Genomic DNA, 63,955 nt, shown 5'->3' with positions numbered 1-63,955 from the left:
GTAGCCGGCATTGCAATGTGTTTAAGTGGCAGATGTGCTAAACATTCATATGCCCCTTCATGCTTCGGCCACTATTCCAGAGGACATGCCTCCATGCTCGTGACACTCGTTAAAAAAATAATGCATTAATTAAATTTGTGACTGAACTCTTTGGGAGAGAATTGCATGTCCCCTGCTCTGTGTTACCTGCATTCTGCCATATATTTCATGTTATAGCAGTCTCGGATGATGACCCATCACTTTCACTGCAGATTTGACAAAACGCAAAGAAGGCACCAATGTGAGATTTCTAAAGATAGCTACAGCACTCGACCCAAGGTTTAAGAATCTGAAGTGCCTTCCAAAATCTGAGAGGAACGAGGAGTGGAACATGCTTTCAGAAGTCTTAAAAGAGCAACACTTGGATGCAGAAACTACAGAGCCCGAACCACCAGAAAAGAAAATCAACCTTCTGCCGGTGGCATCTGACTCAGATAATGAAAATGAACATGCGTCGGTCTGCAGTGCTTTGGATTGTTATCGAGCAGAGCCCGTCATCAGCATGGACGCATGGCCCCTCGAATGGTGGTTGAAACATGAAGGGAGATATGAGCCTTTAGTGCATCTGGCACGTAAATATCTTGTGATGCCGGCTACAACAGTGCCATGCAAACACCTGTTCTCACTTTCAGGTGACATTGTAAACAAGAAGCGGGCAGCATTATCTCCTGCAAATGTAAACAAACTTGTTTGTCTGAGCAACTGGCTGAACAACAAGTAGGACTGAGTGGACTTGCAGGCTCTATAATTTGACACTGTTTTATTTTTGAATGCAGTTTTTTATGTACACAAATCTACATTTGTAAGTTCAACTTTCATGATAAAGAGATTGCAGTACTGTACTTGTATGAGGTGAATTGAAAAATACTATTTTTGTTTTTTTTAAAGTGCAAATACTTGTAATAAAAATAAATATAAATTGAGCATTGTACACATTGTATTCTGTGTTGTAATTGAAATCAATATATTCGAAAATGGAAAAACATCCAAAAATGTTTAAATAAATCGTATTCTGTTATTGTTTAAGATTACAATTAGTTGCATGATTAATTTTTGTAGTCACTTGCCAGCCCTAGTTGAAATTATAAACCAGTAAAAATCTCACACTCTCTATAACGAGGTCTCTCTACATACTGTGCCCTGCTTTTATAACAATCACATCTGCCCCGGATTATTTGATTCTTATAAGCGGTCGCTTCTTGCAAGCAGAGTACAGGTATGATTTTGTCCCAGTTGTTTTGCTCACTGCTTTTGATGTGCAATTGATTCTTATAACAGTGATTCTTATAACTGGAGTGCTCTGTATATCTATCAGACCTGTATAGGCTGCACCTATATAGCCACATATATGTTGCTCTGCTTTGTTGTTCGAGAAGGTAGGGACCAGTAATGACCCGGCTCTAGAAGCAGGAGGTGGGGAGTAGAAACAAGTGAACATGTTCACGCACAACTTCTTGTGATCAGAAAACACGTTTGGCGCCACCAAAACATCATGCGATTTCAGGTGGGTTTTGCCAAACTGTTTCAGTAGAAGCTAAAACCCCCAGACCCTCATATTGGGTCAGTCCAAAATGATTTTTTTTGTGTTTCAAAAATTCCTTTTAATGTGTTGTTTTTAAATCAAAACCATTGAAAATCAGTCAGACGGGACAGGAATTTTGTTTCCGATTTTTCGGCATTGCTGGCAGGCCACTCCCTGCCCGCCGAGCAGCCAAGCGAGCCGTGGGGTGTCTGGACAGGAGAAATTGCCCCAGGATTTTCCGCAATCCTGGGGGTGGTTTAATCTGTCGGGTGCTGAACTTCAGCTGCTGCCCAGGGGCTCGGTTTCAGCGGTTGGGGGGTTTGCTCCAAATCAGGCCTAGAGGTGGCGCCTCGTGGGGCAGCACAAAAATAATCAGTTCCCAGATCCCTGAGGGGAGGTGAGAATCCGGGGCTGGCAGCAGCTCAATGGCGCCCTCTGCTGGGGGGTCCGAGGAGCGAAGGATCTCAGGGTGTGCAAGGTGCGGGATGGGGAGGAAGCTGGGGAATGGGGTCGTGCTGAGATCTAGAGATCCATGGGGCGGCCTCGTGTGGGTCCCGTTTGCAGAGCTGGGGCAGGAGGGGGTGGGGGGGTTCGGTGTTTGGTTTTGTTCTGTGATGCGGTGAAACTGGGACTGATTTTTTTTTTATGGAAAAGCCACAGAGAGAGGCCGACCCAAAGCAGCCAATGGGCCGGTGGGTCAGGCCCTTCCCCCCTCCCCAGCGCTGTGGGAGACCCAGATTCAAGCCCTTGCTCTGTTTGATTCACACTGAGGCATCGGGGCCAGCCCTGACTGCCAGGGGAGAGCCCCCACCTTGCCCCTGCAGCACAGCGCCCCCTAGTGCCCCCACCCCACCCCTGCAGCACAGCACCCCTGGTGCCCCACCCCACCCCTGCAGCACAGCGCCCCTAGCGCCCCACCCCCCTGCAGCACAGCGCCCCCCTAGTGCCCCCACCTCACCCCCTGCAGCATAGCGCCCCAAAGTGAAATTGACGGTAGATCTGAGGACTGGCTGGGGACACCATTGATGCCTTCCAGCCCCACCCCCGCAGCTCATCTCGGCCCAGTCTCTCACAGACTGAGCCCCTGGTATGGGGGGAGCTGGTAGGGGGGAGGAGGAATTGGGGGCTCCAGAGGCTCCCCTCTAGGGGGTAGATTGGGGGACCCTGGTGCAGAGGAGAAATGGGGGGGCACAGAGAGCCCCTGCTAAGGGGAAAGAGTTTTCAGGTTGCCCCACAGTTCTTCGCCCCGGTGCACCCCATGGGGCTGGGTTAGCCTGGGAGCAGAAGAGGGTGGGGACCTTGGCTCCGTGTGTCTAGGTAGCACATAGCACAACGGGTCTGCACAGAGCTAGGAAAAGAACCCAGGAATCCTGGCTCCCAGCCCCCTGCTCTAACCACTAGCCCCCACTCCCATGGGCACGAGAAGGTGCAATTACCTTATAGCGCGTCCTGCAGCTGCGGCTCCGGCAGCCGATCTGGCCGGGGGGAGCTGAGCAATCAGTCCGGCGGCTTTGAAGGGCAAAAAGGGAAGTGGCACCGGGTGGGCTGGGGGTGAGATTTCTGAGAAATTGATATGTACCAGGCTTGTTATCTCAAGGGGAGTCTCTGACACGCTTCAAACCAAACACACGGCTTCAGGCAGAACAAACAAACAGATTTATTAACGATAAAAATAGATTTTAAGTGATTATAAGTCAAAGCAGAACAAGTCAGATTTGGCGGTCAAATAAAAAACAAGGAAAACCCATTCTAAGCTGATCTTAACATTTTCATCCGACGAAGTGGGGATTCACCCACGAAAGCTCATGCTCCAATACGTCTGTTGGTCTATAAGGTGCCACAGGACTCTCTGCTGCTTTTACAGATCCAGACTAACACGACCACCCCTCTGATACTTAACACTTCCAGTGACCTCACAAACTGAGATGCTTCTCCCCACAGGCTGGCTGGGTGCTCTGCAGCCAGGCTCTCCCCTTTGATCAGCGCTTCAGTCGCTTGGTGCTGGTGTCTGTCGATGTAGGCGGAAGAGAGAGGAAGAGCCTGGCAAACGTCTCCCCCTTTTATCATGTCCCTTCTTCCCTCTTGGCTTTGCCCCTCCTGCCTTCAGAGTCAGGTGAGCATCACCTCATCGCCGTCCCAAACTGCCCCAAGGAAGGGGGGTGACTCACGCCAGAGTCCAACAGATCCTTTTGTTGCTGCCTAGGCCAGTGTCCTTTGCTCCTGTGAGGCTGGGCTGGGTTTGTCCCGTCCATGCCCTGATGAGGTGTGAACTGCCCCTCTGCTCTTGGAGAGTTTTTGCTGGGGGCTTATCTTAAGCCGTGAAGACACATTTTCAGCATCATAACTATATACATGAAATTATAACCTATAACACGCCTATAACATTACTGTAACAACAACAATTACTATAACATCACTATAACAACAGTTAATCACGAGCCTTCTGAAGACACCTGCTTGCATGATTGCAGGAGCGGCGCCAGGGTTTCTGGCGCCCTAGGCAGAATTCGGGGGGCGGCATTTTGTGCGCTCCCCACGGGAGCTTCCGGTTCCACTCCCATTGTGCCGCTGAAGAAGAATCCTCCACCGAAATGCTGCAGGTGACAGCGGCAGTCATTGAGCTGCTCAATTGCCTGCTGCTGTTTTCCGTGGCACGTCGGCAGAAGGTCCTTCTTCGGCGGCGCGACGGGAGCGGAACCGGAAGCTCCCGTGTGTCCCGCGGGGAGCGCACAAAATGCCACCCCCTGAATCCTGGCGCCCTAGGTGACTGCCTAGGATCATCTAATGGAAGCGCCGGCCCTGCATGATTGCACAGAACGTGGGGGTGCAGGGTGTTCCCACGAGCTACAGAACGTCACAGGTATTTCCACTGTTTTTTATAAAGATGATACAGAAAAATAAATGACCCAATCCCTGCATTTCGGAGCTATTTATTCCCAGTTGAGTTCTCCAGTGCAGTGACGGCCATGTCACCCCAACTAGGGGTCTGGCCCCATTCATTCCAATGGAGCTATGGCTGCTTGACCCCAGCATAGATGCCGACTCCATGGGTGTGCTGGGGCTGGAGCACCCACTGGGACAAATGGGTGTGGCCTTGAGGGAAGGGGTGGAGCCTAGGGCAGAGCCAGGGGTCAAGCATCCCCCGGCATAATGGAAAGTCGGCGCTTGTGGACCCCTGCTGGGATCTGGCCCCATTGAGCGATGGCTTTAAGGTCCTGGCCATGCAGAGGAGTCCCCGGCTGGTTGGGATTTCAGCAGAGATTAGCGGGAACCCGCTTGGGGTAAGACCAACTCGTTGTAAATATCTTGTGTCCGTCCTTGGAGTTCCTGTAGCCCAAACAGAGACCCAGTGAGATCCCTGCTCGATGGGCCCAGGGCCAGCGGGGTGGGTGCTGCCAGGACTGGACACTCTGTGGCTGGGGGAATCTCCCCTGAGCCAGTAGCAGGACGGGGTCTCACACACACTCGGGCAGTGCCGGTTCCACCCAGCAGGGGGCAGGGATTTGCACTGCAGGGGATGGGGAGGCTGCAGCCGCACACACACCCCAGCCAGCAGGGGGCAGCAGGGCCCAGGGGGAGGGTAACAGACCCTGCACTCACCTCATAGGGTGACTCCGTCTCTGGCCTGCGGGAAAACTCAGCACCTCGTGGGAAAGGGAAAAGAGTTTCTGTTATTAGATTTGGGGCCCCCCAAACCACCAGCCCCCTGAATCCCTCCAAGTGTCTCCCACCAGCCCCCCACACCACTGGCCTCCCACCCTCTGTAGCCTTTATCTAAAGTGAATGCCAGTGAGGTGACATTGCAGCAGTGAGGGGCTGGTGCTGGCAGCTGCCGTCTCCGCTCAGCAGAGTCACCTCGGCCTGGTTTAGCTCCAGCGTCACCAGGACACAGGGGGGCCCAGGCCAGTAACACAGACAGTGGCAGGAACAAGGTCCCGTCTCTGCTCAATTGTACTAAAGTCACCAGCTGAGTGATGACTGTCACCGCGTGGCCAACTCCTAGATGGATCCATGCACCAGCGAGAGCTACACACGGACTCGCAGCCTCCCAGGCAGTGCGAGGGGCTGCTGGGTCTCCCGTGGATCGATCGTCAGCAGAGGGATGGTTCCCGCTGAAGTTTTCCCATAGGGAGCTCAATTACCCCGTTCTGGGCACCAAGCCCTGTAATAACCCCCCTGCCCAGCGGCGTGGGCAATGGTTGCCCTGCGTTTAGCTGCCTCCTCTGTGTAAATGTGACGCCCTTTGCACCGAGCCAAACCCATCCGGCAGCTAGTGAGGTAGAGCAGGGGGCTGGCAGCCAGGACTCCTAGGTTCTCCTCATTGTACAGATGGGGAAACTGAGGCCCAGAGCCACACCATGAACTGAACAGGGAGTTTAGTGCTGGGAATCAAACCCCGATCTCCTGAGTCCCAGTTCGGCACCGAAGCACCCGGCCAGCCTGCCCCTCGCTGCCATCTCTGTCACTCTGCTGCTTCCAGGCTTCCTCTGTCAATGCAACCAACCCGTTGAGGTGCCCGCATCTCTGATTGCTTGGATGGGGGCCTGTCTGTCCATCCCGTGCCGCTATCAATCCTGCCTCCTGAACCCCAGAACGCCAAATAACCCGACCATCAACTCCCTGGCCTGGTACCTGAACCCTGGGTATGACCCGGAGAAGAAAGATTTCAGTGGCACCATCCTGTATAAACACAACGCTGCCATCAGCCCGGCCTTTGCAGGGACCTGGAGAGAGATTCCAGCCTGCAGCTGTCTGACCTGTGGGCCAGCGAGAACGGCTCCTATGGGCTGAGACAAATCACCTCGAAACCCAGGAAGAAGTGGGAGGAGAAGTGGATGACGAGGATCAGTGTGAACGTGATGGGTAAGAGGGAAAATCCTGGGCTTCCTTGTAGGAACAGACTGAAGACTCACAGCCCAGCCCACCCCTGCTCTAACCACTAGACCCCACTCCACTCCCAGAGCTGGGGAGAGAACCCAGGAGTCCTGGGCCTTGTGTAATGGAGGAATGAGTCACTCATCTGCGGTACTTTTCCCATGTTCATCGGCTGGCTGTAGATGTGGGATTGCCGGGTGCCACGGAAAGAGAGAACGTTAGGGGGGTGGGGATGGTGCGAGGGCATTTGGTTGCTAGCGCTGGGTCAGCTGCAGCGCCGTGGCTGGGGATTGGACAGGCTGCGTCGGTCGACTGCGCAGAACCCCTGTGGGTCAGGGGCTGGGGGGGACCCCTGGGCTAAAGCTCCCCAGACCAGACATGAGTCATGGATTTGGGGAATGGGGCCTTTCCGCTCTAGGGCAGTGTTCTGGGGCGCAGCACCCCAGGAGGGCATGGAGGGACTCTCGGGGTGGCATGACAGGGCTAGAGCCAGCCCCCATGGGGGTGGGGAGGGAGAGCCACTCAGTCCCCCTCTCCCCCAGCCATGGCTCTGGCCCTGGTCCCAGCCCCAACAGTGACTCTGGCCTTGCTCCTGGGGGGTTGGGGATGTGGACAGATTCCATTATAGGTAAGGGAGGGTGTGACAGGAGAAGTTTGGGGACCCCCTGCTGTAGGGGTATTGGTGTCATCCAGGCCCTGCCCTGAGCAGGGCTTCCCACCCCAATGGGGACACACACAGTACGGTTCATGCCCTCCAGCAGGGGGCACCAGGGACACACACACCTGTATCAAGGTCACCCTGTGCGACATTCTCCTGATGTGCAGGCACTGACCCAGGCCCAGCCCTGTGGAGTATCATAGAATCTCAGGCTTGGAAGGGACCTCAGGAGGTATCTAGTCCAACCCCCTGGCTCAAAGCAGGACCAATCCCCAGACAGATTGTTACCCCAGATCCCTAAGTGGCCCCCTTAAGGATTGAACTCACAACCCTGCATTTAGTAGGCCAATGCTCAAAGCACTGAGCGATCCCTCCCAGGGCCAGGCCCCACTGTTATCTGGGGGGCTGGTACTTCAAGGCAGGGAGAAGTGAGGCCGCAAGCCACATCTCTGGGACTGCTCGGTGATGTGTAATAACAAAGGGAAATGCTCAGAGCCCCCCCGCCTGCTCCCCCCAGATAAACTACCCGGGGGATTGGAAAGACCTTCTGTCCTGCCCATGGGAGGGGGAGGGATTTCATAATCCTGTTTTATGGAAGAGTAAATTTAGGGACAGAGCTCATCTAAAATCAAGTAGCGAGTCAGCAGAAGAGCTGGGTATAGAACCCAGGAGTCCAGGCTCCCAATCCCCCCTTTTCTTACCCACTAAACCCCACTCCCCTTCCTGGGCCAGGCATTGAACCCAGGAATCCTGGCTCCCAGCCCCATAGACGCACTTACCGCATTGCTGCTCATTCCCTGGCGTTTGCGCCGCATCTTACTGCAAAGAAAGGAGACCAACAGCTCAGAGGCAAAACATCATCTGCTTCGGTTCAGGGGGGAAGGAGCAGGACAAAGGCTCCCACAAAACAGAACCTCCTGCCTGGGCTCGACCCCTGCTCCCCTGACGACCAGCCCAGCCGTTTCACCAGGAGGCCACCCAGCCCTTCCCAGGCCCCTTGCGGGTGTCAGGTATTTGTGTGGGACCCAACCACCACCATTCAATCACCTCCCCCTAGCTGGGTTTCGATGCATCTGAATTGGCTCAGCAATTCTCAGTCCTGGATTGTGCGGGGTTCTCCGGCAAAGGCCAGGGGGAGGGGATGGGGATTGCCAGAGATCAGAGACGTGGATTTTACGGGTTTGCCAAAGCGCAAATACCTCCAAGCTATGACGCCGACCAGCCCCACCAGCAACAATAGGACAAGCGCAACTGTAGGTCCTATGATGTACTTGGGAGCCCAATCAGGGCGAGTGACTGGAAAGGAGAAAGGAGGGTTATTGGATCAACCCTGCAGCAGAGTTTTGAAGCCCTTTTGCTGATGGGTGGCAGCTGGGTAACAACCACACAGTGAGGCTGCCTGGGGATGGATCATGACCCATGGTGCTAAGATGCAGCCACCTCTGGTGTGGGGCAGCTCCCCCAGTGGTAAGGTGCGGACACCTCTAGGATGGAGGAAGGATTTAGGACCTAAAATAACAGTGGGCAGAAAGGAATAGAGAGCAAATCACTGGGGCAAAGGCTGAGTCTTGGGAGCTGTAGCATGGGATTGTATCCTCCCCACACCGCACCAACCTCAGCTGGTTCCAGTGATCTGCCTGTGGCTTTATAGACACCACACCTGATGCTCAAATGCAAACCCCTCCCCTCCCCTCCCAGAACCCGCAACCTCCTCTATAGGCTGTGCTGCCCAGCTGGATTACATCTCCCATGATGCACCACGATCCCCCTCTTGGTGATGGAGAGGGTGCCTCATAGGAATCCATAGCCAGGGTGCATCATGGGAGATGTAGTTCCAGAGCCTTGTATCCTCATTCTCCACTACAGGCCAAGGTGTCTGTCTGGACTACATCTCCCATGATGCACTACGAGCTCCCCTCTTGGTGAGGGAAGGGCGTGCATCATGGGAATGCTAAACCACAGTGCATCATAGGAGATATAGTCGAGCTAGAGATCCTGGCCCACAGAAGAGAATGGGAGCACAAAGTACCAAAACTACAACTCCCATCAGGCCATTTTCAATTGAAATATTTTGGTTTTCGACATTTCTATGAAAAGTGGAGCTTTCCCATTGGGAAAAAAAAAACCATTTCCTGGCCAGCTCTATGCGAAACTTTGGTTTTTTTTTTAATGAAAACCAAGATATACCAAAATCCCATCATTCCAGGTGCATCAGGAGTCCTTCGGTGTGGTGCATCATGGGACTTGTAATTCCTGTGACTCATGTTCTCGGTCTCCCCTGTTGGCCGGGCTGTCTGGCTGAACTACATCTCTTATAATCCACCGCCTGCTCCCTATTGGAATCCCTGGCTGTGGTGCATCATGGGAGATGTAGTCCAGCCCCTGCCTGTTTGACTAAAGGGCTGGAGGAATCACAGCCAGGCTCCCCGAGACCTCCGGCAAAGGCAGTGATGGGCACAGGGAAGGATGATCCATAGAATCTAAGGCCAGAAGGACCAGCTGGGTGACAGGACTCCCCAGAATTCATTCCCACTTGAACGAGAGCAAAACATCCCAGCGTAATTTAAACATCCCCCGGGACGGAGAATCCACCACGTCCCGAGATCGTTGTTTCAATGGCAAATTCTCCTCCCTGATCAACATTTGCACCTTATTGCCAGGCTGAATTTGTCTAGTTTCAGCTTCCAGCCCCTGGGTCTCTGTCTGCTCGGCCGCCGGGCCCATGATCAACGTTCTCTTCTCCGCGTAGGATCTGCCAGACGGGGCTCACGTCCCCCCTTCCCCTTCCCCTGGTTCAGCTAAACAGACGGAGTCCTGGAGTCTCTCCCCCTCGGGCAGGTTTTCCAGCCCCCGACTCCGTCTCCTGGCTCGTCTCTGACCCCTCCCCAGCTGATCAGCACCTCCTGGGAGTGCGGGCCCCAGAACTGGGCACAGGACCCCGGCCGCGGTTGCACCAGGGCCAGATCCAGGGGGGAAATCACCTCTCTGCTCGATTCCAGATTGCCCTGTTCACGCACCCCGGGATCGCACTAGCCCTGCTGGCCACCGCGGTGCTGGGAGCTCCTTGTGAGCTCATGATACACCGTGTTCGTCACAACGACCCTCCTGCGCTGGGCCTACGGCACAAAGGCAAAACCCCAGCCCCTCCCCCACCCTGGAGGTCTCTTTTCACACATCCCCGGCACTTACACCCCACAGTGATGTTGATGGGGGGAGACAGGGACTGGCCGATACCATTGGCGGCCTGGCAGCGATACTCCCCAGCCTGCTCCGCTGTGATGCTCTTCAACACCATTTCCTGCTGGGATCCCCCCAGCTGCCGGCCGCCCCGGTACCAGGCGTAGGAGTCGGGGGCGGGGAGGCTGCTGTTGTAACTGCACGTTAGTGTCACCGATTCCCCTTCCCGCAGGCTGGTGCCCGGCGCTGCCGTAACGTGGACAACTGTGGGGGCGTCTGGGGGGCGAGACGGAGACACGGGGCGTGAACGGAGAGAGACAGGGCGGGGGGACCTGGCCCAGAGGGGGGAAGGATCCAGGGCAGGGGGTGAGGGGCAGGGCCTGGCCCATGTGGCTCCAGGGGGCCAAAACAGGCAGGGGTCCCCCAGAAGGGGCTCAAGGCAATTTGGGGGGGATGGGTCTGGCCCAAAGCAAGCTGGGGGCCGGGGCAGGTGAGGGGTGGGATGAGGACTAGCCCATATGGGGCTGGGGGTCTGGGGCAGGTAGAGGGGCAGAGACTGTCCCAGAGAGGTCTGGGGACACAAGGCAGAGGGAGGGGCAGGGCCTGGCACAGAGGCGGCTGGACACCCAGGAAGGTGGGAGGGGACAGGGCCCAGCTCAGAGTGGAATGGGGCCCCGGGTCAGATGGGGGGATGGGGGTGGGCCCAATGCAGGAGTGGGGGCGACACAAACTGAATGTGTTGCTGATATTGGCCCAGCCATGGGAGCGATGCAGAGAAGCGGGGCAACCCAGAGCCAGCAACACTGGGGGTGACCAAACCCAGTTATTAGGAGGCTGGGGCTCATGAGGTGGGTGGGGCGAAGCAGGGGGGATGAGATGGGGGGGCATGTGGGGCTGCTCCAGGAGGCCGTGTGGGGCGTATCGGGGCTGCGAGGGAGGAGGCTCTCGCCAGCCCTCGCTGCTTACGCTGAACTTGGACCGATTCCCTCGCAGAGAGGCTCAGATACCCCCAGCCAGGGTGGGAGACCCAGACCCCGCACGCGTAGCTCCCTCCATCAGAGACGGCTGCCTTGTCAACACGTAAATCCTGCCCGGCTTCTGGCAGCCACACGTCCCCGCGGGACCAGACGTACCCAGCGATGGGCCGCAGGGCAGCAGCCTGGCAGCGCAGGGTAAAACCGTCGCCTTCCCTCAGCGCTGCCTTCCCTGCCGGCCACGAAACCTCGACCATGGGCACGTTGGGGGCGACTGAGGGTGAAAGTCAGGAGAGAGATTGTCAGTGAGGCCCCGGGACTGAACGAAGGGGCAGAACCCTCCCTGTTCAGTCCCATGGGGCAAGAATATTTGCTAGAGCCAGATGACAGTTTTTGAGGGAATAGAACCCAGGAGTCCTGATTCCCAGCCCATCCTGCTTTCACCAACAGACCCACTCTCCTCCCAGAGTTGGAAAAGTACCCAGGAGTCCTGGCACTGAGTCTCTCCCACTTTAACCTACTAGACTGCCCAATCCCAGAACTGGAGATATAAGCCAGGAATCCTGACTCTCTGCTCTAACCACTAGTCCCCACTCCCCTCCCATGTCAGGGATAGAACCCAGGCGTCCTGGCTCCCAGCGCCCCCTGCTCTACCCATGCCGTGTCTAGCAGCAGAGCTCACCTGTCCCCAGGGGCTGAGATTGGGCAGAGTCACACTCATCCCTGTATCCATCCACCTGGCATCTCAGCGCCGCGCCGGGGTGCAGCTGGGACGCGGATATTCGCAGCTCGGTCGCCCCAGCCCCGCCTGGGGTTTGCCCTGGGCTCGGCCGCGCACCATCTCAGTCATACCAGGAGGGGCGATGGGGGCAGGCGGCCCCCACAGAGCAGGTGAGGGAGGGTCCCGGTTCCATTCGATGCCCCAGGGAGGGCTCGCACCGATCATCTGTGAGGAGAGGAGGGGTGAGGAGCCATTGAACCCTGCTGGGGCCTGGGGCTGGCACCTCCCAGGGGCCGCGGCCTGGCTGCAGAGCGGGGAGCAGCCCCCAGGGGGTGGGCGCGGCCCAGCCTGGGAGCTCGGCTGCCCGGGGCAATGAGGGCTCCTGGCAATGGGGGAGAGCAGCAAAAGTTGGCCTGAGACACAGGAAGCACTGGGTCTGCCTGGAGGGGGGCGCAGCTGCCAGTGGGGGGCACCACACATCGGGCCTCAGACCAGAGCCCTAAGCGGGACTGTTTTGAATTCTGTCCCGTTCCTGTTATTCAAGTGCCCGGATTTGGCTTTTGCATTTTCATCCCCTCCCAGCTACAAAAACCTTCAATCCCACAAATCCCGCAAGAGAGACAGATTCCCCCACGCTGCTAAAAACCAACCAACCGACAGACAGAAACCGGTGGGTGAAGATATGATCGATACCAACGGAATTCAGACCCAATTTTTACCACTAAAAGAATAAAACAAATCTTGCTTGAGCCAGGTACAAACACACTGTAACTCCTGTTATCACAGAACGTGTCTCTGACCTGCCTTGGGCCGGTGCATTTCCCCAGGTTTGGAGCGAGGGAGAGAAACATGGAGAGGCAGGAGAAGCTCAAACAAAATATTTAGCAATTTCCCCAATAGGCGACTCTTGGTACGTTTATGAGATTTAGTGTTTTCTCATCAATTAACGCAGCCTGGGTTTTTTGCCCATCCGAACCCACCCCCAAAAAAGCACATTTTACCCGCTCCCGCTGTTCTGCCGGGGGGTCCTGCAGGGCCCCAGTCCCACTATCGGGCTCCCCCTGAGATCCCCTCACGCCTGCTGCATTACGCTGGCTGCAGGGTCAGTCTCAGCGGCTCTTCAGCACAGGCCAAGGGTTAGACAGAGTGACGGGGACGTGGGTCTGACAACACAGCCCAGGAGTCTGACCCACTAATCCCCCCCCGGCTCTAACCACTATCCCCCTCTTCCCCTATAGCTGGGGAGAGAACCCAGGAGTCCTGGCTCCCAGCTCTAACCACTTGGATTTCAGAGGAAGGCATAAAATGGGGCTTGTGTGTAAGAGACCGTCAGTGACCCGCAGGTGCTGGATGGAACCTGGTTACCAGAGACATTGAGCCATTGTCCTGTCCGACCCGTCCATGCGTCACTCCTGCCATCGCCCACTACTTCGAACTTGAAGCGGTAGGTGCCCTGATCGCTGGGGCGCAGCCCCACCACCCGCAGGCAGCAGTTGCGCTGCAGGTCCCCCAGGTAGCGGACGCGCCCCTTGAAGGCAGCGTGGACACGAGCCTCGTCCGAGTGATACACGGTTTGATCCCAGTCCCGTGTCCAGATCACGGCACTGACCGTCCACCCTGCGGGGTAGGTGAAGGAGCAGGGGATGGTCACGCAGGAGCCGGCCCATCTTTCAATGGGCCCTGGTGCGAGTGTCACACCCCAGTCCTGGGCGCAGGCACCTGCCGGGGACAGGAATCGGGGATCAGACCGGCGCCCGGCCCCAGCGAGTTGGGGAACCCGCCCCGCAGGCTGGGCTGCCGCACAGATCCCGCCGGGAGAGGCCACCATCAGCTCAGCCCCCAAACCAGGGGCTTTAAAACACAATCAGGGATATTGTGTTGTGGGGCTGTCTGAGCCCCCGGCCCTCTCCTGGTCTGGGGGTGACAATGAGTCCGGCGAGGGCTCTCCTGTGAATTGGGGAAGGGGAGTTTGGAGATCCCCCTCCCCCCAACATCAGCCCATCACCTGCCCAGCAATTAATCACCCCAGTCCTTGAATCACTCCAGGACCCCCAAGTTCTCCCATCAGTCCAGGGCAACCCCCTCCCCCGCATCTGCCCAGCCACCCTCAGTCTCGTCCATCCTCTGCTTCCCATTAGTTCCACCCCCCTCAGTTCAGTCCCCGTAAATCCCTACTCAGTTCACCCCTGGCCACCCCCTTCAGTCCAGCCCCTCTCAGTTCACCTCCCCATCCCCCCTCAATTCAGCCCCCCATATCGCCCCTCAGTGCACCCCTCATCCCCTCTCAGTTCATCCCCCCCATAGCTGGGTGTTTGACCCTTGGGGCAGAGGCCCTGACAGCAGGAGGAACCCCACTGGCGAGGGGTCAGGTTAGGGTTGCCAAGTTTGGTTGTACAAATTCCTGGAGGTTTCATCACATGACAATCTCTAATTACAAATTAATCTTTAATTCCTGGACAATCCAGGACAATCCTGGAGGGTTGGCAACCACATCTCAGGTGCTTCCCATGCACAAGGAGCCGGGTGCGGACGCGGGCAGGGACCAGCCAGGCCGGAGCTGGGGGGACAGGCAGGGCAGGGAGCAGAGCTCTCCAGGCTGGCCCAGGAGATGCCCCCAGTCGCCGGGGCAGCGAGAAGCCTGGAGGCAGGACGTGGCACAGGGAAAACGGCAGCCCGGGGGCCGAGAGCGGCTGAGGCCCTCGCTGCTCAGCCCAGGGTGGCCGGGGCTAGACCAGGCTGACTCTGCCCTGAGAACCAGGCGTGTTCTCCTCCGGGTGAAACCAGCAGCGAGGACCCGGCCGCTCGGGGTCAGGGTCAAGGCCAGACGCCCCCTGGGCTTGAACTGGAGCCACTGGCGCGAGTGGCTGGGACTTCCCTACGCTGGAACCCGGTTCCGAGCCCCCTCCTGGCAGTGTAGACGCACTCCCAGGGCTGGGAAACGGTCCCCACCAGCCCCCTGGGCGGCAGCGCGGCGCGTCTGTGTGAATTACTCACCGCTCAGAAGGTAAAAGGCAGCGACCAGCACCCAGGCCATCTCCGTCCAGCACAGAGCGCTCAGCCGGCCTGGGGGGGACAGGGGCCGGGAATGAGTCACCTGCAGCATTTCTGGGCGACAGCTCGTCTGTGCCGGGTGATGGCGTCCGGCCGTGGGATCGGCTGCGTGACCAGAGATTTCATTCCTAGAGCCCTTCATAAAATAATGTCCTAACCAGAAGGGAGTAAGGCTTGGAGACTGGCCCAATGGATCCATTTCATTTCCATCCCTGTGTGCTCTGCAGGCCATGTATGCAGGGCTCACCCCTCGGAGGTGCAGTGCAGCCACCTCTGGGGAGGGGCGCATGGTTTTTGGCAGCTCATGGCAATGGGGAGGATGGTTTCAGGGCAGGACCAAAGGAAGGTTCCTGTGTGGAGCTGACACATGTGGGGAGATTCAGGAAGGGGGAAGGAAACAAACCACGTTGGGGTGTGGCAGGGACCCCAGGGGGACATCCTGACCCCCTGAGATAGAGCCATGTGGGGGAAGGGTTGGGGCCCAAGGGTCAGGGTCAGGGTTCAGTGTCTCATCTGGGAACAGCAAAGCCCCAGAAGCAGAGATCAGCCCTGAGTGCGAGGGGAGAGCCCCCTACAGAGCCCCCCGGCCCATCCTGCAGCTCCGCACCCCCAGCGCTTCCTCTGCTGCTTCCTCTCCAATAACTGAACTGTTTATCAGGTGCCATCTCTGTGTGTATCTGTGACAACAGCCTGGGCAGAGCCAGTGTCTGATGTTACCCAACCTCTCTGAGAACGTCTCTCTGGGTAATGGGGCAACTGGCCAGCGAGGGTCTGAGGGCCTGGGTGCATCTGAAAATACATTTCCCTTTGCAGAGGTGGGACTAGAACCCAGGAGTCCTGGCTCCCAATGCTCAGCTCGAACCCAAATACCGGGCTCCCTCTCTGAACAGTAGCTCCATGTGATGTGTTCTTCCCACTAGGACCCCTGGACCCTTCACAATCTGCCCAGCTGTTGAGCACTTCAAGCAGCAGTGAAATGCAGCCTGCTCTGGGGTGGGGCACGGCAGCCGTGTAACAGTGCAGGATGATGTTGCCCCGCCATGTTTGGTCCCAGTATCTTACACCGTGAGCTCGTCAGAGAGGAACTGGCTCTCACGCCGTGTTTGGGAAGCACCCTGTATATATACAGGGCTACTACAAGCTGCTGTGGTCTAGTGGCGAGAACAGAGCTGTGGGACCCAGGTCTGTTGGTTCTCCTCCTAGATGTGCCATGGCCCTGCTGTACGCTGATGCGTGACTCACTCCCCTGTTCTGTTCTTCAGTTTTTCCTCCCACCTACCATCTATTTTTTTCTTTGCCATTTCTTTGGGGGCAGGGACTGTACCTGGCCCTGTGTCTGGGCACCACCTGGCACAACAGGGCCGTGATCCCAGCTGGGGCAGGGACTGTCTCTCGCTGTGTCCTGGCCCCGATCTCAGCCTGGGCCCCGCCCATAAGAATCTCTCACCATTTATTCTTCTTTCACTACTTTAGAGATGTGAAGAATCAATCTCCCCAAATCTGGCTTTTTGCCCCCAAACAAGGAACAGCAGCTCTTACCCGGGGCTGGGTTAGCAGTCGGGACTCCGGTCTGACTGAACCGCTGACGCTAACGGGAGAGCAGGGAGGTTGGGGCAGACGACTAGTAATCGTGTTCATCTACGTCTGTGGCAATACCCCATGCGCAGCGAGTGGCTGGTGGCTCATGGGAGGAAAGGGGGCCGTGATAGTGACTTCATGGCCTTTAACAGAAATGTATTTGCCATTGAGGTGGCAATAAAGTCTGAGGGTTAGAGTGGCGGTGGCACATTGTACTGCAAAGCAGCCCCTGGAACTCCCATATTCACCGCTGCCCTGTAACGATGTGTTGTGTACAAAGCCTGCCGTGTGAGGTACCAGTTCACAAGGCTGGATCTGCTGAACATTAATACGCTGTTGGATTGGATGTGCTGTCCCTGCATGGGGAGCCGTGTCTGCCAGCTGAATCACAGTATCTGCACATTAGCCACACAAACCCCTTCCAGGGATACAGTCCACGGGGCCTATCTCAGTACCCCACGGGGGGTGCTTCTCTCTAGCCCTCCTTGGGCTGGAGTATTTAACTAGCCCAGCCCTGGTATGGGGCCGTATCCCCAGGGCTTCCTCCCTGGAGACACCATCTTCCTGCAGCCCTCCCCAGGCTCAGTCCTTTCTCAGTCCCTAACAGCCAGCCAGGAGCCTCTCACTCCCCCAGCCCCTGCCAGCAGACATAGTCCTGCTGTTCTTCCAGGGAGCCAGGCCTGCAGTCCATCCTTCTTCTACTCCATGCAGCGACTGACTACTGCGCTGGGCTGCAGCTCCTTTTATATGGCCCTCCTGGGCCCTGATTGGCTGCATCCCTTGCAGCCACTCTAGCCAGCTTGGAGGACCTCTCCACTGCTCCTTCCCTGGGGCAGAACCCTGAGGCCTCCAGCAGGGGCCTTTGGGTCTAGTCCACCCCATCACAACTGGGTAATAAACTTATACTGCTCAGGCTTCAGACCAGAGCAGGATAGTACAGCCCTGGGATCCTAGCTGGAGAGCCGGGGGAATTGGCTGGAGCCTCTATTGTTGTGGGTTCGTGTAGGGTCACCATATCTGAACATTCAAAAAAGAGGACACTCCCCGGGCGTGGTATTTGCACCAGTATCTATCAACTCACGTTGTATTAATGTGTTATTATACTGTTACATAGGCTGTGTGCTACATGTCTTCTATATTGAGTATATCTAAGTGGTATGGCCTCAAAAGTGAAGTTTAATTATTTAAAGTTTATTGTACTTCTTTATATGTAGTGAGTCCTTTCCTTTCACCAGTTCTTCAGTTTTCTTTCTCCTCGTGTGCCACACATTCTTCCCTGTAGATTGCATTTTTCTCAGCAGTGGTTGATCGCTCTTTAAGAAGGCGTGAATGTCTTTACAAGAAGTTTGTCTGAAGTTGCACTATACATGTAGAATTCCTTTCAGCGACTCAGCATTCAAGTTGTTCCTTTCCTTTGTCCGCTGCCTTTGCATCAGTGACAAAATCCGCTCTACATTTGCATTGTGAGAAGGAATAGCAAAGAAGAGCTGTGCAATCTTTAACAGTTCCGAATGACACTCAATGTTTTTGGATTTCTCAAACTATTTGTTCCACTTCTGGTGTGTTAGCAAATTACTGAACTCTTCAGCCTTGTTCAACTTTCTGTAAACTTCTTCAGGTTGCTGACTTCATCAAAACACTTCACATCATCAATTTCCACCCCCATACCCCCCCCCCTTATCGATCAGATACTTGATACAAGGTTCCACATCACTCCAATTCGGTGTCTCACTCAGGGTAATCCACCCGAAACAAGAGAAGTCTTCCAGGGGTCTAAGCCACTTCTCCAAATATTCTAAGCATCTGCGGTACATATTATCTACTTCAGCACAGAATTTGTCACACTCTTCATCAATTCCTTCCATGTGCTTTTGTGCCAGTAGTCTCTTAACTTTCAGGGACATAAAGTTGTGAGTCTTGCGTTCAAGAAGGATAGTGTGAACCGAGTTCAAACTTTTCAGCACTTCCACGACAGAATTGCTTTCCTTTTCGATTTCTTGGATGTAAGTTTGGGATACACTCATGAGTGAATGCATGTGCCAGAGGTAAATCTCACTTAATTCATACTCAAAAAATGTCTTAAGCAGTGTGGGTGGTTTGTCTTGTGACAGAAAGAATGACTTCAAAGCCGGAAATATCTGTATCAGCCTTGTAATTCCTGGAAATAATGACAGCCATCGTGTCTTGCTATGAGAAAGCAGCTTTCTGTATTCAACATCAACAAACTCACAGTGCTCCTTCAGCCGCTCAGTCTGGGCAGTGTAGATATGAAAGCACTGGTAAATTTTAAAAATAATGTTCTCAATGTCAACATTTATTCTTTCTGCTGCATGGTGAACACAGTTGTTCAAAATGTGTGCTGGGCAACCCACACCGATTAATGTTCTCTTCTGCAACAACTTCTTTCAGTTTGCAAACACGTTCTTTTCATCTTCATCACGCCGGAGTCCTCCAAACACTGTATTGCAGTTGTCACCTGTAAATGCAATACACGTCTCGAACAAACCATTTTTTCCAAGCGTTTCTTTTACGTAATGAGCAATTGTGTCGGCAGTCTCATTAGGTGTGTTCTGGACCTCAATCAATTTTGACTGCAAACCGCCATTCTTCCAGTCGAAATACTGAATAATTACTGGAAATATTTTCACTGAACCGTGATTGCTTCTATCTGTAGCAACTCCGCAGTAAGCTATGTCACTTTCTTCAAACGTTTTCAGAACAACAGCAACAGAATGCGGTGCAAGCACAGAGCTAACAATTGCTTCTGTCTTGGTTCTAGCACCTGAAAATTCCATGCTACTTCAGAATCAGGGAATGTCTTCTTCAAGACGACAGATGTGCAATCCATGACTTAAAGCTATCACGATGCTTAATGGTGTGAAATGCAAAAGCACCTTCTGCTGCAGTTACAGCATCCTCTGATTCGCTGCCTGGTTTTGCAAAATAATCTGTCAGTTTTGTTGATGAGCTCTCTCCTCGAATTGCTTTTTTGTGCTTGTCTGAGTCCACATGCGTTTGTAAATCATTAGCGCCTTTATTTTTCCACAGAGACGTAAGTACCAGGTTTACATACCAAGCACTCAGCTTCCCAGTCTTCTCTACCACTTTGAAAACCTGGGAATTTCGTCTTTAGTTCTGCAGTGAATTCACACTTCCGTTTTGGCATGGTGTTTGGGGGTAGTAAAATCAAATATCAAATAAAGAGCTCTTGAGGAAACACTACCGTGCACGGTACGAACTCAGAAAAGACACTGAAATTGTCAACGTTACACTATCGCCACTATGGAAAAATGAGACAACTTAACAATGCTTAAATATGAGGCCCAATTCTGCAGCGTGTTCAGGCCAGCTTGTGCTAGCGAAGCAGCCAGTTTACCTGGCGACTGAGGGATTCCTCTTCCTTGGCTGGCAGAGTCCTGGGAGTGGATCTTAAGTCACCCCACTCTGGGCTGCTGCCGCAGGTCCCTCTGGCTCCTAGGATCAGGGGCAGCCAAGGGGTCTCCATGTGCTGCTCCCGCCAGAAGCGCGAGTTCTGTGGCCCGCATTGGCCAGGAAAAGAGCCAATGGGAGCTGCCGGAGCCGCGGCGTGGGGCTTGCCAGTGCCAGCAGCGCGCAGAGAGCCCTCCGCCCCCCCCCAACTGACCCATTCCCAGTCCCCCCCTAAAGAGCTTTTGGTTCATAGCTGCAAACAGCCATGGGGAGCCCTTCCAGGGCGGGCAAAGAAACGCTGCTCCTCCAGCCCCAAGCTACCCAGGGTCCCTCCCCAGCACCAGGCTCCTTCCTCCCGGGAAACAGAAGCGAGTCTAAGCTCCATGGTTGCCCCAGAGAAACAAGCAGCCTGTTCCTCACTGGACCACCCAGCCCCAAGGCAAGACAATTCCTCCTCTTTCCCCTTCCAGCACTGGAGAAGGAGCCGGGCTTTGGGAGAGGATGGAGGCAGGGACGGAGGGATGCCCACGCTGCACCCGGAAATGACGGGGGTAACATGAGGGGAAGGGAACCCCGAGTGGCTACAACTTACAACTCCCAGGTTCAAGTCATCGGCCGTAGGGGTCGACGCCGCGACGGTTTCCTGCCAAGCCAGCCAGACAGGGATGCTCAGGAATATTTCCCGGGAAACCCCACTCTGCCTGGTGGCCACTGTCCACAGCAGCATCCCTCCTAGTCCTGCGCCGCGTCCCGCTGATGCTCCCAGGGCAGGAGCCAACGTCTGTGGGGGCACAGAGGTGGCGGGCGGCATCTGAGCATGCAGCCGCCTCCTCCCCGGGCTCCAACTTTCCCGGCTCCCACCGCTCTCCAGCCTGTGCACCCCCAGACGTGCACTGCCCAGCCCCCCTGTCTGAGGGCAGCTTCCACCTCCCTGACTCTTCCTGCACATGTCAGCTCCACATAGGAACTGTCCTCCTGTCCTACCCTGAAACTGCCCTCTGCGTTACTGTGAGCTGTCAAACAGCTGCATGCCCCTCCCCAGAGATGGCTGCAGTTCACCCCTGAGGCCGTGAGCCTGCACACATGGACTGCTAGGCACACAGGGATAAAAATGCAAGCAATCATGGAAGCATGTCTCTGGTGGCTGAAGCATGAAGGGGCATATGAATTTTTAGCATATCTGGCACATAAATACCTTGCAATGCCAGCTACAAAAGTGCCATGCAAATGTGTGTTCTCACTTTCAGGTGACATTGTAAACAGGAAGCAGGCAGCATTATCTCCTGCAAATGTAAACAAACTTGTTTGTCTGAGCAACTGGCAGAATAAGAAGTAGGACTGAGTGGACTTGTAGGCTGTAAAGTTTGACATTATTTTGTTTTTGAGTGCAGTTATGTAACCAAAAAATCTACATTTGTAAGTTGCACTTTCAGAACAAAGAGATTTCACTACAGTACTTGTAGAAGGTGAATTGAAACATACTATTTCTTTTGTTTCGCGTTTTTACAATGCAAATATTTATAATAAAAAATTATATAGACTTTGATTTCAATTACAACACAGAATACAATATGTATGAAAATGTAGAAAAACATCCAAAATATTTAATACATTTCAATAGGCATTCTATTATTTAACAGTGCGATTAAAACTGCGATTAATCGTGATTAATATTTTTAATCACAATTAATTTTTTTTAGTTAGTCATGTGAGTTAAATGAGATTAATCAACAGCCCTAAATTCAACAGATAATATCGATATTTATTCTTAAGCATGTTTCAGATTTGGATTGATTTTAATTTTTTACAATTGTGCAAAATAATGGCCTTTAAACTACATTTATCAATTTAAATTGTCCTAATTGCAGGAAATTGTGGAGGGGGGGAGGTGTCAGCCAATATTTATTTCATGACTGGATGTGTCGAGGTTCAAAGAGTGAACACTTTAGAACACGAATAGTCAACATCCCCGGTCAAAATAGCCAACTCAATATCTTTAAATAAAACCACAAGCCTCAGTTTTCTTACTTGGCCATCTGCCAATGTCAATTATTACCAAGGGAAATATGTTTTGGCGGTTGGTGTGAGTCGGTGAAATTGACGTTTACCACTAAAACCAAATCCTCCAGGCCTGTGGACGCACGGTTAACGCATTAAGCTTAACGCCTGTTCAGTAAGAGGTTTGGCAACCGAGCCTAGAATCCGCCACAAAGAAATCGGTGCATTCGCTCAGGATAAGGGCGGTTATTGGTTATTGGCTAGAAGGCTGGTCTCTCACTGACACTAGGTCTGGCATAAATACATGTAGGTTTGGAAGAATTCGATTTTTTTCATCGGTTAATGGCAGTAAACGTCAATTTCACTGTATCCCACCCCCCGAACAAAACATTTCCATCAGTAATCACGGAAAATTACTACAGTTTGATTGAAGGCTATTTACTTTGTAGCTTTCAACACGTGATGTTGCCGGTTGGGTTGAAGCGAGACGAGGTGGGGGAGGTCAGATCTCTTACTGGCCCCACGTCTGTCGGTGGAGGGCACGAGGTGTCGCGCTTCACCCTGGCCTCAGAACTTTCCCATTGAAAATGGACACGTCCCAACGCGGCAAAGGAAGGAGCCGAACAGAACAGCCACATCGACTTCCTGAGCAATACGAGAAACAAGCCGTGAGAGTCTGTCCCACCTGGGCCTGGAGTCTCCTGGTTCCCTTCTCCAGACCGACGGAGACTCTCCAAAGCTGGGCCCTTCCACCAGCACTAGCTGGTCCGATCAAATAGATTCTGTCACCCACCTTGTCTCTCTCACAGCCCGGGGCCACGTGGCTACAACAGGACAGTCGACACTTTGTGTTTCAGTTCTAAAGCTTTATAGAGTGAGTCCAGCAGAGCCGCGCTGTGTCTGCGTCGTGCTGAAGCCTGGAATGTCCATTGAGTCAATGGGAAGTGACAAACAGCCCTTCCGTGGGGCAGAACCCCAGGGGAGTTAGGCACCGAAATCCCTTCCAGGCACTGGGCCTTAGCGCCTCCCTCCACCCTCCGATCCCTGCGCCGCCCCCTTGAATGCCCCATTTACGGGGCCACCGCTAAAAATCCAGATCCAGCAAACCTCTGAATTTGCAGCCTAATTCCCAGATTCTCAGCTCAGCCGGGGGTGGGGAGATCACCCAGCCTGGCCTCGTGTGTCGCCCAGGCCGTGGGGCTGCCCTGAATTCATAACGGGCTGAACTGGAGTGGCCCCTTAAGCAAAACATCCCATCTCCACGGCAGAATTGCCACCAGTGGAGAACAGGGTTTCCACCTTTGTAATGGCTGGTAACTGACCCCCAAAGCCCCACCCCCTGCTCCGCCTCTGCCCTCAGAGCCCCGCCCCCTTCTCAGCCTCTGCCCCCAGAGCCCCGCCCCCTTCTCAGCCTCTGTCCTCAGAGCCCCGCCCCCTTCGCAGCCTCTGCCCCCAGGCCTCATCCCTGCTCCACCTCTTCCCCCCAGATCAAAAAAAACAGACCCCAGGGTTGTCACATGGCCCCCGGACACACAAGCCGAAACCCAGCCTGTCCGGGTGAAAAACAGATGAGCGGCCTCCCTGACGGAGAACCTGCCCCAGCCCTGGGTAAATTGTTCCCAGGCTTAATTCCCCTCCCTGGTATAAATTCCCACCTTGTTTCCAGTCTGAATTTGTCGAGCTTCACCTTCCCGCCCGCTGGATCTTGGCCTGCTAGACGGAGCAGCCGCTCTCACCAGATCTCTGTCCCCGGGGGTATTTCTAGAGGGGACTGAGTCACCCCTCAGCCTTCTCCGTGTGACACTGGATAGACTGAGCGCCTGGCGTCTGACTCAGGCCTGGCTTCCCATCCTGGAGTCGTTCTCCTGGCTCTTCTCCGGCCCCTCCCCAAGTGATCTCTGTGCGTCTGGAACTGGGGGGCCGCGCAGCCGGACACAGAATTCTACCGGAGGTCGCCCCTGAATTTGGGGGGTCGGCTCTGGCCCAGGTCAGACCAGACAACCAAACTGGCCCCTTCTGGCCGTGGAAATCTGTTTGTCTCCTGTCTCCTCCTTGCCCCTCCGCTGCCTCGCGGGATCCCTGGCCGAGAAGCTGGCGCTAGCAGCAAGCATGTACAGCTGGCTGGCGGCCATGGGGGGAGGCGCCAGGTGAGCCGCAGCTGGATGCTAGCGCTTAATAGCAGCGTATTCACAGGTGAGGTCGCAGGTGAGGTCGGCGGCAGGCTCTGCTCTCCGGGTGGGAGGCTGCAGCTGGATGGCCGAGTACTGGACCTCGTCCGGGTCACCCTAGGGTGAAGAACAGTAATGACAACGCCCGGCTCTGATAGGGAGCTTTATAGCAGCAGAGCCCTCCCTCCAGTGCGCTCTCCTCTGCATGTCACCCCCCAGCCCCGTAACTCAGCCTCCCGCCCACCTCTGTACCCTCCAGCTGCTGGACGATGCCCCCTCCCCTGCCCAGCAGCTGTGCTCCCCCTGACCCAGAGCACCCAGCCCAGCCTGATCTCGCTGCCACCGCAGCTGATCTCACAGGGGCAGAGCTGGGATAGAACCCAGGAGTCCTGGCTCCCAGCCTCTGCCCCCCTCCCCCGGCTCTCACCCACTAGACCCCACTCCCCTCCTCGAGCCGGGGATAGAACCCAGGAGTCCTGGGCCCCGTGTACACAGAGGAATGAGTCGCTCACCTGCGGTACTTTGCCCCTGTTCATCGGCTGGCTGTAGATGTGGGATTGCTCGGTGCCATCCGGAGAGCCCGGGCACAGCTCGGTGGTCGCGCTGCCACGGAAGGAGAGAACGTTAGGGGGGTGGGGATGGCGTGAGGCATTTGGTTGCTAGCGCTGGGTCGGCTGCAGCGCTGTGGCTGGGGATTGGACAGGCTGCGTCGGTCGACAGCGCAGAACCCCTGTGGGTCAGTGGCTGGGGGGGACCCCTGGGCTAAAGCTCCCCAGAGCAGACATGAGTCATGGATTTGGGGAATGGGGCCTTTCCCCTCCAGGGGGCACTGGCTCCAATCCAGCCCCAGAGCGGGGGACTGGCTGGCTCGGGGGCAGGACAGGGAAGGGGGCACAGGGCCTTTCCCTTGTAGAGCAGTGGTCCCCAAACTGTGGGGCGCAGCACCCTGGGAGGGCCTGGGGGAACTTTCGGGGCAGCACAGCAGGGCCAGCTCCCATGGGGGGCAGCGAGGGAGCCCCACACAGCCCTGCTCTGCCCCAGCCGCAGCTCCTGCCCCAGCCCAAGCCCCAGCCCAGGCCTTGACCCCAGCTCCTGACTGTGGCTCTGGCCTCGCTCCCGGCAAGGGAGGGGGGTGGGGCGTGGACAGATTCCATTATGGGTCAGGGAGGGGGCGACTGACGTTTTTGGACCCGTCTAGGCAGTGCTGGCTCCGATCCAACCCCTGCCTCGAACAGGGCTCCTCCCTCCAGCAGGGACACACACACACACACACACACACAGACACACACACTCCCTCCCCTCCCCTCCCCTCCCCTCCAGGTGGAAGCGTATCAAGCTCCAACCCAGCCCCTGTGCAGTAGCTCCCAGCCAGGCCCTGCTGTTACCTGGGGGGCCCGGGTGGGGCCAGGCGGGCTGGCTGCCCCATGCCAGAGTGCTGGGCGTTCTCGTAGATGCGTTCAGACATCGGGGTCTCCCCCGGGTCCGGCTGGTGCTGCAAGGCAGGGAGAAGTGAGGCCGCGAGCCACTGCTCTGGGACTGCTCGGTGATGTGTAATAACAAAAGGGAAATGCACATAGAGCCCCCGATAAACTACCCAGGGGATTGGAAAGACCTTCTGTCCTGCTCCGCGGGAGGGGAATTTTATAATCCTGTTCAATGGAGGGGGAAACTGAGGGACAGAGCTCATCTAAAGTCAGGCAGTGACTCAGCAGCAGAGCTGGGGATAGAACCCAGTTGTCCTGGCTCCCAGCCCCATAGACGCACTTACCGCATTGCTGCTCATTCCCTGGCGTTTGCGCCGCATCTTACTGCAAATAAAGGAGACCAACAGCTCAGAGGCAAAACATCATCTGCTTCGGTTCGGGGGGGAAGGAACAGGACAAAGGCTCCCACAGAATAGAACCTCCTGCCTGGGCTCGACCCCTGCTCTCCTGACGACCAGCCCAGCCGTTTCACCAGGAGGCCACCCAGCCCTTCCCAGGCCCCTGCGGGTGTCAGGTATCTGTGTGGGACCCAACCACCACCATTCAATCGCCTCCCCCAAAGTGGGTTTCGATGCATCTGAATGGGCTCAGCAATTCTCAGTCCTGGATTGCGCGGGGTTCTTGGGCAAAGGCCAGGGGGAGGGGATGGCGATTGCCAGAGATCAGAGACATGGATTTGCCACAGCGCAAATACCTCCAAGCCATGACACCGACCAGCCCCACCAGCAGCAATAGGACAACCGCAACTGTAGGTCCTATGATGTACGCGGGTGCCCACACAGAGGGGGTGACTGAAAAGGAGAAAGGAGGGTTATTGGATCAACCCTGTAGCAGATTTTTGAACCCCTTTTGCTGATGGGTGGCAGCTGGGTAACAACCACACAGTGAGGCTGCCTGGGGATGGATCATGACACGTGGTGCTAGGATGCAGCCACCTCTGGGGCAAGGCAGCTGGGTAACAGCCACACTGCAACACCACACAGGGACAGCTCGCCGGGCCTGAGATGCAGCTATGGGGCGGGGAAGCTTGGGAACAGCCACACAATACTGCATGGGGGTAGCCTGCACCAGAGCTACCTGAGAGGCAGCCACGTCTGGGGCAGGACATCTGGGGAACAGCAGCACATAACATTGCATGGAAACAGCTAGGCAGGTGCTGAAATGCAGCCAGCTCTGGGGTGGGGCAGCTGGGGAACAGCCACACATAACGCTGCCCAGGGACAGCTCATCTGGTGCTGAGGTGCAGCCACCTCTGGGGGGTGCAGGAAGTGGGGGAAAAGCCCTGATGCCCTCTCCCACCCGGCATGGGTGACTCACACTCCACAGTGAGGTTGAAGGCGGAGCTGCGCTGGCCGTACTGGTTCTCCGCCACACACCAGTACTCCCCGTCGTCCTCATGGGTCACGGCGGGGATCTCCAGCAGCAGCTCGCTCTTGTACACCACCGTGGCCACAATCTGCTTCTCCTTGAAGATGGTGATGATGGGCTCAGGGTTGCTCTCCGTGGTGCACAGGATAGTCACTGACTCCCCCTCCACCGCCACCACCGAGGAGTTCACCGACGGCTTCCGCGGGGCATCTGCAAGGGGAGGGCAGGGGTTCACTGACCCACAGACCCAGAACTATAATCACTAGGCCCCACTCCTCTGCCAGAGCCAGGATAGAACCCAGGAGTCCTGGCTCCCAGCTCCCTCCTACTCTAACCACTACACCCCACTCTCCTCCCAGAGCCAGGATAGAACCCAGGAGTCCTGGCTCCCAGCCCCCTCCCACTCTAACCACTAGATCTCAGTCCCCTCCCAGAGCCGGGCTAGAACCCAGGACTCCGGGCTCCCAGCCCCTCGCCTCTGCTCTGACCACTGGACCCCACTCCCCTCCCGCCCAGGCACTCACACATGACGGTGAGGGCCCGGGAGCGGTTCACCCGCCCGCACACGCTCGGCCACGCAGGTGTAGATCCCGTCCTGCGCGTGGGTGACGTTGTCCAGCTCCAGCGTCAGGTTGGTGGACGGCTCCTCCCGCAGCACGGCCTCCTCCTTGAACCACGCCAGCAAGGCCATGGGGTTGCTGTCCGCCACGCACACCAGCACCACGGGCGAGCCCTCCGTGACCTCCACGGACGAGTTCACCTGCAGGATCCGGGGCACGTCTGCGGTGGGGGAGGCAGAGCTGAGCCTTAGCCTGTGGGACTCCCTGCTGCTGGAGGTCAGCGGGGTTAATCCATGGGACTCCCTGCCACTGGGTGTTTGGGGGTCTAGGCCACGCTACTGGGTATTAGTGGGGTTAATCCACGGGACTCCCTGCCACTGGGTGCCAGCAGGGTTAACCCGCAGGGCTCCTCTTGCACTAAGCACTAGCCCCCACTCCCCTCCCGGTGCCAGGGCCAGAACCCAGCAGGCTGAGGGGGGCGGTGCTGGCGACTCACACTTGACGTCCAGGCTGGCGAAGGCCTCGAAGAGGAAGGTGGTGTTGGGGTAGGTGACCTGGCAGCCCAGCTCGTGTCCGTCGTTCTCCCGCGAGGGCTGGAACTTCAGCAGGGACACCTGGCTCCAGGTGCCGCTCTCCTCCTCCAGCTGGCCGAAGACAGCCTGATCCTCCAGCGCCTCGTGGTTCAACCAGCTCACCACGGGCTTCATGGTGGGGCAGTTATCCGGCACCACGCACCGCAGCTCCGCCTCCGTCCCCACCACCACCACAGCCGGGGGCACAATGGTGGGTTTGTCTGGCGAGGGAAGAGGCTGGGTGAAGCCAGGGACTCGGGCTCCGACCCACTGGACCCCACCCCCCTCCTGGAGTCAGGGATAGAACCCAGGAGTCCTGGCTCCCAGTCCCCCCACCCCACCGCTTTAACCACTAGACCCCACTCCCCTCCTGGAGCTGGGGATAGAACCCAGGAGTTCTGGCTCCCAGTCCCCCCACCCCACTGCTTTAACCACTAGACCTCACTCTCTTCCCAGAGCCATAGAGAGAACCCAGGAGTCCGGGCTCCCAGCCTCCCTCTCCTCTAACCACTAGACCCCACTCCCCTCCCAGAGCCAAGGGTAGAACCCAGGAGACCTGGCTCCAAGTCCCTCCACCCCAGCACTGTAACCACTAGACCCCACTCCCCTCCTGGAGCCAGGGATAGAACCCAGGAGTCCTGGCTCCCAGTCCCCGCCTCCCTGGCTTTAACCATTAGACCCCACTCCCCTTCCAGAGATAAGAAGAGACCCAAATGCGCCCTGATACAGCAGTAGGGGGTGCTGAGCTCCATGGCACAGGGTGCATGATTCACTGGGGGGGGGCCTCTCTCATCACTGTTAATTCTGAGCCCCTAGCGGGACAAGGGCCCTGTGCCCCGTTTCCCCCCCACCCGAGCCAGCCAGTCCCGTGCCCTGAAGCTGGATGGCAGCCGGCGCCCCTAGAGGGAAAGGCCCCGTGTCTCAGTCCCCGATTCAGCCATCCAAGGGGCCTGGCCCCAGCGCCCCCCACTCACCGACGATCTCCAGGTTGCTGTGCTCCGAGTACGTGTACTGGTTGTAGCCGCCCAGGTCCACGCGGAAGAAGTACTTCCCCGCCAGCTCGGGGCTGAGCCGGCTGAGCTGCAGGGTGCAGTTGTGGGCCTGGAGGTCGCCCAGCAGGCGGGAGCGGCCCTGGAAGCTCTCGTGAACGATGCTGGTGCGCGACTTGTACACCACGGGCGGGTAGTTCCGGGGGTAGGGGCTGTTGAAGTACCAGATGCCGTGCACGGTCGAGGGGCGCAGCTCGTCTGGGTAGTCGAAGCGGCACGGGATGGCCACGCACGTGCCCTCGAAGGCCATAATGGTCTGCGGCATCCACGCGCTCCACGGCCCACCCAGGGTGCCTGGCGGGCAGACGGGAGTGACAGGTGCTGGGCGGTGGGGACAGGAACCCGCACGCCCGTCTCCTTTGCCCCCAACCTCTCCTGCCACGGTCCGGTCTCCTTCCCGTCGGTTTCCCCACTGCCCTCTTCTCTGCCCAGCTGCCAAACCTGCCAGTCCCTGCTTTGTTACCCGTCTGTCCAGCCCTCTCTGTCCAGCTCTCCCTCTCTAACCATCCATCCATTTCCATCCCTCTCTCCCTCTCTGCACCTATCCATCCATCCCTCCCTATCCATCCCTCCCTCTCTAACCATCCATCCATTTCCATCCCTTTCCCTCTCTCTGCACCTATCCATCCATCCCTCCCTATCCATCCCTCCCTCTCTAATCAACCATCCATCCATCCCTCCTTGCACCTATCCATCCATCGCTCCCTATCCATCCCTCCCTCTCTAACCATCCATCCATTTCCATTCATCCCTCCCTGCACCTATCCATCCATCCCTCTTTATCCATCCATCCAAACCTGCCAGTCCCTGCTTTGTTACCCGTCTGTCCAGCCCTCTCTGTCCAGCTCTCCCTCTCTAACCATCCATCCATTTCCATCCCGCTCTCACTCACTGCCCCTATCCATCCATCCTCCTATCCATCCCTCCTCTCTAACCATCCATCCATTTCCATCCCTTTCCTCTCTCTGCACCTATCCATCCATCCCTCCCTATCCATCCCTCCCTCTCTAATCAACCATCCATCCATCCCTCCTTGCACCTATCCATCCATCGCTCCCTATCCATCCCTCCCTCTCTAACCATCCATCCATTTCCATTCATCCCTCCCTGCACCTATCCATCCATCCCTCTTTATCCATCCATCCCTCCTGCCACCTATCCATCCATCCCTCCCTATTCATCCCTCCCTCTCTAACCATCCATCCATTTCCATCCTTCCCTCCCTCCCTGCACCTATCCATCCATCCCTCTTTATCCATCCATCCCTCCCTCCACATATCCATCCATCGCTCCCTATCCAGCCCTTCCTCTCTAACCATCCATCCATTTCCATCCCTCTCTCCCTCTCTGCACCTATCCAGCCATCCTCCCTATTCATCCCTCCCTCTCTAACCATCCATCCATTTCCATCCGTCCCTCCCTCCCTGCACCTATCCATCCATCCCTCTTTATCCTTCCATCCCTCCCTCCACCTATCCATCCATCGCTCCCTATCCAGCCCTTCCTCTCTAACCATCCATCCATTTCCATCCCTCTCTCCCTCTCTGCACCTATCCATCCATCCCTCCCTATCCATCCCTCCCTCTCTAACCATCCATCCATTTCCATCCATCCCTCCCTCCCTGCACCTATCCATCCATCCCTCTTTATCCATCCCTCCCTCCCTCCACCTATCCATCCATTGCTCCCTATCCATCCCTCCCTCTCTAACCATCCATCCATTTCCATCCCTCTCTCCCTCTCTGCACCTATCCATCCATCCCTCCCTATCCATCCCTCCCTCTCTAATCAACCATCCATTTCCATCCATCCCTCCCTGCACCTATCCATCCCTCCCTCCCTATCCATCCCTCCCTCTCTAACCATCCATCCATTTCCATCCATTCCTCCCTCCCTTCACCTATCTATCCATCCATCCATCCCTCCCTCCACCTACCCAACCCTCTCTCCCTCCACCTGTCCAGCCATCCATCCCTTTCTATCCATCCATCCATCTCTATCCATCCATCTCTCCCTCCACGTATCCATCCCTCTCTCCACCTATCCCTCCATCCATCCCTTCCTCCACCTATGCATCCATCCCTTTCTATCCATCCATGATCCATCCATCTCTATCCATCCATCTGTCCCTCTCTCCACTTATCCATCCATTCCTCCCTCCCACAAAACATTTATCCACACATCCATCCAATAAACTGTTTATCCACCCACCCATCCAACCATTTAGCCATCCATCCATCCATCCATCCATCCACCCATCCAAACAATCCCCCATTTATCCATCCACCTACCACCCAATCATCTGAACAACCAACCATTTGTCCATTTAACCATCCACCCAGCCAACCTACCCTCTATCCAGCCAGCCATCCCCCACCCCCATCCAATCATCCATTCATCTATCCCACCATCCAGCCATCCCTGCTTTCATCTCTCTCTAGTTATTTCTCAGACATTTGGCAGCACCGTATCTAAACACCATCCAAGCCACAGGTGCAATTCAACCTATATAAAATTACAGTTCTGACCCTCATGGCCTCCTCATTGACTCGTCCCAACGGCTCCTGCTCCGGCGAGGACACCAAGCAAGGCTGCCTGTAGGGTCCCCCCAGCAGGATCCCTCGTCCTGTGAGTGCAGCCCAAACCTGAGGCCTTTGGGGACCCTCTTCCGGCAGAGCTAGTTCAGGGCTATTCCCATGCTGGGAACATGAGACCTGAATGAACACGCACCTGACCCTGGAACTCCTCCCGTGCCTCAGTTTCCCTGCTGACCCAACCACCAGCTTTCAGCGCCCAGTTAGAACCCGGATCCTACTCCCCAAGCTCTCATCATGGAGAGCATCCCTCTGTTTCCCCCCAGTGTGGAGAGCTCCCCCAAACACCCACCCACAGCCCCCCACCTTGGAGGACACATCCCCCATCAGGGAGTGGGTAGCTTGTTCTCCCGGGACTAGCCAACCCTCAGTCCAGGGATACAATAGAGCTAGACAAGGTCCAGCAAACTCAGCTCACGCAACAGGAAAATCTGACCCGCCGACGGTGAGCTGATTGGCAGGGCTGGAAAACCAATCAGATGCACCATCCCGCCTGCTTGGCTAAGTCAGTGTGATGACGCAGGGCGAGTGGACAGTTCATGCATTGAGGGGTATGAGCCACCTACTCCCATTTGGTTCGGTGAGCAACAGCTCAGGCTGTCAGCTCCCGCGAGCCCCGGGTTCAAACCCACCCTCTGGAGCCAGGGCTGTGAAAGACAGGAAATGGGGCTGTGGCTTGCTTCCTTGGGGTCCCTCAGTACCTCCAAATAGGATGCCCAAGATGAGCAGAGCCCCAGCAGCCTTCATCTTCTCAGGGGCGGCGAGGTTGTGTGAACTGGGGAGAGAGAAAAGGGGCTTAGAGGAGGTGTGGTTGGTGTTTTCTCATCTCACCCCCAGGGCAAATGTGACCTGACCCATTAGAGAGCACTATGCGAACGGTGGGTCTGATCCCACCCAGCAGGGGGCAGCATGCACCCAAACAGATCAGATTTATTCCTCCCAGCAGAAGGTGCTGGGGCCTTCAAACAAACAGTCGGGGAGAGACCAGGGCAAATGGGCACCAAAGCTAGAGGCCATTCGGTGCAAGCAGCAAGTGCTGTGATGCCCCCTAAGGGCCATGCTGGGGATAGGACCCAGGAGTCCTGGCTTCCCCTCCCACACCCCACCCTCTGCAATCAGAGCCTCCCCCTACAGAAGTAAGGATGAAATTAACTGGAGAGAAACTTTCCAGGGTGGATCTCAGGGGACAGTTCTCCCAATGCAGAGGTGTGCGGGGAGCCTCTGAGGTTGGGGAATCACGTCCCAACAAGGGAAAGGAAGTGGGGTCTAGTGGTTAGAGTGGGGGGGGGCAGGGGGTTGGGAGCCAGTTCTGTTCCTGGCACTGGAAGGGTAGTGGTGTCTAGTGGTTAGAGCAGGGGGGGAAGGGTGGTGGGAGCCAGTTCTGTCCCTGGCACTGGAAGGGTAGTGGTGTCTAGTGGTTAGAGCAGGGGGGGAAGGGTGGTGGGAGCCAGTTCTGTCCCTGGCACTGGAAGGGTAGTGGGATCTAGGGGTTAAAGGGGGGGGCTTGGGAGCCAGGACTTCTGGGATCTCTTCCTGACACTCAGGAGATTTAACCCCAGGCCTGAGTAGGTGTTGCCCATCCCCGGTTGCCCCACGGGCTCTTAGCTGTGACTGCAACAGGGCAGGGAGATCCCTGGCCCAGGGGTGGAGAAATGCAACCTCAACCCAACTCAAGCAAACATGGGAACGGTTGCTGCTGTTCTCACAATGGCCACATGATGGCAGTGGGGCCTCGCAGAAAAGCCGCCACATTCACACACAGTAAAATAGTAGCAGAGCCAAGGAGAGAACCCAGGAGTCCTGGCTCCCAGCCCCTCCCGCCCAAGCCCCCAGTCCCCCCCACCCCTCTCAGAGCTGGGGGGAGAACCCAGGAGTCCTGGTTCCCAGCCATCCTGCCTTAACCTCAAAGACAGTCCCCCAGGGACACAGACGCTCCCCTATTAGCCAGCACAACTCCCAGGCTGACCGGTTCTGACTCCGAAGTTGTGGCGGCTGCTCTGGGCTCCGATGGGCCAGCAGAGCTGGGGGGCACCGTGGGGAGCTAGCGATGGAGCACCCCTGAGAGACACAACGGCCTTGAGGGCCCAGATCACCATGACACAGGGCCTGGAGGGGGTGGTTAGGGCCGACTCTACCCAGAGCTCCATAGGCCTAGACCTTGAGTAGCCCCATGGCATGGGGGGAAGGAGAAAAGGGGTCTATGGGGCCAGCCCTACCCAACCCTAGACTCTGAGTAGCAACCAAGACCTGGGGGAGGGGATAGAGAGGTCTGTGGGGCCAACCCTACTCAGGCCTAGGCCCCATGACATGGGGAGAAGGGGGTGAGAGGCCTATGGGGAGAGGTCAACCCCACTCAGGCCTGGACTATGAGTAGGGTGGCCAGGCATCCAGTTTTTGACCAGAGCGCCCGGGCGAAAAGGGACCCTGGTGGCTCTGGTCAGCACGGCTGACTGGGCCGTTAAAAGTCCGGTCGGCGGCGCAGCGGGGCTAAGGGAGGCTCCCTGCCTGCCCTGGCCCCGCGCCGCTCCCGGAAGCGTCTGGCAGGTCCCTACAGCCCCGAGGTGCAGGGGCGACCAGGGAGGTTCCCTGTGCTGCCCCTGCCCCCAGCCACGGCTCCACAGCTCCCATTGGCCAGGAACCGTGGCCAATGGGAGCTGTGGGGGCGGTGCTTGCGGCGCAGGCAGCTCGCAGAGCCCCCTGACCCCTCTGCCTAGGGGCCGCTGCTGCAGGGACGTGCCGGCCACTTCCGGGAGCAGCGCGGAGCCAGGGCAGCAGGGACCCTGCCTTAGCCCCACTGCGCCGCCGACCGGGAGCTGCCTGAGATAAGTGCCGCCCGCGCACCGATACCCCTCGCTGCCCCAGCCCTGAGCCCTCTCCTGGAGCCTGCACTCTGCACCCCCTTCCACACCCCAACCCCCTGCCCCAGCCCGGAGCCCCCTGCTGCACCCCAAACCCCTCATCCCCAATCCCACCCTAGAGTCCTCACCCCTCCTGCACCCCAATCCCTGCCCCAGCCCGGAGCCCCTCCTGCACCCCAAACCCTCATCCCCAATCCCACCTGAGTCCTCACCCCTCCTGCACCCCAAACCCCTGCCCCAGCTCGGAGCCCTCCTGCACCCCAAACCCCTCATCCCCAATCCCACCCTAGAGTCCTCACCCCTCCTGCACCCCAACCCCTGCCTCAGCCCTGAGCCCCCTTCTGCACCCCAAACCCTCATCCCCAATCCCACCCTACAGTCCTCACCCCTCCTGCACCCCAACTCCCTGCCCCAGCCCAGAGCCCCCTCCTGGAGCCTGCACTCTGCACCCCTTCCACATCCCAACCACCTGCCCCAGCCCGGAGCCCCTCCTGCACCCCAAACCCTCATCCCCAATCCCACCCTCGAGTCCTCACCCCCTCCTGCACCCCCCGCCCCTGCCCCAGCCCGGAGCCCCCTCCTGCACCCCAAACCCCTCATCACCAATCCCACCCTAGAGTCCTCGCCTCCTGCACCCCAACCCCCTGCCCCAGCCCAGAGCCCCCTCCTGCACCCCAAACCCCTCATCCACAATCCCACCCTAGAGACCTCACCCCCTCCTGCACCACAACCCCCTGCCCCAGCCCAGAGCCCACTCCTGAACCCCTCATTTCTGGCCCCACCCCAGAGCCTGCACCCCAAGCCCAGTGAAAGTGAGTGAGGGTGGGGGAGAGCGAGCGACAGTGGGAGGGTGGATGCAGTGAGTGGGGGATGGGGCCTCTTTGAAGGGGCGGGGCAGGGGTGTTTGGGGACTTCTCAGCTCTGGGAGCTAGTGGGTTAAAGGAGGAGTAGTTGGGAGTCAGGGCTCCTGGGTTCTATTCCCAGATCAGCAAAGGGAAATTTATTTTCAGACCCACTTGGACCCCAGGGCCACCCGGGGGGGGCAGGTGGGGCAATTTGCCCCAGGGCCCACAGGGGCCCCCACGAGAGTTTTTTGGAGCCCCTGGAGCAGGGTTCTTCACTCGGCCCTGGAGCTTCTTCTGCTCCAGGTCTTCGGCGGCAATTCAGCAGTCGGGGGTCCTTCCGCCCCGAGACCCACCGCTGAAGTGCCGGGTCTTCAGCAGGGGGGACCCCATGCCGCCGAAAACCCCAGCCCCCCTGAATCCTCTGGACGGCCCTGCCGGACCCTCAGACCCTTCCTGGCCAGTTAGAATCATAGAAGATTAGGGTTGGAAGAGACCACAGGAGGTATCTAGTCCAAGCCCCTGCTCAAAGCAGGACCAATCCCCAACTAAATCATCCCAGCCAGGGCTTTGTCAAGCCAGGCCTGAAAAACCTCTAAGGAAGGAGATTCCACCACCTCCCTAGGGAACCCATTCCAGTGCTTCACCACCCTCCTAGGGAAATAGTGTTTCCTAATATCCAGCCTAAACCTCCCCCACTGCAACTTGAGACCATTGGTCCTTGTTCTGTCATCTGCCACCACTGAGAACAGCCGAGCTCCATCCCATCATCCAGATCATTAATAAAGATGTTGAACAAAACCGGCCCCAAGACAAACCGCTGGGTACTCGGCTTGATACCGGAGATACTGTCTTAAAGAGATACCAGCCATTTTCACTAATATGTTAGACTCAAGGTTTTTTGTTCTTCCCTTGCCAACCTCTGTTTCCACATGGAATCAGATGTCAAGTCCACTAAGAGATTACAGGACATATGCAGAATATCTAGAGATGAGAGTTTTCCTGCCATCCCCTGTATTCTCAAGAGATTAACTGCACAACTCTCCTCCTGCTCTGCAGATTCAGCTGTTCAGCCTTCCTGAACCTGAGATACAGACAGTTTACTCAAAGAATCGACATGGACACAGTCCTGTCCCAACACCATTGTCTCCCTCACAAGCTGGTTAAGCTTATGGGGCTGTTTAAACTCCCTAACAATTTTTATTCCATCTGAAATCTCCTCAAAGCTCCCCACACTGGATTCTTTCAAAGCAAATTCAGTGGATTCATTTTCATTTGAAAGACTTTGGCCACTAGGCACCAACACATTTTCCCCAGAAGAGAGACTGTTTACTCTCAACAATGGCCCTTTAAGGGTCAATGGAAACAATTCCCTTTTCACCGACTTTAAAGACTTCACTAAGGCCTTGGCTACACTGGCAACAGCGCTGCAACCTTCTCGCTCAGAGGTGTGAAAAAACACCCCCCTGAGTGCAGCAAGTTACAGCGCTGTAAAGCGCCAGTGTAAGCACTGCCCCAGCGCTGGGAACGCGGCTCCCAGCGCTGTAAGCTAATCCCCACGGGGAGCTGGAGTACCTGCAGTGCAGGGAGAGCTCTCTTCCAGCGCTGGCGCCGCGACCACACTCGCACTTCAAAGCACTGCCGCGGGTGCGCTCCCACAGCAGTGCTGTACAGCTGCAAGTGTAGCCATACCCAAAGGAATTCCTTTTCTTTTGCAATATCCTCCACTGCAACAGGTTCTTTCTGAGCTTTATTTAGGTCCAGAACCAACTTTGGCACAACAGACAAATCACCAAACTCTTTCTGAGTTTCACATACATCCAGAATCACCTCTGGCCCATCAGGAGGATTTTCACACAACCCCCTTTCAGGTAAACTGCTAGACTTCATAGTCAAATGATTAGAAGCTCTCTTCCTGGTTATGTTTCCACACTGTCAGTGGGTAACGCAGTCAAATCACCTTCATGTTTTCCTTGTGCCCTGGCTATGATATCACCCTGATCAGACAAGGTTGTCATATCTTTACCCAGCAACACACTAGCAACAGGCAAAATAGAAGCACCAGAATCGCTTGGTCTTTGGCAGCTATTTAGGACATCAACTGGATGCAACTTAGCTACAATATCATCATCCTTAGCAGAAACAAATTCAGGACCACGTCCTTCCTGGGCTTTAGTTGTATCCAGAATCAGCTCTGGGTTAACTGATAAATCTACAACCATCATAGGCTGACAGGCTTCTTCTGTCTGCTTTACAGATAGAAAAGAGCTGGAGAAACAAACATTCCCCTTTAGCAGACACACAGCTTGGGATCTCCTTTCCCTTGTCCCGGGACTGGGGTAGCTCCCTTCATAGGCAAGTCATTACCACAACAGACACAGGGACGTTTCCTCCACTGTCACAATTCTCCACACTGGTAACAGGTAAGGGGCAGGGATACTCATGTTCCACTGTCCTGGCCTTCCCTAGCTGCTGATTAGACAAAGCCATCAGCTCCCAAGGCTGCCTAGGCTCATCTGAACTTTCTTTGTCTTCCCCTCCCTTAACAGATAAACTGCTGCTTTCCACAAATAGTGTCTTATTACACTGAGCTGCTTTAAGCACATCCCCTTTACCTGGGCCAGGCTGACTTCCCCAAGATTTACTAGCCAATATTCCATCACCCATAATAAATTACCCTTTTCTTCCTTGGTCAGGGCTTTAACCTGATCACCAACTTTAATTTGCTCTAGAGACACATCTCCCTGAGCCTTATCTAATGGCAGATTCACTTCTGAGATACCAAACAGACAATTAGGATTTTTCCCCACACATGCACTGCTTCTTTGCACAGATAAACAGCCGTCTTCCTCAGACCAACCTTTGGAGAAACCCTCCATAGGCAAATCCTTGCCTCTAGCAGACACAGGTTCAGGATTATTTCTTTCCTGTGACTGGTTTCTGTCATCAGCCTGACTGAACTGTTTTAATATCATCCCCAATGAAAAGATCCTTAGGCAATAACTTCAGCGATAACGTCGTGTTTAACACCATTCCAGTCCAGGTGGAGTCTGGCTAACGGCACACGTACAGGAAACTCATAGAGGATCACAATAGTCACACTCGGATTTGGTAAATATTCTTCCTCTTTGACAAAATCTGTTTTAACACGAGTGATGTTAGAAGCTGTAATTTGCCCTAAACAGCTTTTCCCATCGACGTTTACATTCTCTGCACAAGTTGTGGGGTTACCTTCACCTGAGATCTCAGTAAAAGCATTTACATAAAAGGTGGCAGCGTTGGGGTAAATTTGGTTACACGCAGACAACTGCTTAGAGTCAAACAACATCCCAACATTGTTACAAGCTGGAGAGATTCGATCCCCACCTTTGCTGTTGAGAGGAGCTGGTTTTTCAGGATGAGACAGTTCCTGTTGTTCCTTTACTCTGTTGAGTTGGAGCTTAAGTCTGTCCACTTTTGCCTTAGCTTCTCTTTCCTTCAATCGACCATCTGCCATTCTCTGTTCATGTTCAAACCCAGGGGTTCCCTCTCAGCAGCTTCTCCTTCCATAGCAGCTATTTTTTGCTTTTGTTCAAGTTCTAGCTGCTGGTTTCTCACTGCAACATTTTGCTGAGTCTGCTTCCTTATCCCTGGCAATTAATAGATTTTTCACTTCCCTCTCTGTAAGCACAATTCTTCCAGGCTTTTCTGTCCGGATCTTGATCGGGGGTCACTCGCTGTAACTGATTTTTAACCCTTAAACTCTCCAATATCAACATTAAATTTTGACAATGTAACCCCTTTGGGGTTAGAGCGCATGGCCCCTTTAAATCTTTTTTTTTAGGGGGGAGTGGGACCAGTAAGAGAAAGGACGGAAACTCAGGGTGTGGCTCTGGAGCTCTTGGGGAGAGAAGGGCTGCAGCCCGCAGGCCCTTGCAAAGGAAGCAGCAGAGAACTTGCCTGAAGCCGGGGAAGACCAGGGCGGCCGATCGGGACACCCCAGGACAGGAGCCAGGAGGAGCCCGGTGCCAGGGAGGAATCGCCCGAGAAGGACAGGCCGGAGCTAGACGCAAACCTGTTCTCCTGCTCCCCCTATATGTTTTCTTGTTCGTTTGTTTTTCTATGTAAATAAATATTTTCCTTTGTTGTGTTCATTGTACTTTTCCTGGGGGGGGGGTCGCTCTGGGGGGGTTGGAACAGCTGCCCCTGGGGTGGAAGGGATTTCTCCTGCTGCGTTCCTGCGCGCACCCTCTCTTGGCCATTGCTGCCTGCAGAGCAGACTCCATCTTGGTCACAAGGGCGCTAAAGTTACACTTGGTGGCCCGTACAGGGACTTTGCAGTACACACACGCACTCACCTACGTTGGGCACCCTGGGCTCTCCTTCCCAGAGCAAAAAAACTCCTAAGTAACTTTCATCTCAGTTAAAAATAAAATGGAGAGGGGATTACTCGAAGACCTGTGCCGAGGGGCACGAATCCCAGTAACCAAAGCTGTGCTGGCGGCGGGGTTCCCTAAAGAGATGGACCCAAATAGAATTGAGGAAAGCCTAGATGCAGCTGAAATACCGGGGAGAGTGAACGTCCACACCCCGTATTTACAACCACAAAGTGAGAAGTACCGGCGAGGCGTGTTAGAGGCCTGCCACGATCGAATGGGGCATCTGGGAGTTGAGTGATTGAAGGCCCTAGTTAAGGCAAAACTCCATTGGCCCCAGATGGAGCATGACATCGTCCACCATGTTCGCACCTGCACCAGATGTATCCAACAAAAGACCCTGCCTCGGCAGGCGGCCCCTCTTGACAGCATCACGAGTTCTGCACCCACGGAACTTGTCTTTATGGACTTTCTATCATTAGAGCCTGACCGCCAGGGCACTGCAAATATCTTGGTGGTCACGGACGATTTTACTCGTTATGCTTATCCCACCAAAGATCAAAAAGCTTCCCCGGTTGCCAAAATCCTGTGGAAAAAGTTCTTGGTTCACCATGGGTTGCCTGCCAGACTACACTCAAATCAGGGACGGGATTTTAAAAGTCAGTTAATAAAAAAGCTTTGTAAGATCATGGGGATCAAGAAACCACACATCACCCCTAATCATCCACAAGGGAATCCACTGCCAAAACGATTCAGCCGCACACTACTGAACATGCTGGGAACTCTGGAGCCTCAGCAGAAAAAATACTGAAGCCAGCAGGTGGAGCATTTGGTACATGCGTATAACTGCACGCAACACGATGCAACTGGGTTCACACCACACATGCTAATGTTCGGTCGAGAAGCCCGGCTGCCGGTCAATCTCTGTTTTGACGTGTCTTCAAATGGGGCACTCCCAGAAACATACTTAGGGTACGTAACTCGCCTAAAAGATCAACTGAAGGAGGCGTATCGGATAGCTACACAAGCAGCTGGTCACCAGAATAAATAAAAATAAAACGCAGTATAATCAGCAAGTGAGGCAACAGAAAATTCAGGCTGGTGACCAATTTTTGACCCGAAATCTCGGACTACGGGGAAAACTCAAAATTGCAAATCGTTGACAGTCACACCCATACATTATAAAAAAACAAAAACCTTGGGGATCTACCAGTGTATCAAATACATCCTGAGGGCAGTTACGGCCCCACCAGAACTCTCCACCGGAATCATCTGTTCCCTGTAGGACAAGTATTGTTTCCCCATAAGGATGTTTCCACAGATTCTGAGCCTCCCGGCCCCACGAGTCGGACACGGTCCCGACAACAGAAATGTACCTGTCCTCTGCAAATGCCCAGCTCCTCGGAGAGTGAGGATGAAATGTGGTTTGGCAAACAACCAGTTTGGAAAGCCCCGACCCTAATGGATCCTCTAGTTGTCGCACAAAGAGATGGTGAAGGGGAAGAACCCACACTGAGCACTCTCAAGACCCCACTGTCCAGAGCTGGGGGGACCCCCAAGAATATGATGAGGAAGGTTCAGTGCAGGCAGAGAACCCTGTACCGCAAACAGCCACTTTAAACCCAGATGCCCTCAAATTCGTGCCTCAAGGACCCATCATCTTGCCTCCATGTTCAGTGGTGTCACCTCAGCCAACACCCGACAGCCAGCCTAGACGTTCCTCTAGGGAAGGGAAGCCCAGGTGTGTGCTGACGTATGATTGTTTAGGGGAACCCAGTGACCTACAGATCCCTGGGGTGCCACGGGGGGCCAGCTGCCTCCTGGGAAACCTGTTCCACCCCTCGGGGGCCTGTGGGATGGATGATGGAAATGCTCCTAACCATTCGGGGCCCTAGGTCTCCTGCTGCGGGTCCATGGTTTAGAGTTACCCACCTTCATGGGGACATCAAGGATTCTTTCTTTTTTGGGGGGGGAGAGTATAACCCCTTTAAATCTTTTTCCTGGGGGCGGGGGGAGCAGTAAGAGAAAGGAGGGAAACTCAGGGGTGTGACTCTGCAAAGCCCCACAGAGCGACCCCCTCCCCACTGAACTAGCTACAGCCTCCCTCCTTGCTCCCAATGCAGAGTCACAAGCCCCCAGTGCTCCCAGCCCCAGGCAGCTCTGGGCAGCCGTGATCCTGGGTCCAGCTCCGGCCTGTCCTGCTCGGGCGATTCCCCCCGGCACAGGCTGCTCCGAGCTCCTGTCCTGGGCTGTCCCCGATCGGCCCTCTCCTGCCCAGGCTTCAGGCAGGTTCTCTCAAAGTGAAGCAGAACTGGGACCTCAGTCTTGTGACACAAACTTCCCCTGATGAACTTGAAGCAGCTCTGAGATGACGGAATCAGGACCCAAGGATCTTTTATACAATCTCACGTCCTCTTGGACAAGGTGTCCAGCCCTGGTATGGGGCCGTATCCCCAGGGCTTCCTCCCTGGAGACACCATCTTCCTGGAGCCTCCCCAGGCTCAGTCCTTACTGCAGCGTCACAGTGTGAGAGGGAGCCCAGGCTGGCTAGCCAGAGGGCTCAGCGGTGCCCCAGTTCCAGGTTGCACCCCAGGGAACCCATCACAGTGTCTGGGAGTCAGGACTCCTGGGTTCTATACCCAGCTTGGGGAGGGGAGTGGGGCCTAGTGGGTTGGAGCAGTGGGGCTGGGAGCCAGGACTCCTGGGTTCTATTCTTGGTTCTGCCCCTTTGCCCCTGGGAACCCTCCTCTCGCTCCGAGGGCTGAGCGGCTCCTCAGATGCTTTGAGATCCCAGCTGGTCAGTGCTAGAACAGAACCAAGCCTCATCCCTTCACCAGGGTCTCTCAGAGCACGGGGTTCGTGGGCCTTCGAACTCTGACCCAGCAGGCCTGTTTGGTCTGTGGCTGGGGCGTCTCTGGGGCTGGATGGGGTTAAAAGGAACAGGCACCACCACACACACACCCCATTGTAATCAGCGCTGGGGCTGAGCTTTCGCAATTTCCGGAGAAAGGGGAAGATTCTCTGCCACAGGCAGACAACAAAGTGAAAGGCTCCCAGGGGAAAAATGGTGCGTGGAGCCAGAACCCCCGAGTCCTGACACTCAGCCCCCTGCTCTAACCACTAGACCCCATACCCCTCCCCCAGATGGGAATAAAAACCAGAAGTCCTGAGTCTCACTCACTGTAACCACTAGACCTTATTGCTACCAAACCAGCAAGTACGTTGCCTTTAAAGGCCAGGAACACACTATCACGGTTCCCTTCCCTCCCCTGAGCCACCAGCCACTCACAGCGCCTGGGGCTATTGCCACAGATATAGATAAATATGATTCCTCAATACCTGCCCCCAACCTCCCTGCTCTCCCATTAGTGTGAAGGGTGGGATCAGACCGGAGTCCCAGCCATTAACTCAAACCCAGGGCCCAGGTAAGAGCTGCTGTTCCTTGTTTTGGGGCAAAAAGCCAGATGGGGGAGAATGATTCTTCACGTCTCTAAATCACTGAAAGGAGATTAAATGGTGATAGTTTCTTATATGAGGGGCCCCAGCTGAGATCAGTGCCCCATTGTGCCAGGCACTATCCAGTCACAGCCAGAGACAGTCCCTGCCCCATAGAAATTACAATTAAAATAGACACTAGGTGGGACAGGAAACTGAGGCACAGAGGAGCAGTGACTGACCCGCTATTGTATGGTGGGTCCATGACAGATCTAGGAGTAGAACCCAGGGCTCTGTGTCCCACTGCTCTGCTCTAGCCACTGGGCCACACTCTCACACTGTATTTGGGGGTAGCATTGAAAATGCACTGGGGGCTTCCAAAACCTGGCATGAGAGCCAGTCTTCACCCGATGATCTCACAGTGTAAGATATGGGGACTGAGCATGGCAGGACAACATTACCCTGTGCTGTTAAACAGCTGCTGTGCCCCACCCCAGAGCAGGCTGCATTTCACTCCTGGTTGAACAGATCAACAACAGGGCAGGCTGTGAAGGTGTCTGAGATCATATAGGGGAGACCACGCTAGACTGATCAACTGTTCAGAGAGGGAGCCTGATGTTTGGGGTAGAACTGGGGGCTGGGAGCCAGGACTCCTGGGTTCTGTGTCAACTCTGGGAGCAGGCTGGTGGCTAGTGGGTTAAAGGAGGGGAAGCTGGGAGCCAGGACTCCTGGGTTCTGTCCCAGCTCTGCAAAGGGGAATTTATTTTCAGACACCCCCAGGCCCTCAGACCCTCGCTGGCCAGTTGTCCCATTACCCAGAGAGACGTTCTCAGAGCGGTCGGGTAACATCAGACACTGGCTCTGCCCAGGCTGTGGTCACAGATTCACACAGAGACGGGACCTGATAAACAATCCAGCTATCGGAGAGGAAGCAGCCGAGGAAGCGCTAGGGGGTGCGGAGCTGCAGGATGGGGCGGGGGGCTCAGCAGGGGGCTCTCCCCTGGCAGTCAGGGCTGATCTCTGCTTCTGGGGCTTTGCTGTTCCCAGCTGAGACACTGAACCCCTACCCTGCCCCTTGGGCCTGTGATACCCTTCCCCCACATGGCTCTATCCCAAGGGGTCAGGATGCCCCCCTGGGGACCCTGCTAACCCTCAAAATGGTTTGTTCCGTTCCACCTCCCTGACTCTCCCTGCAAATGTCAGCTCCACATCGGAACCGTCCTTCGGTCCTGCCCTGAACCTGCCCTCTGCATTGCTGTGAGCTGCCAAACAGCCACATGCCCCTCCCCAGAGGTGGCTGCATTTCACACCTGGGGCTATGAGTCCTGCACACATGGCCTGCTAAGCACATAGGGATAGAAACGCATCCAATCATTGCTTCATAGGGCCAGTCTCTGGGCTTTACTCCCTTCTGGTTAGGAAATGCTTTTACGAAGGGCTCTAGGAGTAAAATACCTGGTCACGCAGCCGATCCCACGGCCGGACGCCATCGCCCGGCGCAGACGAGCTGCCCCCCAGAAATGCTGCAGGTGACTCATTCCCGGCCCCTGTCCCCCCCCAGGCCGGCTGAGCGCTCTGTGCTGGACGGAGATGGCCTGGGTGCTGGTCGCTGCCTTTTGCCTTCTGAGCGGTGAGTAATTCACACAGACGCGCCGCGCTGCCGCCCAGGGGGCCGGTGGGGACCGTTTCCCAGCCCTGGGAGTGCGTCTACACTGCCAGGAGGGGGCTCGGAACCGGGTTCCAGCACAGGGAAGTCCCAGCCACTCGCGCCAGCGGCTCCAGTTCAAGCCTAGGGGGCGTCTGGCCTTGACCCTGACCCCGAGCGGCTGGGTCCTCGCTGCTGGTTTCACCCCAGTGGAGAACACGCCTGGTTCTCAGGGCAGAGTCAGCCTGGTCTAGCCCCGGCCACCCTGGGCTGAGCAGCGAGGGCCTCAGCCGCTCTCGGCCCCCGGGCTGCCGTTTGCCCTGTGCCACGTCCTGCCTCCGGGCTTCTCGCGCGTCTCCTGGGCCGGCCTGGAGAGCTCTGCTCCCTGACCTGCCCGTCCGCCCAGCTCCGGCCTGGCTGGGCCCTGCCCGCGTCCGCACCCGGCTCCTTGTGCATGGGAAACACCTGACCTAGGGTTACCAACCCTCCAGGATTGCCCTGAATTGTCCAGGAATTAAAGATTAATCTGTAATTAAAGATTGTCATGTGATGAAACCTCCAGGAATTTGTACAACCAAACTTGGCAACCCTAACCTGACCCCTCGCCAGTGGGGTTCCTCCTCCTGTCAGGGCCTCTGCCCCAAGGGTCAAACACCCAGCTCGGGGGGGGATGAACTGAGAGGGGATGATGGTTGCACTGAGGGGCGATATGGCAGCTGAATTGAGGGGGGTAGGGAGGGGAACTGAGGGGGGCTGGACTGAAGGGGGTGGCCAGGGGAGGTGAACTGAGCAGGGATTTAGGGGGACTGAACTGAGGGGGGGGTGAACTAATGGGAAGCAGAGGATGGACTAGACTGAGGGTGGCTGGGCAGATGCGGGGGAGGGGGTTGCCCTGGACTGATGGGAGAACTCGGGGGTCCTGGAGTGATTCAAGGACTGGGGTGATTAATTGCTGGGCGGGTGATGGGCTGACGTTGGAGAGGGGGAATCTCCAGACTCCTCTTCCCCAATTCACAGGAGAGCCCTCGCCGGGCTCATTGTCACCCTGTGACGTTATTGATATAAATTGGGACCATATAGAACATGGGTTGCAACCAAGGTCCTGTAGTGGCACCAAATCTTAGGTAAAGGGGGTCATATAAGGTGTCTAAGACCAGGTTATGGGTTGCTGGTTATGATTATGCTGTCTGTGTGCATGTATCATTTTTAGTTGAAGTTATGTATATTGGTTCTATACTGTCTGTATTTCAAGTTGGTGATGTGCTTCTGGGTGATATCCCAGACAAGCTGGTGTTAGCTCTGCTTAGCCTGCTTGATGGCCCATTAAGGACCATCAACTACACAGTTGACCCATGGAGAGAAGGCAGACACGCCTTGTGACTCAGCGAAGTATGCAGGGACTGGCCCATGTGACTCCAGACTCCATTTTTGCTGTAATTTTCCACAGTGGGGACAAAGAGGTTCTTACACCTGGAAAAGCCTATATAAGGCTGATGCATCATCTCCATCTTGTCTTCAATCCTGCTTCTGACCTCTGGAGGGACTTTGCTACAAACTGAAGCTTTACACAAGGGACTGAACGACCCATCCCAGTGGGGGATGTATTCCAGAGACTTAATCTGAACCTGCAGTTTACTCCAGCACTGCTGCAAGCCTGAACTAAGAACTTTGCCATTACTGTATGTAATTGATTCCATTTAACCAATTCTACCTCTCATCTCTACCTTTTTCCCGTTGTAAATAAACCTTTAGATTTTAGATTCTAAAGGATTGGCAACAGCGTGATTTGTGGGTAAGATCTGATGTGTATATTGACCTGCGTCTGGTGCTTGGTCCTTTGGGATCGAGGGAACCTTTTTCTTTTATTGGGGTGTTGGTTTTCATAACCATTCATCCCCAGGACGAGTGCACTGGTGGTGATGCTGGGAGACTGGAGTGTCTAAGGAAATTGCTTGTGTGACTTGTGGTTAGCCAGTGGGGTGAGACCAAAGTCCTTTTTGTCTGGCTGGTTTGGTTTGCCTTAGAGGTGGAAAAACCCCAGCCTAGGGCTGTGACTTCCCTGTTTGAGCAATTGGTCCTGATTTGGCACTCTCAGTTGGGTCCCGCCAGAATCACTCCGTCACACACCCCCAGACCAGGAGAGGGCCGGGGGCTCAGACAGCCCCACAACCCAACATCCCCGATTGTGTTTTAAAGCCCCTGGTTTGGGGGCTGAGCTGATGGTGGCCTCTCCCGGTGGGATCTGTGCGGCAGCCTAGCCTGTGGGGCGGGTTCCCCAACTCGCTGGGGCCGGGCGCCGGTCTGATCCCCGATTCCTGTCCCCAGCAGGTGCCTGCGCCCAGCAGTGGGGTGTGACACTCGCACCAGGGCCCCTTGCTGGATGGGTCGGCTCCTGCGTGACCATCCCCTGCTCCTTCACCTACCCCGCAGGGTGGAACATCAGGGCCGTGATCTGGACATGGGACGGGAATCAAACTGTGTATCACTCGGACGAGGCTGGTGTCCACGCTGACTTCATGGGGCGCGTCCGCTATCTGGGGGACCTGCAGCACAACTGCTCCCTGCGGGTGGAGGGGCTGCGCCCCAGCGATCAGGGCACCTACAGCTTCAAGTTCGAAGTAGTGAGCGATGGCAGCAGAAGTGACGCATGGACGGGTCAGCCAGGACAGCAGCTCAGTGTCTCCGGTAACCAACTTCTGTCCAGCAGCCCCGGGTCTCTCTCTCCCACACACACACACACACAGACACACCCTTTCTGCCTTGCTCTGCAATCCAAGTGGTTAGAGCTGGGAGCCAGGACTCTACCACTCTGAAACCTGTCCCTCTTGTGGTATTTACGGGATTTAAGGTTTTTGTGGCTGGGAGGGGGATGAAAATGCAAAAACCAAAGCCGGGCACTTGAATAACAGGAACGGGACAGAATTCAAAACAGTCCCGCTTAGGGCTCTGGTCTGAGGCCCAATGTGTGGTGCCCGCACTGGCGGCTGCCCCCCTCCGTGCAGACCCAGCGCTCCCTGTGTCTCAGGCCAACTTTTGCTGCTCTCCCCCATTGCCACGAGCCCTCATTGCCCCGGGCAGCCGAGCTCCCAGGCTGGGCCGCGCCCACCCCCTGGGGGCTGCTCCCCGCTCTATAGCCAGGCCACGGCCCCTGGGAGGTGCCAGCCCCAGGGCCCAGCAGGGTTCAATGGCTCCTGAGCCCTCATCTCCTCACAGACGATCGGTGCGAGCCCTCCCTGGGGCGCCGACTGGAACCGGGACCCTCCCTCACCTGCTCCGTGGGGGCCGCCTGCCCCCATCGCCCCTCATGGTATGACCGAGACGGTGCACGGCGGAGCCCAGGGCAAACCCCGGGCAGGGCTGGGGTGACCGAGCTGCGAATATCCCCGTCCAAGCTGGACCCCGGCGCGGCGCTGAGATGCCAGGTGGATGGATACAGGGATGAGTGTGACTCTGACCAATCCCAGCCCCTGGGGACAGGTGAGCTCTGCTGCTAGACATGGCATGGGTAGAGCAAGGGAGCTGGGAGCCAGGATTCCTGGGTTCTATCCCTGACATGGGAGGGGAGTGGGGACTAGTGGTTAGAGCAGGGAGTCAGGATTCCTGGCTTATATCTCCAGTTCTGGGATTGGGTAGTCTAGTGGGTTAAAGTCGGGGAGACTCGGTACTAGGACTCCTTGGTTCTTTCCCCAACTCTGGGAGGAGAGTGGATCTGTAGGTGAGAGCAGGGGACTGGATGGGGAGGGACCTGTCCGTTTGTTCAGTCCCGGGGCCTCTCTGACAAACTCTCACCCAACTCTCGCCCTCAGTCACCCCCAGGGTCGAGGTTTCGTGGCCGGCAGGGAAGGCAGCGCTAAGGGAAGGCGACGGTTTTACTCTCCGCTGCCAGGCTGCTGCCCTGCGGCCCGTCGCCGGGTACGTCTGGTCCTGCGGGGACGTGTGGCTGCCAGAAGCCGGGCAGGATTTACGTGTTGACAAGGCAGCCGTGTCTGACGGAGGGAGCTACGTGTGCGGGGTCTGGGTCTCTGGCCCCGGCTGGGGGTATCTGAACCTCTCTGCGAGGGAATCGGTCGAAGTTCAGCGTAAGCAGCGAGGGCTGGCGAGAGCCTCCTCCCTCGCAGCCCCGATACGCCCCACACGGCCTCCTGGAGCAGCCCCGTGTGCCCCCCATCTCGTCCCCCCTGCTTCGCCCCACTCACCTCATGAGCCCCAGCCTCCTAATAACTGGGTTTGGTCACCCCCAGTGTTGCTGGCTCTGGGTCGGCCCCCCCTGCTTCTCTGCATCGCTCCCATGGCTGGGCCAATATCAGCAACACATTCAGTTTGTGTCGCCCCCACTCCTGCATTGGGCCCACCCCCATCCCCCCATCTGACCCGGGGCCCCATTCCAGTCTGAGCTGGGCCCTGTCCCCTCCCACCTTCCTGGGTGTCCAGCCGCCTCTGTGCCAGGCCCTGCCCCTCCCTCTGCCTTGTGTCCCCGGACCCCTCTGGGACAGTCTCTGCCCCCCCTACCTGCCCCAGACCCCCAGCCCCATATGGGCTAGTCCTCGTCACACACCCTCACCTGCCCCTGGCCCCCAGCTTGCTCTGGGCCAGACCCATTCGCCCCCCCAATTGCCTTGAGCCCCTTCTGAGGGACCCCTGCCTCTTATCCCCCTGCCACCCTGCCTGTTTTGGCCCCCTGGAGCCACATGGGCCAGGCCCTGCCCGTCACCCCCTGCCCTGGATCCTTCCCCCCCTGAGCCAGGTCCCCCCCACTCTGTCTCTCTCTCCGTTCACGCCCCGTGTCTCCGTCTCGCCCCCCCGACGCCCCCACAGGTGTCCGTGTTACGGCAGCGCCGGGCACCAGCCTGCAGGAAGGGGAATCGGTGACACTAACGTGCAGTTACACCAGCAGCCTCCCCGCCCCCACCTCCTACGCCTGGTACCGGGGCGGCCGGCAGCTGGGGGGATCAAAGCAGGAAATGGTGTTGAAGAGCATCACGGTGGAGCAGGCTGGGGAGTATCACTGCCAGGCCCCCAATGGGATCGGCCAGTCCCTGTCCCCCCCCACCCATCAACATCACTGTGGGGTGTAAGAGCCGGGGACGTGTGAAAAGAGGCCTCCAGGGTGGGGGAGGGACTGGGGTTGTGCGTTTGTGCCGTAGGCCCAGTGCGGGAGGGTTGTCATGGCGATCGCAGTGGATCACGAGCTCACCAGGAGCTCCCAGCACCACGGTGGCCAGCAGGGCTAGTGCGATCCCTGGGTGCACGAACAGGGCAATCTGGAATCAAGCAGAGAGGGGATTTTTCTCCTAGATTTGGTCCCGGGGTGACCGCGGTCGGGGTCGTGTGCCCAGTTCTGGGGCCCGCACTCCCAGGAGGTGCTGATCAGCTGGGGAGGGGTCAGAGACGAGCCAGCAGGGCCGGCTTTAGCAAGTGCGGGGCCCAATTCGAACCGTTTCAACGGGGCCCTGGCAGGAATGACTATATATATTAAAAAAAAATGTAAAAAACACATGGGGCTTGTACTCACCGGGCGGTGCTCCGAGTCTTCGGCGGCGGGTCCTTCACTCGCTCCAGGTCTTCGGTGGCACTGAAGGACCCGCCGCCAAAGTGCCGCTGAAGACCCAGAGCAAACGAAGGACCCACTGCCAAAGTGTCGCCGAAGACCCAGAGCGCTGCCAGGTGAGTAAAAATTTAAAAGGTGCCTCTAGCCAGGGAAGAGATTCTCACTGGGCGCGGGGCCCTCTTAGGCGCGGGGCCCGATTCGGGGGAATTGGTGGAATTGGCCTAAAGCCGGCCCTGCGAGCCAGGAGACGAAATCAGGGGCTGGAATACCTGCCCTACGGGGAGAGACTCCAGGACTCCGTGTGTTTAGCTGAACCAGGGGACGGGGAAGGGGGGACGTGAGCCCCGTCTGGAAGATCCTACGCGGAGAAGAGAACATTGATCATGGGCCCGGCGGCCGAGCAGACAGAGACCCAGGGGCAGGAAGCTGAAACTAGACAAATTCAGCCTGGCAATAAGGTGCAAATGTTGATCAGGGAGGAGAATTTGCCATTGGACCAACGATCTCGGGACGTGGTGGTCCCGGGGGATGTTTAAATCATGCTGGGATGTTTTGCTCTCATTCAAGTGGGAATGAATTCCAGGGAGTCCTGTCACCCAGCTGGTCCTTCTGCCCTTAGATTCTATGGATCATCCTTCCCTGTGCCCATCACTGCCTTTGCCGGAGGTCTTGGGGAGCCTGGCTGTGATTCCTCCAGCCCTTTAGTCAAACAGGCAGGGGCTGGACTACATCTCCCATGATGCACCACAGCCAGGGATTCCAATAGGGAGCAGGTGGTGGATTATAAGAGATGTAGTTCAGCCAGACAGCCCGGCCAACAGGGGAGACCGAGAACATGAGTCACAGGAATTACAAGTCCCATGATGCACCACACCGAAGGACTCCTGATGCACCTGGAATGATGGGATTTGGGGAGATCTTGGTTTTCATTAAAAAAACCCCCAAAGTTTCGCATAGAGCTGGCCAGGAAATGGGTTTTTTTTTCCCAATGGGAAAGCTCCACTTTTCATAGAAATGTCGAAAACCAAAATATTTCAATTGAAAATGGCCTGATGGGAGTTGTAGTTTTGGTACTTTGTGCTCCCATTCTCCTCTGTGGGCCAGGATCTCTAGCCTGACTATATCTCCTATGATGCACTGTGGTTTAGCATTCCTATGATGCATGCCCTTCCCTCACCAGGAGGGGAGCTCGTAGTGCATCATGGGAGATGTAGTCCAGACAGACACCTTGGCCTATAGTGGAAAATGAGGATACAAGGCTCTGGGACTACATCTCCCATGATGCACCCTGGCTATGGATTCCTATGAGGCACCCTCTCCATCACCAAGAGGGGGATCGTGGTGCATCATGGGAGATGTAATCCAGCTGGGCAGCACAGCCTATAGAGGAGGTTGCGGGTTCTGGGAGGGGAGGGTTTTGCATTTGAGCATCAGGTCTGGTGTCTATAAAGCCACAGACAGATCATTAGAACCAGCTGAGGTTGGTGCCGTGTGGGGAGGTTACAATCCCATGCTACAGCTCCCAAGACTCAGCCTTTGCCCCAGTGATTTAGTCTCTATTCCTTTCTGCCCACTGTTATTTTAGGTCCTAAATCCTTCCTCCACCCTAGAGGTGTCCGCACCTTACCACTGGGGGAGCTGCCCCACCCCAGAGGTGGCTGCATCTTAGCACCATGGGTCATGATCCATCCCCAGGCAGCCTCACTGTGTGGTTGTTACCCAGCTGCCACCCATCAGCAAAAGGGCTTCAAAACTCTGCTGCAGGGTTGATCCAATAACCCTCCTTTCTCCTTTCCAGTCACTCGCCCTGATTGGGCTCCCAAGTACATCATAGGACCCACAGTTGCGCTTGTCCTATTGCTGCTGGTGGGGCTGATCGGCGTCATAGCTTGGAGGTATTTGTGCTTTGCAAACCGGTAATATCCACGTCTCTGATCTCTGGCAATCCCCATCCCCTCCCCCTGGCCTTTGCCCAAGAACCCCGCGCAATCCAGGACTGAGAATTGCAGAGCCAGTGCAGATGTGCGGCAACCCAGTTGTGGGGAGGTGATTGAATGGTGGTGGTTGGGTCCCACACAGATACCTGACACCCTCAGGGGCCTGGGAAGGGCTGGGTGGCCTCCTGGTTAAACGGCTGGGCTGGTTGTCAGGAGAGCAGGGTCGAGCCAAGGCAGGAGGTTCTATTTTGTGGGAGCCTTTGTCCTGTTCCTTCCCCCCTGAACCGAAGCAGATGATGTTTTGTCTCTGAGCTGTTGGTCTCCTTTCTTTGTAGTAAGATGCGGCGCAAACGCCAGGGAATGAGCAGCAAGCCGGTAAGTGCATCTATGGGGCTGGGAGCCAGGATTCTTGGGTTCAATGCCTGGCCCAGGAAGGGGAGTGGGGTTTAGTGGGTAAGAAAAGGGGGGATTGGGAGCCTGGACTCCTGGGTTCTATACCCAGCTCTTCTGCTGACTCGCTACATGATTTTAGATGAGCTCTGTCCCTAAATTTACTCTTCCATAAAACAGGATTATGAAATCCCTCCCCCTCCCATGGGCAGGACAGAAGGTCTTTCCAATCACCCGGGGTAGTTTATCTGGGGGGAGGGGGGGCTCTGTGCATTTTCCTTTGTTATTACACATCACCAAGCAGTCCCAGAGATGTGACTTGCGGCCTCACTTCTGCCTGCCTTGAAGTACCAGCCCCCCAGATAACAGTGGGGCCTGGCCCTGGGAGGGATCACTCAGTGCTTTGAGCATTGGCCTACTAAATGCAGGGTTGTGAGTTCAATCCTTAAGGGGGCCACTTAGGGATCTGGGGTAACAATCTGTCTGGGGATTGGTCCTGCTTTGAGCAGGGGGTTGGACTAGATACCTCCTGAGGTCCCTTCCAAGCCTGAGATTCTATGATACTCCACAGGGCTGGGCCTGGGTCAGTGCCTGCACATTAGGAGAATATCGCACAGGGTGACCTTGATACAGGTGTGTGTGTCCCTGGTGCCCTGTGCTGGAGGGCATGAACCGTACTGTGTGTGTCCCCATTGGTGTGGGAAGCCCTGTTCAGGGCAGGGCCTGGATGACACCAATACCCCTACAGCAGGGGGTCCCCAAACTTCTCCTGTCACACCCTCCCTTACCTATAATGGAATCTGTCCACGTCCCCGACCCCCCAGGAGCAAGGCCAGAGTTGCTGTTGAGAGCTGGGACCGGGGCCAGAGCCATGGCTGGGGCAGAGGGGGACTGGGTGGCGCTCCCTCCCCAACCCCCATGGGGGCTGGCTCTAGCCCTGTCATGCCACCCCGAGAGTCCCTCCATGCCCTCCTGGGGTGGTGCGCCCCAGAACACTGCCCTAGAGGGGAAAGGCCCCATTCCCCAAATCCATGGTTCATGTCTGGGCTGGGGAGCTTTAGCCCAGGGGTCCCCCCCCCCCCAGCCCCTGACCCACAGCGGTTCTGCGCTGTCGACCGACGCAGCCTGTCCAATCCCCAGCCACGGCGCTGCAGCCGACCCAGCGCTAGCAACCAAATGCCTCACGCCATCCCCACCCCCCTAACGTTCTCTCTTTTTGTGGCACCCGGCAATCCCACTTCTACAGCCAGCCAATGAACATGGGAAAAGTACCACAGGTGAGTGACTCATTCCTCTATTATACAAGGCCCAGGACTCCTGGGTTCTCTCCCCAGCTCTGGGAGTGGAGTGGGGTCTAGTGGTTAGAGCAGGGGTGGGCTGGGCTGGGCTGTTAGTCTTCAGTCTGTTCCTACAAGGAAGCCCAGGATTTTCCCTCTTACCCATCACGTTCACAGTGATCCTCGTCATCCACTTCTTCTCCCACTTCTTCCTGGGGTTCGAGGTGATTTGTCTCAGCCCGTACGAGCCGTTCTCGCTGGCCCGCAGGTCAGACAACTGCAGGCTGCAATCTCTCTCCAGGTCCCCCAGGAACCTCACACGCCCTGCGAAGGCCGGGCTGATGGCAGCGTTGTGTTTATACAGGATGGTGCCTCTGAAATCTTTCTTCTCCGGGTCATACCCGGGGTTCAGGTACCAGGCCAGGGAGCTGATGGTCGGGTTATTTGGCGTTCTGGGGTTCAGGAGGCAGGATTGATAGCGGCACAGGATGGACAGACAGGCCCCTGTCCAAGCAATCAGGGACTTGGGCACCTCAACGGGTTGGTCACATTGACAGAGGAAGCCTGGAAGCAGCAGAGTGACAGAGATGGCAGTGAGGGGCAGGCTGGCCGGGTGCTTCAGTGCTGAACTGGGACTCAGGAGATCGGGGTTTGATTCCCAGCACTAAACTCCCTGTTCAGTTCATGGTGTGGCTCTGTGCCTCAGTTTCCCCATCTGTACAATGAGGAGAACCCAGGAGTCCTGGCTGCCAGCCCCCTGCTCTAACTCACTAGCTGCCGGATGGGTTTGGCGCGGCGCAAAGGGCGTCACATTTACACAGGGGAGGCAGCTAAACGCAGGGCAACCGTTGCCCACCCCGCTGGGCAGGGGGATTATTACAGGGCTTGGTGCCCAGAACGGGGTAATTGAGCTCCCTATGGGAAAACTCCAGTGGGAACCATCCCTCTGCTGACGATCGATCCACGGGAGACCCAGCAGCCCCTCGCACTGCCTGGGAGGCTGCGAGTCCGTGTGTAGCTCTCGCTGGTGCATGGATCCATCTAGGAGCTGGACATGTGGTGACAGTCATCACTCAGCTGGTGACTTTAGTACAATTGAGCAGAGACGGGACCTTGTTCCTGCCACTGTCTGTGTTACTGGCCTGGGCCTCCCTGTGTCCCGGTGACGCTGGATCTAAACCAGGCCGAGGTGACTCTGCTGAGCGGAGACGGCAGCCGCCAGCGCCAGCCCCTCACCGCTGTAATGTCACGTCACTGGCATTCACTTTAGATAAAGGCTACGGAGGGTGGGAGGCCAGTGGTGTGGGGGGCTGGTGGGAGACACTTGGGGGGATTCAGGGGGCTGGTGGTTTGGGGGGCCCCAAATCTAATAGAAACCATTTTCCCTTTCCCACGAGGTGCTGAGTTTTCCCTCGGGCCAGAGATGGAATCACCCTATGAGGTGAGTGCAGGGTCTGTTACCCTCCCCCCAGGCCCCGCTGCCCCCTGCTGGCAGGGGTGTGTGTGCGCCTGCAGCCTCCCCATCCCCCGCAGTGCAAATCCCTGCCCCCTGCTGGGTGGATCCGGTGCTGCCCGAGTGTGTGTGTCAGACCCCGTCCTGCTACCGGCTCAGGGGAGATTCCCCCAGCCACAGAGTTTCCGGTCCTGGCAGCACCCACCCCGCTGGCCCTGGGCCCGTCGAGCAGGGATCTCACTGGCTCTCTGTTTGGGCTACAGGAACTCCAAGGACGGACCCAGGATATTTACAACGAGTTGGTCTTGCCCCAAGCCGGTTCCCACTAAGCTCTGCTGAAATCCCGACCAGCCGGGGACCCCTCTGTACGGCCGGGACCTTAAAGCCATCGCTCAGTGGGGCCAGATCCCAGCAGGGGTCCACAAGCGCCGACTTTCCATTGTGCCAGGGGATGCTTTACCCCTGGCTCTGCCCCAGGCTCCACCGCTTCCCTCAAGGCCACACCCATTTTCCCCAGTAGGTGCTCCAGCCCCAGCACACCCATGGAGTCGGCATCTATACTGGGGTCAAGCAGCCATAGCTCCATTGGAATGAATGGGGCCAGACCCCTAGTTGGGGTGACTTGGCCGTCACTCCACTGGAGAACTCAACTGGGAATAAATAGCTCTGAAATGCAGGGATTGGGTCATTTATTTTTCTGTATCATCTTTATAAAAAACAGTGGAAATACCTGTGACGTTCTGTAGCTCGTGGGAACACCCTGCACCCCCACGTTCTGTGCAATCATGCAGGGCCGGCGCGTCCATGAGACGACCCTCGGCGGTCCCCTAGGGTGCCAGGATTCAGGGGGTGGCATTTTGTGCGCTCCCCACGGGGCGCACGGGAGCTTCCGGTTCCGCTCCCGTCGCGCAGCCAAAGAAGGACCTTCTGCCGACGTGCCACGGAAAACAGCAGCAGGCAATCGAGCAGCTCAATGACTGCCGCTGTCGCCTGTGGCATTTCGGCGGAGGATCCTTCTTCGGCGGCACGATGGGAGTGGAACCAGAAGCTCCCGTGCGCCCCATGGGGAGCGCACAAAATGCCGCCCCCCGAATTCTGCCTAGGGCGCCAGAAACCCTGGCGCCGCTCCTGCAATCATGCAATCAGGTGTCTTCGGAAGGCTCATGATTAACTGTAGTTATAGTGATGTTATAGTAATTGTTGTTGTTGTTACAGTAATGTTATAGGCGTGTTATAGGTTATAATTTCATGTATATAGTTATGATGCTGAAAATGTGTCTTCATGGCTTAAGATAAGCCCAAGCAAAAACTCTCCAAGAGCAGAGGGGCAGTTCACACCTCATCAGGTCATGGATAGGACAAACCCAGCCCAGCCTCACGGGAACAAAGGACACTGGCCTAGGCAGCAACAAAAGAATCTGTTGGACTCTGGCGTGAGTCACCCCCCTTCCTTGGGGCAGTTTGGGACGGCGATGAGGTGATGCTCACCTGACTCTGAATGAGCAAAGCCAAGAGGGAAGAACGGACATGATAAAAGGGAGAGACATTTGCCAGGCTCTTCCTCTCTCTTCCGCCTACAGCTACAGACACCAGCACCAAGCGACTGAAGCGCTGATCAAAGGGGAGAGCCTGGCTGCAGAGCACCCAGCCAGCCTGTGGGGAGAAGCATCTCAGTTTGTAAGGGCACTGGAAGTGTTAAGCATCAGAGGGGTGGTCGTGTTAGTCTGGATCTGTAAAAGCAGCAGAGAGTCCTGTGGCACCTTATAGACTAACAGACGTATTGAAGCATGAGCTTTCGGGGTGAATCCCCACTTTGTCGGATGACAGTGTTAAGATCAGCTTAGAATGGGTTTTCCTTCTTTTTTATTTGACCGCCAAATCTGATGTGTTCTGCTTTGACTTATAATCACTTAAAATCTATTTTTATCGTTAATAAATCTGTCTGTTTGTTCTGCCTGAAGCCGTGTGTTTGGTTTGAAGCGTGTCAGAGACTCCCCTTGAGATAACAAGCCTGGTACATACCAATTTCTCAGTAATCTCACCCCCAGCCCGCCCAGTGCCACTTCCCCTTTTGCCCTTCAAAGCCGCCGGACTGATTGCTCAGCTCCCCCCGGCCAGATCGGCTGCCACAGCCACGGCTGCAGGACGCGCTATAAGGTAATTGCACCTTCTCGTGCCCATGGGAGTGAGGGCTAGTGGTTAGAGCAGGGGGCTGGGAGCCAGGACTCCTGGGTTCTTTTCCTAGCTCTGTGCAGACCCCTTGTGCTATGTGCTACCTAGACACACGGAGCCAAGGCCCCCGCCCTCTTCTGCTCCCAGGCTAACCCAGCCCCATGGGGTGCACCGGGGCGGAGAACTGTGGGGCAACCTGAAACCTCTTTCCCCGTAGCAGGGGCTCTCTGTGCCCCCCATTTCTCCTCTGCACCAGGGACCCCCAATCTACCCCCTAAGCCAGGGAGCCTCTGGAGCCCCCACTTCCTCCTCCCCCAGACCAGCTCCCCCCATACCAGGGGCTCAGTTTGTGAGACACTGGGCCGAGATGAGCTGCGGGGGTGGGGCTGGAAGGCATCAATGGTGACTCCAGCCAGTCCTCAGATGTACCGTCAATTTCATTGTGGGGTGTTGTGCGGCTGGGGGCGGGGTGGGGGCACTAGGGGCGCTGTGCTGCAGGGGGCGGGGTGGAGGTGCTAGGGGGCGCTGTGCTACAGGGGGCGGGGTGGGGGCTGTCCCCTGGCAGTCAGGGCTGGCCCCGATGCCCCAATGTGAATCAAACAGAGCAAGGGCTTGAATCTGGGTCTCCCACAACGCCGGGGAGGGGGAAGGGCCTGACCCACCCGCTGCTTTGGGTCTGCCTCTCTCTGTGGCTTTTCCATAAAAAAAAAAATCAGTCCCAGTTTCACCGCATCACAGAACAAAACCAAACACCGAACCCCCCACCCCCTCCTGCCCCAGCTCTGCACACGGGATCCACACGAGACCGCCCCATGGATCTCTAGATCTCAGCACGACCCCATTCCCCGGCTTCCTCCCCATCCCGCACCTTGCGCACCCTGAGATCCTTCGCTCCTCAGACCCCCCAGCAGAGGGCGCCATTGAGTTGCTGCCAGCCCCGGATTCTCACCTCCCCCCAGGGATCTGGGAACGGATTATTTTTGTGCTGCCCCGCGAGGCGCCACCTCCAGGCCTGATTTGGAGCAAACCCCCCAACCGCTGAAAACCGAACCCCTGGGCAGCAGCTGAAGTTCAGCACCCGACAAATTAAACCACCCCCAGGATTGCAGACAATCCTGGGGCAATTTCTCCTGTCCAGACACCCCACGGCTCGCTTGGCTGCTCGGCGGGCAGGGAGTGGCCTGCCAGCAACGCCGAAACATCGGAAACAAAATTCCTGTCACGTCTGACTGATTTTCAATGGGTTTGATTTAAAAACAACACATTAAAAGGAATTTTTGAAAAAAAAATCATTTTGGACTGAACCAATTTGAGGGTCTGGGGGTTTTAGCTTCTACTGAAACAGTTTGGCAAAACCCACCTGAAATCGCGTGATGTTTTGGTGGCGCCAAACGTGTTTTCTGATCACAAATAGTTGTGTGTGAACACGTTCACTTGTTTCTAGTCCCCACCTCCTGCTTCTAGAGCCGGGTCATTTCTGGTCCCTACCTTCTCGAACACCACTGAGAGCAACACATATGTGGCTATCTAGGTGCAGCCTATACAGATTTGATAGATATACAGAGCACTCCAGTTATAAGAATCACTGTTATAAGAATCAATTGCATATCAAAAGCAGTGAGCAAAACAACTGGGACAAAATCATACCTGTACTCTGCTTGCAAGAAGCGACCGCTTATAAGAATCAAATAATCCGGGGCAGATGGGATTGTTATAAAAGCAGGGCACAGTATGTAGAGAGACCTCGTTATAGAGAGTGTGAGATTTTTACTGGTTTATAATTTCAACTAGGGCTGGCAAGTGACTAATTTTTGTAGTCATGCAACTAATTGCAATCTTAAACAATACCAGAATACCATTTATTTAAACATTTTTGGATGTTTTTCCATTTTCGAATATATTGATTTCAATTACAACACAGAATACAATGTGTACAGTGCTCAATTTATATTTATTTTTATTACAAGTATTTGCACTTTAAAAAAAAACAAAAATAGTATTTTTCAATTCACCTCATACAAGTACAGTAGTGCAATCTCTTTATCATGAAAGTTGAACTTACAAATGTAGATTTGTGTACATAAAAAACTGCATTCAAAAAGAAAACAGTGTCAAATTATAGAGCCTGCAAGTCCACTCAGTCCTACTTGTTGTTCAGCCAGTTGCGCAGACAAACAAGTTTGTTTACATTTGCAAGAGATAATGCTGCCCGCTTCTTGTTTACAATGTCACCTGAAAGTGAGAACAGGTGTTTGCATGGCACTGTTGTAGCCGGCATCACAAGATATTTACGTGCCAGATGCGCTAAAGGCTCATATCGCCCTTCATGTTTCAACCACCATTCCAGGGACCATGCATCCATGCTGATGACGGGCTCTGCTCGATAACAATCCAAAGCACTGCAGACTGACGCATGTTCATTTTCATTATCTGAGTCAGATGCCACCAGCAGAAGGTTGATTTTCTTTTCTGGTAGTTCGGGCTCTGTTGTTTCTGCATCCAAGTGTTGCTCTTTTAAGACTTCTGAAAGCATGTTCCACTCCTCGTTCCTCTCAGATTTTGGAAGGCACTTTACATTCTTAAACCTTGGGTCGAGTGCTGTTGCTGTCTTTAGAAATCTCACATTGGTGCCTTCTTTGCGTTTTGTCAAATCTGCAGTGAAAGTGATGGGTCATCATCCGAGACTGCTATAACATGAAATATATGGCAGAATGCAGGTAACACAGAGCAGGGGACATGCAATTCTCTCCCAAAGAGTTCAGTCACAAATTTAATTAATGCATTATTTTTTTAACGAGTGTCACAAGCATGGAGGCATGTCCTCTGGAATAGTGGCCGAAGCATGAAGGGGCATATGAATGTTTAGCGCATCTGCCACTTAAACACATTGCAATGCCGGCTACAAAAGTGCCTTGCGATCACCTCTGCTCACTTTCTGGTGACATTGTAAAGAATCAGGCAGAGGTATCTCCCATCAATGTAAAGAAACTTGTTTCTCTTAGCAATTGGCTGAACAAGAAGTAGGACTGAGTGGACTTGTAGGCTCTAAAGTTTTACATCGTTTGGTTTTTGAGTGCAGTTATGTAACAAAAAAAATCTACATTTGTAAGTTGCACTTTCAGGACAGAGATTGCACTACAGTACTTGTGTGAGGTGAATTGAAAAATACTATTTCTTTTGTTTATCATTTTTACAGTGCAGATATTTGTAATAAAAATTAACACACACTTTGATTGTAATTACAACACAGAATACAATATATATGAAAATGTAGAAAAACATCCAAAATATTTAACACATTTCACTTGGTATTCTATTGTTTAACAGTGCAATTAAAACTGTGATTAAGTTTTTGCGTTAATGGTGTGAGTTAACTGTGATTAATCGACAGCCCTAATTTCAATAATATTAATATTTATTCTTAAGCGTGTTTTGGATTTTGATTGATTTTACATTTTCACAATTGTGCAAAATTATGGCCTTAATCTAATTTTATCAATTTAAATTGTCCTAATTGCAGGAACTTGTGTGTGTGTGTGTGGGGGGGTGTCAGCCAATATTTATTTCATGACTGCATGTGTCAAGAGTGAACACTTTATAACTCTTAAAACACACATTGTCAGCATCCCCAATGAAAATAGCCTGAATTTGGAGCCTAATTCCCAGATTCTCAGCTCAGCCGGGGGCGGGGAGATCACCCAGCCTGGCCTCGTGTGTTGCCCAGGCCGTGGGGCTGCCCTGAATCCATCACGGGCTGAACTGGAGTCGCCCCTTAAGCAAAACATCCCATCTCGACGGCAGAATTGCCACCAATGGAGAACAGGGTTTCCACCTTTCTAATGGCTGGAACCTGGACCCCCAAAGCCCCGCCCCCTTCTCAGCCTCTGCCCTCAGAGCCCCGCCCCCTTCTCAGCCTCTGCCCCAGACCTCATCCCTGCTCTATCTCTTCTGCCTAAGGTCCCTCCACCACTGTCCTGTCTCTTCTCCCCAAGGCCCCGCCCACGCCCCATGTCTTCCCCCAAGGCCCCGCCCCTGCTCTTCTTCTTCTCCCCCCCAGATAAAAAAAACCGGACACTAGGGGTTGTCACATGGCCCCCGGACACACCAGCCGAAACCCAGCCTGTCCGGGTGAAAACCGGATGAGTGGCCTCCCTGACGGAGAACCTGCCCCAGCCCTGGGTAAATTGTTCCCAGGGTTAATTCCCCTCCCTGGTATAAATTCCCACCTTGTTTCCAGTCTGAATTTGTCGAGCTTCACCTTCCCGCCTGCTGGATCTTGGCTTGCTAGACGGAGCGGCCGCTCTCACCAGATCTCTGTCCCCAGGGGTATTTCTAGGGGGGACTGAGTCACCCCTCAGCCTTCTCCGTGTGACGCTGGATAGACTGAGCGCCTGGCGTCTGACTCAGGCCTGGCGTCCCATCCTGGAGTCGTTCTCCTGGCTCTTCTCTGGCCCCTCCCAAGTGATCTCTGCGCGTCTGGAACTGGGGGGCTGCGCAGCCGGACGCAGGATTCCACCGGAGGTCGCCCCTGAATGTGGGGGGTCGGCTCTGGCCCAGGTCAGACCAGCTGACCAAACTGGCCCCTTCTGGCCATGGAAATCTGTTTGTCTCCTGTCTCCTCCTTGCCCCTCTGCTGCCTCGCGGGATCCCTGGCCGAGAAGCCGGCGCTAGCAGCAAGCGTGTGCAGCTGGCTGGCGGCCATGGGGGGAGGTGCCAGGTGAGCCGCAGCTGGATGCTAGCGCTTAATAGCAGCGTATTCGCAGGTGATGCAAAGTGCGGTTGGAAACCGAGGCACACAAACTTCAGCAAAACCGAACATTCCACTTCCTCACTGACTGAGAAACGGGGGAATCTGGAGTGGGAGTAGAGAGGACAGTTGATCTCTGGATTTGGCACTGGTGCGACTGCTGCCACAATCTGGGGGCCAGGTCTGGGGTCCCCATTTCCTGACAGGTGGTGATCAATGTGAGGGAGGTCAGAGAAGACGATTGGAAAACCTGCATCAGCGTGCGAGACTCCAGGAGCTCTGTCTGGTTAGAGACGGTTCGGGGGTGACTTGAGCCCTTCTCCCTCCCTGACATGGGGAGTAAATCTTTGATCACGGGCGCCTCAGGCTTTGAACTGAAATATTTTGGCTTTCGCTCATTTGCTGAAAAGTGCCCATTAGCCCCAGAACCCCTCCCTCTCGTCCGAGTGTCGTTTGCCTCGTCACAGGAGGGACCCCACCAGCCGGCAGGGCTCCAATACGCGTGTCTGTTAACCACACGCGGCAGCCAGGCCGAGCTACCCACACACACGGCTGCTTTCTAAAGCGTGAACACGGCGAGCGCCCCAGATGCTCACCGACTATTTAAAGCGACACCAGCCCGGGACACACAACCCCATTTTTCTCATCCTTTTCCTGGCTCCTTTCTTCCCCCATTTACAAACACTCCCAAAGGTGTGAACATCACAGCTACACCCAGTTCTGACCTGCACACAGGGGACCCGGTGAATGTAACCTGCTGCTTCAGCAGCAGTGTCCCCGCCATCACCTCGCCTGGTACAAGGATAACGCCAGGCTGGGGGGGTCGCAGCCGGAGCTGGTGCTTCAAGGCGTTGTTGGTGTCATTAGGCATAACTCTAGGTAACTCAGGAGGGTGGAAAACCATAGTGTTAATGAAGCCTTTCTGTACTAGGCTTGAATGGACTAAAGTTATTTTGTGCTTATCCAGAGTGCCTCCATATTAAATTTTAGTTGAACTCCCAGGTCAGAATTGAGAATGGAATGTGTAACTGCTCCTTATCAGTGCAACACTGACACCAGAAGATAGTAAAAAGGGGCCCTACTTGTGTTTAGTTTAGAAAGAGGGGAGGGGAGGCAAAGTAATAAATTCAGAAGTAAACCAACCTAACAGCCTTGAAAAGTTACTGACAAGATGAATTGTTTGCTGTCAAGGATAATCTAATTGTTAACTATACAATGTATGTATTATATAGGAGGGGGAGGAGAATAGTGGGGGGTAATGAGGATGCCTAGTTGAAGTCATGTATAAGAAGAGACACACAGCTTATGTCTGTGTGCTTGATTTGAGACGTGTGTGTCTCCGAGCATCCTGTTATTTGAGACCTCAAATAAACTTTTAAACTGCTTCTCCACCTTGGTGTGTCTATTGGAGCGAGGTACACCAGGCAACGAACCACTGTTTGCTGCCTCAGGCCTTTTGGGCCGGCAACAGCGTCACAG

At 55.6% G+C, this 63,955-nt stretch overlaps 1 long non-coding RNA gene and 1 pseudogene across 1 annotated transcript; both read right to left on the bottom strand.

The window, feature by feature from the left end:
- Nucleotides 1-4,324: 4,324 nt before the first annotated feature.
- On the bottom strand, nucleotides 4,325-6,570 carry LOC120392717. Its single transcript, XR_005591762.1, has 3 exons — nucleotides 5,957-6,570; nucleotides 5,162-5,205; nucleotides 4,325-4,888 (listed from the first exon to the last, which is right to left on the bottom strand). It is a non-coding gene; the product is annotated as an uncharacterized LOC120392717 (long non-coding RNA).
- Nucleotides 6,571-24,187: 17,617 nt separating this feature from the next.
- Nucleotides 24,188-39,284, bottom strand: LOC120392714 (annotated as a pseudogene).
- Between the last annotated feature and the right edge of the window lie 24,671 nt (nucleotides 39,285-63,955).

The sequence above is a fragment of the Mauremys reevesii genome, unplaced genomic scaffold (assembly GCF_016161935.1).
Source record: "Mauremys reevesii isolate NIE-2019 unplaced genomic scaffold, ASM1616193v1 Contig110, whole genome shotgun sequence".
Classification (NCBI taxonomy): Eukaryota; Metazoa; Chordata; order Testudines; family Geoemydidae; genus Mauremys; species Mauremys reevesii.
The sequence above is the reverse complement of the archived record's forward strand: the minus strand, read 5'-3'. Positions and strand labels throughout refer to the sequence as shown.